The 72089-nt window shown below is 42.3% G+C and overlaps 1 protein-coding gene across 1 annotated transcript; it reads right to left on the reverse strand.

The window, feature by feature from the left end:
- Nucleotides 1–14017: 14017 nt before the first annotated feature.
- LOC307118779 (fucolectin-like) lies at nucleotides 14018–53944 on the reverse strand (the record flags this gene model as incomplete). Its single annotated transcript, XM_079804562.1, has 2 exons — nucleotides 14018–14280; nucleotides 53833–53944. The coding sequence occupies 2 exons, from the start codon at nucleotides 53942–53944 to the stop codon at nucleotides 14018–14020; spliced, it is 375 nt and encodes a 124-aa protein (XP_079660688.1).
- Nucleotides 53945–72089: the final 18145 nt, after the last annotated feature.

Consider the following 72089-nt stretch of genomic DNA (forward strand, 5'->3'; position numbering starts at 1 on the left):
GAAAAGGCAAAGGTTTTTAGGAGTGATGGAGGTTTTACTAACCAGGAAGTGTATCGGCTAAAGAAAATTCTGGCCAAACTAAATGCCCAACCAAGGCTTAATGCTAGCAATGAGAGCACATAAATATTTTCTCCTTTTTTGTTTTTTTTGGTTGTGCTCATTTTGTTTTTTTCTTTTCTTATTTATGGGGGACATTTTTGTGGCTTCTCTGAATGTGAATGGAGCTAGAGACATTGGGAAGAGATTTAAATTATATGAGATAATTAAACAAAAGAAAATTGATGTCTTATTATTTACTCATAGAAACACATAGTGATATTTTAAATAGTGCTGACTGGGCTAAAGAATTTGATGGGCTATCTGTTTTAAGCCATTTGACTTCAGCCAGTGGTGGGGTGGCCATTCTATTCTCTAAGAATTTTATTCCTCTTTCTTATCAGGTAGAGGAGGTTATAAAAGGCAGGCTTTTGAAGGTTGTTGCCCAGTTTGAAAATTCTTCTTTTATTTTTATTTGTGTGTATGTCCCAGTCAATGCTTTGGAAAGAATGATTTTTCTAGATACTCTGGGTAAAGTATTATGTAATTGTAATTCTGAGAATTTTTTAATTCTAGGGGGGGATTTCAATTGCACTGAGAGCATTCTTGATAGAAATCATGTTGAACCACACATGCCCTCACAAAAACGACTTATTCAATTATTAAAAACTCATGAGATTGTTGATGTTTGGAGAAATTTCCACGGTATTCAAAAGCAATATACTTGGGCTCATGCTTATGATAATTTGTTCTCACTGGCAAGGTTGGATAGATTTTACTGTTTTAAACACCAGCTTAATCTTTTTAGAAGCTCTTCAATTTGTCCAGTGGGTTTGTCTGACCATAGTTTGTTACAGTGTGTTGTATCTTGTAGTTCCATCAAGCCAAAAAGTGCTTATTGGCACTTTAATAGTAATTTGTTATGTGACAAACATTTTAAAGATATTTTTAAGGAGTTTTGGAATAATTTTAGAGCTACGAAGACTTCTTTTCAATGTTTGCAGCAGTGGTGGGATATTGCAAAAGTGCAAATCAAACAGTTATGTCAACAATATACTCTCAATGTTACGAGGGACATAATCCGTTCAATGAAAACAATTGAGAAAGAATTAGTAGAGTTTCAAGCGCTTGCTGAAAGTACAGGTAATTTGGCTCATTTGGATTCTGTTAATAAGAAGAAAAAGGTTTTAGCAAAATTATTAGACACAGTTACACAAGGAGCTCTGGTCAGATCACGCTTTCAGAGTATAGAATTGATGGATGCACCTTCCAAATTTTTCTTTAATTTGGAAAAAAAAAATGGGCAAAAAAGATTTATACATGCCTTAAGATCTGATGGTGGATCTTTGTTGTCAGACCCCTCTGACATTCGGAAAAGAGCAGTTAGTTTTTATGAGGAGTTGTACAAGAGTGAACTTTTGCATGAACAAACTGCTGGTAATGTCTTCCTTGAGAACTTGCCTCAGTTATCTGAGGAGGCTAATGCTGAGCTCAGCAAAGCTTTAACTCTGGAGGAGTTGGAAAATGCTCTTCAAGGCATGGAATGTGGAAAAGCACCTGGAGTTGACGGGTTGTCAGTTGACTTCTATAAGTCTTTCTGGCCAGAGGTGGGCCCGGATCTGTTAGAGGTGCTGAAGGAAAGCCTGGCCAATGGGCGGCTACCCACAAGTTGCCGTAGAGCGATTCTCACCTTGTTGCCAAAAAAGGGAGACCTGAACGACATTAAAAACTGGAGACCAGTCAGTTTGTTGTGCAATGACTATAAATTGCTTTCTAAAGCTCTGGCCAATAGATTAAGAGAAGTTTTGGAGCAGGTGATCCATCCTGACCAGACCTATTGTGTACCTGGTAGACAAATATTTGATAATATAGCTTTTATTAGGGATGGTTTGGATCTTGGTAAAACCCTTAATTTGGATATTGGTTTTTTGTCACTTGACTTAGAAAAAGCTTTCGATCGTGTTGAGCATAATTATTTATGGGATGTTTTAGGGGCGTTTGGCTTTAGTTCTACTTTTATTTCAATGATTAGGGTTCTGTACAGTAACGTTGAGAGTATTTTGAAAGTTAATGGTGACTTATGTGCTCCTTTTAAGGTTTTTAGAGGTGTAAGGCAAGGGTGTGCTCTTTCAGGCATGCTTTATGCTTTAGCAATTGAGCCTCTTTTAAATAAGTTAAGAATGGATTTGTGTGGATTACAGATTCCAAATTGTCCAAATGTTTTTAAATTATCAGCATATGCTGACGATGTTGTTATTTTAATTAGTTGTCAGAATGATGTTGACTTGTTGTTAAAATTGTTAAAAGATTTCAGAGTGTTCTCTTCTACTAAAGTAAATTGGTCTAAAAGTGAAGCTTTTTTGGTGGGGAGATGGTTAAATGGAGATGTGGCAAGGCGGGTTAGATTCCGCCCTGTGATTTGTGTTGAGTGACGGGGGTGACAGCCTATCGGCAGCCACCTCTGGCTTACTTAAGGCGGAGTTCAGGTTACCCGGTTATACGTCATCGTCAAAGACTTTGTTGTTGTGCGTGTGCAGTTCCGTGGGAGCCAGGTTACTGTCCGAATTAGTGCGGCGTTGCTTGTGGGTGCAGGCTGTCCTTATCCGAGGTATGTTTATTCTGACAGACTAACGTGTGTTTTGATGTGATCTCCGGTAAACCCATGTTTCTATCTTAGTGCGGCTAATGTGTTTGAACGGATGTAACATCTCTGTACGCTGGCGGGTTGCCTATTGTGAATGAGACTGCGTGTGAGTAACGTAATCCTCTGTGGGTCTAGCGATCTACTATGGGGTAGGTAAATCTAACCACTTGAATAACCGGAGGTGGGTGTTTTTTATATTCATTCATTAATCGTTTTCTCTTTTAGTGCAGTAAACCACTTGTGAGCGGTTCATCATTGTGGACTGGAGGCAAAATGCTCCATTGATAACGTCGCTAAGACGGCACTGTTGTTTTCTGCTGCCATTTAATGTCACTGTGATCATCGTGATTCATTCTTTGTTTTGTTAGCTTACTTTGCATCTGCATATGATTGTAAATGCTTGTTGTACTAGTGTGTGTGTGGCTAGCTTCCGAGCTGTCCGTCCATGCATGACGTAGCCGCATGTGATGGTATAATTCAGCCTCACTTAATGTATAACCACCAGTCGTTTGGTTACCCTTGAGCCCTTTTGCTCTGTGTGCTTCTCAAAGATTGCGAAGTGAGCCACATTTTTCTGTTTTGTAAGCCTGGTTTTGTTTTCTGTGATTTTAATGTTTACTTGTGTTTTTGTTTGGTTAATTTCATTTTTGCTCATAGCCGTTGGCTGTTGCAACGTGGCCACATTGTGAACTTTTTAGGTCACCACCAGCCAGGCTAACCACTGAGCTCAGTAAAACTCATAAGTTTGCAGCCAACTGTGAATGTGTATTATATTGTGTTTTTGTTTCTTTCAGGAGCTGAAGGCCCGCCCTGTGCAGAGGAGCTAGCTGTCTGTCCTCTTTTGGTGGTGGTTCCTTCACAGAGTGTTTTGCCGTGGGCACCTGTGTGTCTTTCACCCAGTGAGTGTGAGTGTTGCGTGGAGTGGAATTTGATGAGTGGTGTGACCTTAGGACACTCCCTGTCCAGCTAGCTCCCTGCTGGCAAGCCTCAGCCCCAAAAGTGTTTTTTATTTTTTGTTTTTCTTTATTTCTGGCCTGGTGCACACTTAACAGTGCAAAACTTGTCTACCTCAAAGTTTTTATATATTAAATTATTGTTGAGAAAATAAAAAAAGAGTATTTTTGTATTTTGATCCACGTCTCTTGTCGTCTGTGGTCACGAACCAGCGTGTCTTGTATAAATTTCTCTGTGTAGTGAAACGGGGTGGCGTAGTCTGCTTTTCATTTAATTATACTTTTCCTCTTAAGTGTAACTGTAATTTACCTGATCCATCACCTCGCCACATTTTGGCGTAGTCGGCAGGGTTTCCACTTTGAGACAGAGACGTGGGTTAATTGTACAATTGTTTGTTGTTTTTTTGTTTGTCTTTTCTTTTTTTTTCTTTTTGTATTTTAGGATTGACTTTTCCTTGGAGTGGCAGCAGAGCAACAGTGCACGTCTTGTGTATAAATTCTAGCCCTTATTGTGGGCTTATTCTTCTTTCATTGGTAAGTGACTTTGTAGTTAAAATATGGAAGAGGAGTTACAACAATTGAGGGAAATGATTAATCAGCTTAAAGCAGACAACGAGAGGTTGCGTCAGGAGCGTGTTCCTGTGCCTCCAGGTCCTGTTGATGCACCGCCTTTACCTGGGCCTTCTGTTCCTTTGCAACACAGTAATGTTGATGCCACCCGACCGGACCGATTTGTTTTTGTACCACGAGACAGAAAGTGTCCAAAATTTAATGGCAGGGTTGGCATTGGCATTGAAGAGTGGGTTGAGGAGGCCCAGGCTTGTATGCGCGTTCGTCACCTTTCTGAAACCGATAAGGCGTTTTATTTGTTTGACCACTTAGAAGGGGAGGCAAGGGAAGAGATCAAGTACCGCCCAGAAGTGGAGCGTAAGGACTCAGGGAGGATTATTTCAGCTTTGCGAGAATTGTATGGTTGCTCACAGTCATATGTTTCATTGCAGGAGGCTTTCTTTTCGAGAAAGCAACAGGAAGGGGAGAGCTTGTTGGAGTTCTCCCTTGTCCTGATGGGTCTCCTTGAGCAAGTGAAGCAACAGTCTCCTCACGGTATGCCAAATTCGCATGTTTTACTGCGAGATCAATTTGTCGAACATGTTTTTGATAGCGCCCTCCGTCGCGAATTAAAACAGTTGATTCGTCAGCAACCTGCATTAACTTTGTTGGAGATTCGTAGCGAAGCCCTTAGATGGGAGAGGGAGGGTATGCCAGGAAGCACAAGGGCCCGAAGTCACTCTGTTCCCTCTGCTCATGGGATCCAATATGGGGTGCAGGGGAATCCTTTTGTTGGCATCCGTAGTTCACCGGGGAGTTCGGAGATGGCTGAGTTGAGGGATATGCTTAAAAGCCAACAGGAGCAGTTAACTAAACTTACACAAAGTTTTGCCCGGTTGCAGAACCCCCAGTCACGGAGTCAACCTCCCCGGCAGGGACCTGTAATATGTAGAAGGTGTCAAAAACCTGGTCATTATGCTCGGGATTGCGACGGGGAACGTGCTCCTTCTCACGCTCAATTTCCCTCACGCTCAGTCGCGTCAGTAGCTGGAAGAGGACAGCCTGGCCCACCTGCAACGTCGGGAAACTAGTTCCCACCGTGATTCAGGGCCATAACACGGATGGGGAATTAACTGGCTCAAAACTTTCAAATATGTCGCATTTAATGTCATCTTGCCCGCACCTTGACGCATTGATTGGCGGAGTTCGAGTGTCCTGTCTGGTGGATACTGGCTCCATGGTAACCACGATCACTGAGAGCTGTTTTCAGAAACATTTTGAGCCATGGGGTCAGGATCGACTTAAATCGTGCCAGTGGTTGCAGCTTCGAGCTGCTAATGGTCTTTCAATTCCCTATATTGGTTATGTGGAATTGGACATAGAATTGTGCGGCCTGTTGATTTCGGGATGTGGCGTGCTTGTTGAACGGGACCCTCCTGGTGGCTTGTGCACTCGGGTCCCAGGTGTTCTGGGAATGAATGTGCTCAGTCGATGCTACCGTGAGTGTTTTGGACAACATGGCCCGGCCCTTTTCGAATTGCCTTTGACCATCGAGGTTCCAAATTCTGTTCTGCAGGCGCTGCAACATTGTCATCGAGTTGATAACCAGCCTCCTGAGGTAAGTTCAGGAAGGGTCAGAGTGCGAGGGAGGAGACCATGGCGCATCCCAGGCGGTATGATGAAGTTTGTGGCAGCTACCTGTTCCGAGCAATATGCCAACAACACTGTTCTTTTTGAGCCTCCAGAGTCTGGGTTACCAGCTGGTTTGTTGGCTTCTCCTGCATTAGTGCAAGTTACGCGAGGTACTGTTTATTTACCCGTGGTAAATGTGGGAACCACCGACGTGTTGCTCTATGCTAACACTGTCCTTGGTACATTAAATAATGTTTGTGTGGTTAGCTTGCCATCAGGAATTAGTGAGGTCAGGTCTGTAGCTGCAAGGGTGGGTTCTGTAGCCCCTGAAGCGAGCCCTCTTGTTCAGGAACAAATTGAAGCACTTGATTTGACTGTTTTATCGGAAGTAGAACAGTGTCAGGTAAGGGATCTGCTTTACAGATTCCAGTCTGTGTTTTCTATGCACGAGGGTGACTTGGGATGTACAGGTTTGATTTCTCACGACATTCCCCTGTTAGACACCGTTCCTGTCCGGCAACGTTACAGGCGTATACCTCCGTCAGAATATGAGGTGGTGAAGTCTCACATCAATCAGCTTTTGGAGGCGGGAGTTATAAGGGAGAGTTGTAGCCCGTACGCGTCACCAATTGTCCTTGTTAAAAAGAAAGACGGTAGTCTACGCATGTGCGTCGACTATCGTCAACTAAACTCAAAGACACGAAAGGACGCGTTCCCTCTGCCTCGCATTGAGGAATCGTTGGACTCCTTGACCGGGGCTTGCTGGTTTTCCACTATGGATTTGGCAAGTGGATACAACCAGGTCCCGGTCACTGAGGGAGACAGGCCTAAAACCGCATTCTGCACCCCTTTTGGGTTGTTTGAATGGACTCGCATGCCCTTTGGGCTTTGCAATGCCCCAAGCACCTTCCAGCGTTTAATGGAGCGGATGTTTGGGGACCAGCAGTGTAGGTCTTTACTTCTGTACCTTGATGACATCATAGTATTCTCTTCCTCGGTATCCCAGCAGTTAGAGCGGTTGGAGGTGGTTCTAAGTCGTTTAGAGCATGAGGGCTTGAAGGCTAAACTGAGTAAATGTGCATTTTTCCAACGGGAGGTAAAGTATCTGGGACACGTTATTTCAGCACAGGGAGTGTCAACCGATCCCGGCAAAATTGAGGCAGTGGCTAATTGGCCACGCCCCACTAATGCCTCAGAGCTGCGTTCATTTCTAGGCTTTGCAAGCTACTATCGCCGTTTTGTTGAGGGGTTTGCAAAACTGGCAGCCCCGCTTCATAAAGTGGTTGCCGCATGGGCTGATATTAACCCTAGGACTCGAGCAGGGCAGGGTTTTTCTAGTGCCTCGACTGAGCAGTGCCAGCAGAGTTTTGATGAGTTGAAGAATAGGTTTACCAGCGCCCCAGTACTCGCCTATGCCGACTTTTCCTTGCCTTTTATCCTGGAGGTAGATGCTAGCCATGGCGGTTTAGGGGCTGTCCTTTCCCAGGAACAAGGAGGTAAGGTACGGCCAATTTCATATGCGAGCCGCAGTCTTAGGCCCACTGAGCGCAATATGTCCAACTACAGCTCCATGAAGTTGGAGTTTTTGGCGCTCAAGTGGGCCTTGACTGAGAAATTTAGGGAGTACTTGTTAGGGCAGCAGTGTATTGTGTACACTGACAATAACCCTCTCAGCCATCTGGCCACTGCAAAGCTCGGGGCTACTGAGCAGCGCTGGGCTGCGCAGCTTGCAGCATTTAATTTTGAGATCCGGTATCGGTCAGGAAGGAGTAACCGGAATGCCGATGCACTTTCCAGACAGGACCCTGCTAGCCATGGGGCAGTGAGAGGGTTGTTATTGGGGACTGAGGTTCCATCGGAAGTGACGGAAGCATCAGGGGTAGATCTGGGGGTACAAGCTACCCAGGCTGTAGTTTCTGTTCTACCTAGTTTGGTGGGCGACATGAGGGAGTTACAGGAAGCTGATTCGGTGATTGAGGAGGTTTTGGTGTTCTGGAGACTGGGAACACGCCCTACTTTTGAGGAGCGTCGACAGTTGTCCAAACCTGCCCGGGTCCTGTTAGGTCAGTGGGACCGGCTACTAGAGAGAGAAGGGGTTTTGCATCGTCGGGTGTTCTGTTCCAATGGCGGCGAAGAGATTCTCCAGGTAGTTCTCCCTGCGGCCTTGCATAAGGAAGTGTTGACACAAATGCATCAGGGGCATGGGCATCAGGGGATCGAGCGGACTACCGAGCTTGTGCGGCAGCGTTTCTATTGGCCAGGCTTGACATCTGATGTAGCCCAGTGGTGTCGGGAGTGCGAAAGGTGTCAGGTCGCCAAGGATACACAGCCAGTTGCCCGCAGCTTTATGGGTCATTTGTTGGCCTCCCGGCCAAATGAGATCTTGGCCATTGATTTTACGCTGCTAGAACCCTCTCGCTCGGGGCTGGAAAGTGTCTTGGTGATGACTGATGTGTTTACCAAGTACACCCTTGCAGTCCCTACTCGAGACCAACGAGCTGAGACTGTGGCCCGCATGTTGGTGGTGGAGTGGTTCTATAAATTTGGTGTACCTGGTCGCATTCATTCTGACCAGGGCCGCAGCTTTGAGTCCTCCCTAATACAACAGCTCTGTCATCTGTATCAGGTTGAGAAGTCTCGCACTACACCGTATCACCCGGCAGGCAACGGGCAGTGCGAACGTTTCAACCGGACTCTGCATAATCTTCTGCGCACCTTACCCCTCTCCCGAAAGGCAGATTGGGTTTCTGCGCTCCCTCAGGTACTTTTCTGCTATAATACCACCCCGCATCAGGCGACTGGTGAGTCACCTTACTTCCTGATGTTTGGCCAAGAGCCCAGACTCCCTATTGATTTTCTTTTGGGTAAAAGCCAAGAGATGGCATCCGGAAAGGTGAATGAGTGGGTGATAGAGCACCAAACCAGGTTGTTGGTGGCCTTCAAAGGGGCCCGAGAACATTTAAAGGTAGCGGCAGATCGTCGTAAGAAGCAGCACGACCCACATGTTCGAGATGCACCATTGGGGGAGGGTCAATTGGTTTACCTTCGGGATTATGGCGTGAGAGGGCGCCATAAGATCCAGGACCTGTGGAGCCCAGTGGTGTATCAGGTGGTGAGAGCACCGCAGGCAGGTGGGTCTGTGTATACAATTGCGCCGGTGGATGACTTGAGTAGTGTAAAACGGGTCCACCGCTCCCTGTTGAAGACCCGTGTACGAAGGGACTCTCCTGTTGAAGTTTCTACAGGCGGCCCTTTGGTGATTGAGGCACCACCATCGGAGGGATCTCCATTGGAGGAGGTTGATCTGTGGGTTTTGGTACCTGAAACCCCACAGGCTGTTAGTGGGCCGGCTCCTCGATGTTTAACCGAGAGCGTTAGCCCTACGGCTTTACTGACCCCTGGACAGCTTGGTGCGGTCGCTCCAGAACCAGCATTGGTAATGGAACCCTTGCCTGTGGACCAACCTGGTAATGGTGAGGTTACCTTGCGAAGGACGGGGCGAGCTAATGCTGGTCATCATTCGAATCGACACCACCTCCCTCGGGCACCGGAAGTTGTGAGGGATGACTCCTCTAGGGTGGCCGCTGTGTCTAATACTGTCTCTGCCCTCTTTAGGCCCTGGCACTAGGAGTCGCTTAGTGGTAGTGTGACTAGGTCCATCGTCGGGGCGACGATGCAAAAAGTTGGGGGTAGATTGTGGCAAGGCGGGTTAGATTCCGCCCTGTGATTTGTGTTGAGTGACGGGGGTGACAGCCTATCGGCAGCCACCTCTGGCTTACTTAAGGCGGAGTTCAGGTTACCCGGTTATACGTCATCGTCAAAGACTTTGTTGTTGTGCGTGTGCAGTTCCGTGGGAGCCAGGTTACTGTCCGAATTAGTGCGGCGTTGCTTGTGGGTGCAGGCTGTCCTTATCCGAGGTATGTTTATTCTGACAGACTAACGTGTGTTTTGATGTGATCTCCGGTAAACCCATGTTTCTATCTTAGTGCGGCTAATGTGTTTGAACGGATGTAACATCTCTGTACGCTGGCGGGTTGCCTATTGTGAATGAGACTGCGTGTGAGTAACGTAATCCTCTGTGGGTCTAGCGATCTACTATGGGGTAGGTAAATCTAACCACTTGAATAACCGGAGGTGGGTGTTTTTTATATTCATTCATTAATCGTTTTCTCTTTTAGTGCAGTAAACCACTTGTGAGCGGTTCATCATTGTGGACTGGAGGCAAAATGCTCCATTGATAACGTCGCTAAGACGGCACTGTTGTTTTCTGCTGCCATTTAATGTCACTGTGATCATCGTGATTCATTCTTTGTTTTGTTAGCTTACTTTGCATCTGCATATGATTGTAAATGCTTGTTGTACTAGTGTGTGTGTGGCTAGCTTCCGAGCTGTCCGTCCATGCATGACGTAGCCGCATGTGATGGTATAATTCAGCCTCACTTAATGTATAACCACCAGTCGTTTGGTTACCCTTGAGCCCTTTTGCTCTGTGTGCTTCTCAAAGATTGCGAAGTGAGCCACATTTTTCTGTTTTGTAAGCCTGGTTTTGTTTTCTGTGATTTTAATGTTTACTTGTGTTTTTGTGTGGTTAATTTCATTTTTGCTCATAGCCGTTGGCTGTTGCAACGTGGCCACATTGTGAACTTTTTAGGTCACCACCAGCCAGGCTAACCACTGAGCTCAGTAAAACTCATAAGTTTGCAGCCAACTGTGAATGTGTATTATATTGTGTTTTTGTTTCTTTCAGGAGCTGAAGGCCCGCCCTGTGCAGAGGAGCTAGCTGTCTGTCCTCTTTTGGTGGTGGTTCCTTCACAGAGTGTTTTGCCGTGGGCACCTGTGTGTCTTTCACCCAGTGAGTGTGAGTGTTGCGTGGAGTGGAATTTGATGAGTGGTGTGACCTTAGGACACTCCCTGTCCAGCTAGCTCCCTGCTGGCAAGCCTCAGCCCCAAAAGTGTTTTTTATTTTTTGTTTTTCTTTATTTCTGGCCTGGTGCACACTTAACAGTGCAAAACTTGTCTACCTCAAAGTTTTTATATATTAAATTATTGTTGAGAAAATAAAAAAAGAGTATTTTTGTATTTTGATCCACGTCTCTTGTCGTCTGTGGTCACGAACCAGCGTGTCTTGTATAAATTTCTCCGTGTAGTGAAACGGGGTGGCGTAGTCTGCTTTTCATTTAATTATACTTTTCCTCTTAAGTGTAACTGTAATTTACCTGATCCATCACCTCGCCACAGAGAGGTAAACCTTCCAGATGGTTTATCTTGGACTAGGGAGGGGTTCAAGTATCTGGGAGTATTTTTAGGTAATGAAGGTGTTGTACAAAAAAACTTTGAAGGAGCTGTTGAAAAAATAAAGGGTCGTCTTGATAAATGGAAATTCTTGCTTCCAAAGATGTCTTATAGGGGGCGTATATTAATTATCAATAACTTGCTAGCATCTTCGCTCTGGCATCGGTTAATGTGTGTTGATCCTCCACCAAATTTCTTATTCAAAGTTCAGTCAAGTTTGATTGATTTTTTTTGGGACAAATTACATTGGGTCCCAAAAGCTGTTTTGTATTTGCCCAAGGAAGAGGGTGGTCATGGTCTTATGCATTTGCAGAGCAGAACAGCAGCTTTTCGGCTTCAATTTGTACAGAGACTTTTGACTGGGCCAGTGGACTCAAACTGGAGATCAATAGCTTTTATGGTTTTGCAGTCTTTTGGAGGCTTAGACATGGACAAATCTCTGTTTTGGTTGAATCCTAAAAAGATGGATTTATCCAAGCTTCCGATATTTTATTGTAATATTTTTAAGGTTTGGACTTTGTTCACTGTGCAAAGACCTTACGGCATAAGTTCCTTATACTGGTTGTTACAAGAACCTTTAGTCTGTGGTTCACGCTTGGACTTATCTCTTAAGGGCCCCTTCCATGCACTCAATGGGATTCTTCTCTCGTCTAAAGTAACAACTCTTGGGTGCCTATTACAATCAGCTGGAAAGGACTTCAAAAATGTTGATTCAGTTGCTGGACATTTGGGCCTTCACTCAAAACGTACAGTTGCTAAACTTCTTGAGCAATGGAGAGCTGCTCTTACAGCAGAAGAACTCAAGATGCTGGAGGACTATCATGAGGGGCTAACTGTTCCTAACTGTGATGATCATTTTCCTGTTTTGTCATTATCTCTAAATTTAGAAGATTGTAAAGGTGTTTTTTTGCATTGTAAAGATGTGACCCTAATCGGCCTAGATCCAGCTTCTGGAAAAGAAATGTATAAAATGTGTGTGAAATCTTTGAACAAAATGTTTTTAAATAATAGAGTGGATACTCCCTGGCGTAATGTTTTACAGCTGGGAGAGGGTGAGTTTCCTGAATGGAGTACGTTGTACAAGTCACCATTAGCTAAAAAACTTGGGGATCTTCAGTGGAGAATTTTGCATGGGGCAGTTGCAGTCAATGCTTTTATCTCAGTTTTAAATCCTGATGTTGGTCATGATTGCCCTTTCTGTCTGCAAAGAGAAACTGTTTTTCATACATTTATGCACTGTTCTAGACTTGAGACCCTGTTCACTGTTTTACAAAATTTATTTTTGTGTTTTGGTGAGACCTTTTCTATTAAGACTTTTATTTGTGGGTTTAAATATGCACAGAGAAAACGGTTTAAATGTCAACTTTTGAACTTTTTATTAGGTCAAGCTAAAATGGCTGTCTATGGTACTAGGAAAAACAAAATTGAACGGAACATGAGTTACAATTTATTGGCATTTTTTTTCAATTCGGTCAAATCCAGAATCTTTATTGATTTTCGTTATTTCAAAGCTATGGATGATCTTCTTTCTTTTGATTTGATTTGGTGTTACGGTGGGGCTTTGTGTGAGGTTATTGAAAATAACTTGGTCTTTGCGCCCATCTTGGAATAAGCGCCCATCTTATTTTTACTTTTTTAATTTTAACCGTTACTTTTTTTTTATTTTTTTTTATTTTTTATTTTATTAATTTTATTATTAATTAATTTTCATTTAATTTTTTTTTGTTAAGAAGTATGTTTTTGACTTGATTGTCTAAACAGTGTGTTAATATTTGTAATAAAGTTTTTTGAAAATCAAAAAAATCTCTCTCTCTCTCTCTCTCTCTCTCAGGTAACATTGTATTCATGCTGTGTACGATTAATGGTATAAGTTTATCATCTCATACATCCATTTTGAAACTATCTTAAGTGTAACCATAACCAGATTTTGTCATTAAATCCTTTCTATTACCAATACTGTGCTAACTAGTTTTGATTTAGTATTGACTTTGAAGTGCTCCCTATTGCAATACAATATAGTCACCTTATAGCAACGCTCTCCCACATATTTTGCTATTGTAACTGCGCTTATCTCCGTCGTTGGTATGAGTTGCAGTGGGTGGAAATAGACAAGAAATGTACAGTTTTCTTCCATCTTTCTGATAACGTTTCTTTAGTCTTCTGGCAACGCTGTAGATTGAACCATCTACAGGAGTCCACTCTTACAAAGGTTATGCTAAACATGTGACAGGCAGTGCAAGTGACAATAACATGAGAAGATGACATGACTCACCGTGTTTGTTGACGAACCCAAATCACCTGAGTTGTTTGAGGGACTTGTAAAAGGGCACGAGAGAGAAAAACAGGAGACCCAGATACACAGATGGCAGGCTAACAGGCTAGCGAAATACTAACATGTTGTGATAGTGATTTAGATTAAAAACTAGCAAAATGGTAAAAATGGTTACTTGTTTGTGGTATTCTTTGTTGAGGGTCTTATCACACCCATTAATTTGTTCAAAAATATGAGAGGCCAGTTTGAATCATTCTGACGGATCTTTAATCAAACTGAATCGACATCTGAAAACAGGTACTGAAAAGCAAGTTATTTTTATTTTTTAATTAGAATATTAGAATGGAAGGATCGTGTGACACTGAAGACTGGAGTAATGATGTTGAAAATTCTACTTTGATCACAGGAATAAATTACACTTTACTACATATTCACAGAGAAAAAAAGAGATAAAAAAAAAAACAGTTTGCTGAAGTCTCTGATTCATATCAACAGGATGTTTTGTATAACCGGTTAGAGTTTTCATCAGTGAACAGTGGAGGCAAACAGTTAACTGGTTCTAAAGATGCTTAATAAAAATGTAAAAAGTTACCGGCCAACTGGACAGAATCTCTGTAAATAAGAATATATCAGAGAGACTCACATGGGGTTGCTGAAAACATCTGAAGGAATGTTTCCGACCCGAATCTCTGCCCCGTTTATCCTGTTGCTGCAGCAGTCTAGTCTGTTAGTGATGACCACTCTGTTTATGCTGTACACATTCAGCAGATCCAGCTTCCACAACGGGTTGCTTTGTGTCTGTGTTTGCGTGCAGGTGGAGGTATTCCCATCCAGAGCATTTTGGGGATACCATCCCGCAATGTTCGTTGTCTGGCTGGATGTGCACCCTCTTTCTATGTTCACTGGAATATGTTCAAGGGAAGAAACAATGGAAATTGTGAAAAGTGTTATAAAAAAGAAACTGACTTGACTTAAAGGTTTAGAGGGTTTTACATTTACATGTAATCATTTACTATAGAAACACTATGACAACATTATCAAACAAACAGGAAAAATAGACCACAAATATACATTTCCTGCCACGTTGGATTAATGGAAGAAATGAAAAAGCAGGTTTGCAGCAGTAAAGACAAATTAAAATAACACTCAAGCTATTTCAGAAATCTTGAAAAAACACAAACATAATCTCACATTATAGATGAGAACAGACAACCAAGGATATTTGGGTATTTTCAAAATTGCGGGTATTTCTTTTTTTTTTTAAACCTACTTTTGCAAACTAGTCCTAGGTTTTTGGCCTAATCGGAACCAAACCAGTGCAAAAATATTCTCTGGAGAGTGAATATGTCATAAAACAGAGACGGATTCAATAGCAAGTGTAAAGGTAGAATGTTTATTACTCAGAACACAGTCAGTATCATATAAAGTTCAGATGCTTTGGCAGACAGGTGATCCAGGTGACGCAGGGACTCAATGGGTGACCAGATCCGTAAGAGCATCCACCACAGTGACGATCCACAGAACAGACAGGAACTCGAAACAGCGAACACCAGAAGACACGAAAGAACAACAGGACTGGAGCACAGGACACAACCAAACGATCTGACAAACACAAGGTGGTTAGCACGGCATAAAGTAGATCGGTAAATCAAGTGCAGCAGGTGGTATTGATGATCTGATGAGCCGGCAATCAGTGACCACGCCTCCCATTCACACATCACCCGCACACACAGAGACAGAATGAAACAGTGAATTCATGAACCGTGACAGAATATCAACAATTATCAACAAAATTCAAAATTCCGATTCATGGTTGCTAAGGGGAGCCAAAATGTTCAATGTGACCGGGGCCACTTTTACTAAAATAGCTATAACTCATGAACGAAACGAGATGTTCACTAAACTCGGGACACATGTGTATGAGCTTATTCTGATGTCACAAAAAAATTGTGATGATTGGCCACTTGGCGGTGCTATAACGGTGCTATAACAGGGCTATAATGACCCAACCATGAGTCTGACTGACTTGAAAATTGCCATGCAGTGTCTTTGTCCAGGGTGCCATGATTGTCTATGAGGACATTGGCGTATCTAAAAAAAACTCGGTGTGTGTCATCGGCACAATGCCCTGAAGGAACCTTAGAAGTTTCAAGCCAGCGCTTTTCATGGGAGTCACCTCCTTAGACTCCTGAATTCTTGCCGAGTCCAACGAGACCAAACACACCAGGTTCTGCCTTATGGTTTGTGCAAAAGTGAGATTTAGCACTTAAAAAAAACGTAGCAAATATCTTCGAAACCGTTTGTCCGATCGAGGCGAAACCACAGCAGAACATTTTTAAAACATAGGTCGATAGCTAAATAATAATGCCCAAATATCACAATTTTGATAGGAAATGGCAAAAAATGGGTCATTGTTATTCTCTATGTGTCTATAACTTAAAAAATAAAATAAGATATGTACAACAGATTTGACTACACATATGTATGGGCACACTCTGATGACATCTAAAAAAAAGTGGTGGCGAATGAGCAAGAGGTGGTGCTAACTGTCAAAAAAACTTTTTAAAAACATATGTTTCCTTACACTGTAAAAAATTGGGGGGAAAATTTTGAAAATTGATCATTACATATTGGCCCAATAAATTACTTCCAAATAATTATCCTCATGCAAAATGATGCCTTGTACTAATCATAGCTTTAGGTCTTCGCTCAAAATTAAAATTGTCTATTCACCGAACATATTTAAAGTACATAAATCAACAGTTTTTCAATAACGGAAGATTATGCAAAAGTATGGTATTTGGGGTAAATAAATAAATAATAATAAAGAGATAATAAATAGTTAGCTGACTTTAACATTTGTTGACATTACATGGTTAGAACCAGATAATAAATATCATATATTAAGTTGGATGGCCACCTTAGAGATGATCATCATATTTATAATTAAACCATCAGATTTAAAAAAATATGATAATACTCATAAAACTTATATTTATTTGTTAGGCTACTATACTGTAAAGTATTAAGGGATCACATTCAATGCTTTCAGAATCTTTACTTTGAAAAATATTGTTTCTATATTTTTTTAATATATTTTTATATTTATTGAACAATAATGTATTATATTATCTATCAAAATAAACAGAAAATAGTACAAACTTTGCTAAAGAGATTTTTTTTGAACAAGTATTAACTTGACATGATTAAAACATTTTTATTCAGGTCTGCCTTTAGCCCCATTGAACATTTAGTATATTACCTTTTTAATTGTGTATACTATTAATATGGTCTTAATAAAATATCATAAATATGATGTATGTTATTGATACTAGTATTAACTCAGACAATTGATTCAAATGGGAAATATACTTTACAGGAGTTAAAGTGTGACTGTTTGCTAAATATTCTATTCTTATAAATATCCTATATGATGATTTACCTGCTGGTTGGCTGGAGCTTTGAAACCATATTTGCAATGTTGAACGAGCATCAGCCTTCCTTTGCTCTTTCTCGCTCTGTCTTTTTTGTGGTCATTGTTTTTTTGTCTACTAAGTGTGCTGATAACAGCAAATTTGGTGTTATTTATATTAGATCAGATCAGGTACAATAATTTGATTAGACAATTCATTATTTTCCAATTGAGAACATGGATATTTTGCACAAGATGTTAGCACTATTAGAAGACCAGGAGCAAAACATTACCGGCCAAAATACAAAAACAAACTGCCAAATTACTAATTCTGCGGATAAACCCATTGTCTTTAATGTGGATTGTAGTTTGTAATCGACCTGTTAATGGGACGACATTCTGCGTCTCCAGTCTCCAGAGAGCGGGCACAACCCCAGCCACAGACTGTGAGCAATGCTGCGGAGCCAGCGGGAAAACATGGAGCGGATTTGCGGAATTTAGTGGATTTTTAGCGGAACGGAGCGTTTTTTATGGGAACCCTCCAATACTTTCGGCGTGAGAGAGGGAAGGGGGGCAAGAGGAGCACCTTAGCCGATTAGGGCATAGGGGCAGCGGCTCTAGCCACCGGGCCATCCCCCTGTGCACGGCCCTGCCGTTTCTTTTTCAACATGACCCGGTGTCGTGTGGATTACACTTGGTGCGACATTTCTGGCAAATAGGTCAATTATAAAATGTGCTGTATTATTACAAAATGCATAGGATAGGATATAGGCTATATATTGTGTTCATCACCCACATTAACTTTGGCCTTAATCACTGTTATAGCCTAATTATGTGGGGGTCATTGGACATTTATTTACTAAATATGGAATAAACTCAAAGTAATAACTACTGTGTATTTCCCGTATGTCTGCGCCTGACTCGTGCGTTTACCTGCAGTTTATTAAGTTTATTTAACCCATCGCAATTTATAAGAACTGTGTGAACTAGGGTAGCTACCAATGATGTTGTTATGCTTATTACCTTCTTTTTTCGGAGCACACACACACACGCACACACACACACACACACACACACACACAATGACACAAATGTCCTGCTCGCATTTGCCTTTTTTTTTTTTTTTTTTACCGGATGCAAATATGTCGTAACATAATCCACATATTCCAAGCGCTCTGAAGGTAGGCCTATACTGTAGGGTTTGGTGAGAAACAAACCAAAATGGCAAGTTATTACAGGCTTTAATGAAAATCTTGTGTTGCAGTCCTCTGTGCAATTGTGGAACAGCAATCGTGGAACACCTTGTGCTGTACACAAGCACCCTTTTGAGATATCAATTATAATCAATATTAATAAAACACAAGGCATAAATCATAAAATAAAAGAGTATGTATTTTAATATCTCTGTTTTTCTCTGGTTGTCTGGTTGCAACCCATTATTCTTTCCTTTTTTTTATTAGTGTTTAAAATATTTATATATTTTTTTTATTTATTTATCCAAGGTAGGCTATGATAGCGTCATATATCCTGCCAGCTGATGCAAAGTGGTGCATTTATATCTACACGAAAAAGCCCTGAGCCATTTGTTAGTCTGGTTGTTTGATGAGAAAAATATGAAATGTAGTTGCAATAAACGCGTTAAAGGTCCCATGGCATGAAATTTTCATTTTATGAGGTATTTCAACATTAATATGAGTTCCCCTAGCCTGAATATTGTCCCCAAGTGGATAGAAATGTTGATCGGTGTAAACCCGAGTTCTGGCTGTCTTTCTCTGCCTTTGAGAAAATGACAGGCCAGACGAGCCAATCCTGAAGGCTCCTGGTTTGACGTCCAAGCAGGAACGGTTTCCTCCCTTTCCTCCACCCAGAGAATCTGGCACGCCCATGCAAACGCTCAAGAGATCATTACTTGTGAACGAGTGAATGCTGGCAGTTTCTCAGTGTTTGGATGTACAAATGAAAACAGAAGTCTTTTTTCAGTTCCTTCTGATCTGTGATCAGTGATTTCTTATGTGTAGCTAATTATTTATTATTCGTGCACACAATGCGGCTTCTCTCTCTCCCGACAGAACGGTGTTTTTGTGTTTTCTATCTTGTGAGTCAGTGTTTTTGTACGTCCTCGTCGCGTCTATCTGTTCTTAAATGTGCATACAGTCGGGAGTTTCTGCTCAACATCGGCAGAGCCACATCTTTAGAGATAAACCTCACACACGCCGAGGCTCGGCCTTCAACATCCCCGACCCCCAGTACTGCATCTGGCCCACAGCGGAGGAGCCAAACGCGGCGTGAGATTAAGCAGACGGGGGGGGGGGGGGGGGGTAAGCGTGAGGGTATCCGGCTAGGCTAGCCAGCTTTCCCCACAATAAACTGGATTACATTCGATTACAGTTGTTGTGTCTCTGACGCTTTTCATATGATTGGAACATATCTAGAAATAATGCTTTAATCAAACTTACTAACTCGTTCATCTCGCTGTAATGGTACATTGCATGTGTTACAAAGTTGGTAGAATAATGATGAAGACGGACTCGGCGTGACTGGGACTCGTGTTTATTCAGAACTCTCAGATACAAACACAATAAACTCGCGCTGACAGACAGCGCTCTCACAACTCAGTAGTTACTATAATAACTTTGTTAGCAATCGCTCCGTCTCCGTGATGTTCGGTTCGCGAACGAATCAATCCTTTGAATCGGTTCTTTTTAGTGAACCGAACCAGTTCACCAAATCGGACTGAATCGTTCTAAATGGGATCGCGTCTCGAGTCAGCGCTGATCCATAATTTACTAAAGTTACTAACTTGCAGACATGAGTGACAGCCCCTCCGACTAGAAATAAACTAATAACCTGAAGTATATTCTAGTAACTACAACAGATCACCCAGAACTGAGACATGCTGAGAGAACTGATGAGAAGTGAACTCGGGTCCATCTGTCTCTCTGGCAGCAGCTCGTGCGTTGTAGACCTCGTTAAACCACGCCCCCTCCGCTCATTTCAAATGCAAAGATGTCAGCCAATCACAACAGTGGGCGTTTTTACTGAAGTCTCACAGTAGACACGCCTCTTGAAACAGGGCAGTCAGCCACAGGGCAAACAGCAGTATAGACAAAATGCCTTTTATTTCTAAATTATGACATTTTATGATGTAAAAATCATACTAACAATATAAGTACACCTCAGGAAACACTATAAAATAATAGAAAAATGCCATGCCATGGGACCTTTAAGAATCCGTACAGCTGTAGCAGCGCAGGGATAGACCATTCTGTGAAGACCAGCGGCTTTAGACCAGCAAAGTGTCAGGGGGTCCGCAAAATAATTTGCTAGGCTATCCTACCGTATTTTCCTGACTGTAAAGTTATGTTTTTTTATCACGAAACATGCTCTGATTTATTCCAAAGTGACTTATATAGCGACTTTTATACTGCTGTGCGGAATTGAGGAAGAACTGATGATGGAATAGTTTGATATTCGGCTGACCAATCAGTAGAAAGGGGCATATAATTCCCACCCACGTGTAGAAATCGAATATTCAAATTGTTTATTCATTTTTATACCTCTGAACGAAAACCGAAAAATCAAGCCGAGATCTTGTTTTTCGTTTTTCTGAAAAAATTAAAAACGATTAGTTTTTTTGTATTCTGTTTTTTAATTGAAAACGGATTTGGAATGGGTGGAAGATCCATTCCAAATCCGTTTTCAATTAAAAAACAGAAAACGAAAAAACAAATCAACTTTTTCAAATCAACAATTTTTTGTTTTTTCATTATTTTCAGACAAACGAAAAACGAGATTTCTGCTTGATTTTTCGTTTTTCATAGCCTGGATGCCAGCCGAACTTAGCCCCGCCCACACCATCTTTACTCGGGCAGTTTGGTCTGGAATCGATTGGTAGAGAAGTAATTATGCCCGAACAGAAACTGTTCGGACCAATGAAATTGTCAGGGCGGGCTTTAGACGATGATGGACAAATGATCAACATTAACGTAATCATCCACGTCATCAAAAGCCGCTTGGGTTGAATTTGTTCTAATCCTAAATGGAGAACTTGTTTACATGTTTTTCTTCTAACGTTAGGCCACTTATTCCAGCGTGTGTGCAGACAGGGTTGCCAAGTTTTTGCAACAAAACCCGCCCAATTGCTAACGTTCCTCAAAACTAGCCAAAAACAAGCCCAATAGCTTTCCAGGGGGGGTTCTCTGGGAAAAAAGGCATTTGGGGGGTAAAATATGTGTTATTTTGGCAGAGCTGGCAGCTAAAAATCGCATTCATGGGTCTGTATATCACATAATTGGGGTCGCTTCAACCCGCGGACATGGCAACACAGTGCAGTTGAGCTGTTGACATTTGACAACTAACGTTATGCGTCGCTCCGTTGCTCTGATTGGTTGTAGGTCTATCCAATTGAGATCTTTCCTGGTTCGGTTGAAACACGCCGCATAATCACAGCCCAACGGAGCAGTATCAGACTCATATTCTGACTAGAATTGAGTATGACGACGTCAGGCTACGTTTTTCATTCAGAGGTAGAAAAATTTATAAACAGTTTGAATATTCGATTTCTACATGTGGGCGGGAATTATACGCCCCTTTCTGCTGATAGGTCAGCCGAAGATCAAACTATTCCGTCATCGGTTCTTCCTCAGTTCCGCACAGCAGAATAAAAGTCCTGCGCTGTCACAGCTGTGTGGATTCTTAATGCTTTTATTGCAACTACATTTAATATATTTTTCTCATCAAACAACCAGACTAACGAATGGCTCGACACAACCCGTACCGGGGCAGAGGCTAGGCAGGGTTTTTTCGTGTAGATATAAATTCACCTCTTTGCATCAGCTGGCAGGATAGGCCTATATGACGGCTGTCATAGCCTACCTTTGTTAAATAAATAATTAAAAAAATATATTTTAAACACTAATACAAAAAGGAAAGAATAATGCGTTGCAACCAGACAACCGGAGAAAAACAAATATTAAAAGACATAGGCCTACTCTTTTATTTTATGATTTATGCCTGTTTTATTCAAATGGATTATAATTGATACCTCGAAAGGGTGCTTGTGTAGGCTACTGCTGCACACAAGATTTTCATTAAAGCCTGTAATATCTTGCCATTTCATTTTGTTTCTCAAACCCACTATACCTTCAGAGCGCTTGGAATATACAGGGAGTGCAGAATTATTAGGCACGTTGATTTTCTGATCATATTTTTTTTCCAGGCACATTTGACCAATTCCAAACCACAGTAATCCTAATAACTACTATTGATTTAGTATTTAATAATGTATAAGTGATATTTAATTGTTCATGAAGGCTGGAAATGAAAATCACCTTATATTCAGGTGTGCAGAATTATTAGGCATGTTTTCTTTTACAGATAAATTGAGCCAAAAAAGAGATTTAACTGAGACTGAAAAGTCAAAAATTATTAAATGCTCATGAGAAGGATGCAATACTAATGCAATACTAGACATTGCAGTTAAGGCATGACCATTGGACAGTGAAATGCTCGTTGGGTCTGCAGGATCTGACAAAAACAGGTGGTGAAGAAAAGACACCTGTTAACTGCAAAAGAATTAAGAATTAAGGTGAAGAATTAAGGGTGAAACCATCAGGAACCCTTTAGTCTCCAGCGCCACCATTTTCCAGAGCTGCAACCTACCTGGAGTCTCCAGAAGTGCAAGGTGTCAGGATCTCAGAGACTTCAGTTAGGTAAAGAATCCTAAAAAATGACCCCCACTAAATAAGAATCATAAGCTGAAGTGTTGTAAAATACATGAAGCCTGCTTTTTTATAGGCTTTATAGGTTTTATAGGTTGAGAATGACTCTTGAAGAACCAGCAGCACATCCTCTAGTACCACTGTTTGAAGAATTCATCTTCCAGAATCTGGCAGTGCGTTTTGGGAGTTCATTTTAGTCCATCCTGAAGTCCGTTTTGCAGAGATGGACTAAAAATGAACTCCCAAAACGTACTGCCAGATTCTGGAAGATGAATTCTTCAAACAGTGGTACTAGAGGATGTGGTGCTGGTCCTTCAAGAGTCACTCTCAACCTATCTGTCCATAAAGCCTATAAAAAAACCTTCTTCATGTATTTTACAGCACTTAGGCTTGTGATTCTTATCTAGTGGGGCTCATTTTTTAGGATTCTTTACCTAACTGAAGTCTCTGAGATCCTGACACCTTGCACTTCTGGAGACTCCAGGTAGGTTGCAGCTTTGGAAAATGGTGGCGCTGGAGACTAAAGGGTTCCTGATGGTTTCACCCTTAATTCTTAATTCTTTTGCAGTTAACAGGTGTCTTTTCTTCACCACCTGTTTTTGTCAGATCCTGCTGACCCAACGAGCATTTCACTGTCCAATGGTCACGCCTTAACTGCAATGTCTAGTATTGCATTAGTATTGCATCCTTCTCATGGGCATTTAATACTTTTTGACTTTTCAGTCTGAGTTAAATCTCTTTTTTGGCTCAATTTATCTGTAAAAGAAAACATGCCTAATAATTCTGCACACCTGAATATAAGGTGATTTTCATTTCCAGCCTTCATGAACAATTATATATCACTTATACATTATTAAATACTAAATTAATAGTAGTTATTAGGATTACTGTGGTTTGGAATTGGTCAAATGTGCCTGGAAAAAAAATATGATCAGAAAATCAACGTGCCTAATAATTCTGCACTCCCTGTATAGCCTATGGCACGAGTTGCATTTATGGATTATGTTACGAGATATTTGCATCCGCTTTTAAAAAAAAGGGGCAAATGCGAGCAGGAATTTTTTTTGTGTCTGTGTGTGTGTGTTCCGAAAAAAAGAAAGTAATAAGCATAACATCATTTTTTAGGTACCCTATTTCACACAGTTCCAATAAATTGCGATGGGTTAAATAAACGTAATAAACTGCAGATAAACGCACCAGTCAGGCGGGAACATGTTCAGGAAATACGCAGCAGTTATTACTTTGAGTTTATTTCATATTGAGTAAATAAATGTCCAATTACCCCCATATAAATAGGCAGTGACAAAGTTAATGTGGGTGAGGATAATTAACACAATGTATAGACTATAATGCATCCTATGCATTTTGTAATAATACAGCATATTTTATAATTGACCATAGCCTATTTGCCAGAAAAGTCACACCAAGTGTAGCCTAATTCACACGCCGGGTCATGTTGAGAATGAAACACGCGAACGTTGCATTGTAGTAAAATCTGCATTTTATTATTAGCCTACATTCAGAAGTAGCCTAGTTTAAAATACCGGTAAATAAAATACAACATTAACATAGGCCTAATAAACACTATTAACACGGCTATGTGTATTTTACTTCCCCTCGCTGAATGACAAATCCTTAAATTAATGTTATTAAGAAAACAACAAGAATGAAAAATATAAGTAGCCATATAATAAAAAAATATACATAGAAGCCTATATAAAAATAGTCTAGCCTATATATTGTACAATTTATTACAAACAACATTTAGTTTAAATACCAAGCCTAAATGAAATTATTTGAATAGAAACTGTATCGACGTTGGACTGTATCGGACATCTTTCATTCGGTCCAAAGTTTCCATATTTGCAATGTAACATTTGTTTATTATACTAGGCCTATTTATGTAAAGAAGGCTTCGTCCAGTCTCATACGCGCATAGGCTAAATTGGTATCTTTACATGCAGAGATAGGTGTGAGTTTGGAATGAAATCAAGTACTGACTGGCACAATTTAATTTGTCTTTTGTACAATATTAAGGCTAAGCAGAATAACTTTTTATATGTTTGGTTTTATTTTGATAATGAACAGGCTGCGATGTCAAGTCAGCAATGCCAGAACTGTTATGTGAGTGTGTGAGTCTCCGACGCCATCACTTAATTTTTTCCTCATTGGAAGCAGTAAAATATTTATTTTATTTGTGTACATTTAAAATTACTACAAAAGGTCATGCCTTTGTAAAATAAACAAAACAGGATGCGCTGCTTTAGCGCGTCTCGGTCTCATATGAACATCTCTCTGACGCACACCAGAAACATGAACTAAAATTCAGCGAATAGACGCGCCTACTTTAAAAAAAGTCAACATTTCGATTATTTGACGTTCAATACATTATATAAGTCACTTTGGAATAAATCAGAGCATATTTCGTAATAAAAAAACGTAACTTTACAGTCAGGAAAATACGGTAGGATAGCCTAGCAAATTATTTCGCGGACCCCCTGACACTTTGCTGGTCTAAAGCCGGAAGATACCAATCAGGGTATCTTGCGTCCATTCCAAATCCGTTTCAATTAAAAAACAGAAAACGAAAAAACTAATTTTTTTTTGTTTTTTCATTATTTTCAGACAAACGAAAAACGAGATTTCTGCTTGATTTTTCGTTTTTCATTCAGAGGTAGAAAAATGTATAAACAGTTTGAATATCAGATTTCTACATGTGGGCGGGAATTATACGCCCCTTTCTGCTGATAGGTCAGCCGAAGATCAAACTATTCCGTCATCGGTTCTTCCTCAGTTCTGCACAGCAGAATAAAAGTCCTGCGCTGTCACAGCTGTGTGGATTCTTAATGCTTTTATTGCAACTACATTTAATATATTTTTCTCATCAAACAATCAGACTAACGAATGGCTCGACACAACCCGTACCGGGGCAGAGGCTAGGCAGGGTTTTCTTCTGTGTAGACCAGCGGCTTTAGACCAGCAAAGTGTCAGGGGGTCCGCAAAATAATTTGCTAGGCTATCCTACCGTATTTTCCTGACTGTAAAGTTACGTTTTTTTATCACGAAACATGCTCTGATTTATTCCAAAGTGACTTATATAATGTATTGAACGTCAAATAATCGAAATGTTGACTTTTTTTAAAGTAGGCGCGTCTATTCGCTGTATTTTAGTTCATGTTTCTGGTGTGCGTCAGAGAGATGTTCATATGAGACCGAGACGCGCTAAAGCAGCGCATCCTGCTTTGTTTATTTTACAAAGGCATGACCTTTTGAAGTAATTTTAAATGTACACAAATAAAATAAATATTTTACTGCTTCCAATGAGGAAAAAATTAAGTGATGGCGTCGGAGACTCGCGCGCTCACATAACAGTTCTGGCATTGCTGACTTGACATCGCAGCCTGTTCATTATCAAAATAAAACCAAACATATAAAAAGTTATTCTGCTTAGCCTTAATATTGTACAACAGACAAATTAAATTGTGCCAGTCAGTACTTGCTTTCATTCCAAACTCACACCTATCTCTGCATGTAAAGATACCAATTTAGCCTATGCGCGTATGAGACTGGACAAAGCCTTCTTTACATAAATAGGCCTAGTATAATAAACAAATGTTACATTGCAAATATGGAAACTTTGGACCTAATGAAAGATGTCCGATACAGTCCAATGTCGATACAGTTTCTATTAAAATAATTTCATTTAGGCTTGGTTTTAAACTAAATGTTGTTTGTAATAAATGGCACAATATATAAGCTAGACTATTTTTATATAGGCTTCTATGTATATTTTTTTATTATATGGCTACTTATATTTTTCATTCTTGTTGTTTTCTTAATAACATTAATTTAAGGATTTGTCATACAGCGAGGGGAAGTAAAATACGCATAGCCGTGTTAATAGTGTTTATTAGGCCTATGTTAATGTTGTATTTTATTTACCGGTATTTTAAACTAGGCTACTTCTGAATGTACTGAATGATTTTACTACAATGCAACGTTCGCGTGTTTCTCTCTCAACATGACCCGGCGTGTGAATTAGGCTACACTTGGTGCGACTTTTCTGGCAAATAGGCTACGGTCAATTATAAAATATGCTGTATTATTACAAAATGCATAGGATGCATTATAGTCTATACATTGTGTTAATTATCCTCACCCACATTAACTTTGTCACTGCCTAATTATATGGGGGTCATTGGACATTTATTTACTCAATATGAAATAAACTCAAAGTAATAACTGCTGCGTATTTCCTGAACATGTTCCCGCCTGACTGGTGCGTTTATCTGCAGTTTATTATGTTTAATTAAAACCCATCGCAATTTTTTGGAACTGTACCTACAAAATGATGTTATGCTTATTACTTTCTTTTTTTCGGAACACAAGCACACAGACACAAAAAAAATTCCTGCTCGCATTTGCCCCTTTTTTTTAAAAGCGGATGAAAATATCTCGTAACATAATCCATATATGCAACTCGTGCCATAGGCTATATATTCCAAGCGCTCTGAAGGTATACTGGGTTTGAGAAACAAACTGAAATGGCAAGATATTACAGGCTTTAATGAAAATCTTGTGTGCAGCAGTAGCCTACACAAGCACCCTTTCGAGGTATCAATTATAATCCATTTTAATAAAACAGGCATAAATCATAAAATAAAAGAGTAGGCCTATGTCTTTTAATATCCGTGAAACTTCAGGTTTACGACTGTGCACTGTGTAAATTGTCGTAAAATGACGTGGGCCTTGCTTGGCAGTTGTCCCCCCATGACCCCCCCTCCCCTTAATTCTAGGGGAGGCTTTATCATGTAAATGAACATGCTGTGAGCTACACAAATGCAAATCAGAGTAGCAGCAGGGGGAGTTTTATCTAGGTTCTGAATTTATTAAACTAAAACATTTTAAGTTAAATGTACTCGTTTTAGTTCACATTACTAAATATTTAGGGCAACCAGTTTGCTCCAATTTTTTAAGTAGATTCAACTTGTCCGGGCTAACAGAGTAGATTAATTACTCTGTATGTAATGGGGACACTGTATGTAATGGGGACACTAAATTTTTCAACTAAACATCGAAATAAATCAAATTAATAAACTAAATTAACCATTTAAACTAAATTACTGATCGAATTATTGATCTAAAGCCCACACTGTCACTATATGATAATTGAAATGAACTGATGACATCAGCGTGGCTATACAGCTGAATAAAATTATGCTGCATTATTTTCCTGTTTTACACTGTAAAGCTGCTTTGAAACAATCTACATTGTTAAAAGCGCTATATAAATAAAGTTGACTTGACTTGACTTGACTATGTCATTAGCAATAACCAATGTTATGTAAAAAAAAATACACACAAAATAAAAAGTTACGGTGTTATGCCTATATGTAATTGAAGCACTTTTGCCACACCCATTAACTTAAATAAAGTGAAAATAAATATAATAGGTTTTTCTGGAGCTGGTGGTCTGAAACCTCAATGAGGTTGAAGAATATAGGGATAAATTAAGCCCCTCTGTGGACTGATTTCCGGACTCTTGTGATTCTCTCTCTCTCTCTCTCTCACACACACACACACACAATCACACGCACTCACACACACACACACACACACACAGCCAAAATACATCAACATTTTTTTATTTTATTCACCTCTTAACATTCTTTTGTTTCATTTTCTTGTTAATTTAATACATTTCTTAAAATCAGTTTGTTGTTAGACTCCCTTCTTTGTAAACTGTCATAAACGGACTATATCAAGACAATCAATCCTAATCCCATCAAATTTGTGAGCGAGAACTGTAGTCTGTACATGCATGTGGTACTAAATACATTTTCCAATCTGTCCAGGAAAATGTATTAATACAGAGTTTTTTCATTAATTCTGGAAAACATCCTTATAACAATGACCTCGCATGTGATTGGAGGAGCCCGACGAGCTTCTCACCCTCGTCCAATCACGTGCGAGGTCATGGCCATGACGCGTACAAAACTTGAAGACGAGCTTTAAACAGACGTGTTTTGGACTCTTTTTTTTAAATACATTTCCTGTGTTTTTGCTGCTTTGCTTTTTCGTGATCAACAATGACAGGACGCCGTCTCGCCTTCAGCTCCCCTTCAACTCCTCTGCATGGACGCGACCAACTTTTTCGACTAATTTTCAGCTGTCTTGCGTCTTCACAACTCTGAGGCAAACTGCAGGCGCTATGAACCAGAGCATGGGTAATGTAACGTTACGATTTAAAGAATATGCTTTTATTCAGCTGTATAAGGAAATGGATGCGTTAATAGATCCGAGCTTAAAACTGCACATTTTGTTTACACAGACTATCCTCGCCTCATAACGAAGCCGTGAGCTCTTATCTGCTTAGAGCGATTTCTGCGAGTCCAGATTTAAACGCTGATCACGACGACATTGTGTGTAAGTATAACTTCTAATGTTTTTCTCATTCCTTGTTTAATTTTACCGTGACTGTTTTTATACCAGTCTCATGTAATTGTTTTCCAGCTGCCTGTAAGACGTATTATGAATCGACACGCCGGAGCTTCAGATACAAACAACCTGAACTTACATCGCAGGCGGAAACTGCGAAGTTTAGCTCGGAGTCGATCAAGAAGAAAAAGGGTAAGATTTATTATATTAGATCCGTTTTTTGTCAATGTGAGTATTTTTCAGGTTGCTTATTGTCTTTATGTATTGTATTATAGTTGCTGGAAGCGAGAGTGTGCTGGATGAGGATGAGGTGGATATTTGGAAGTGCGCGACCATTGAACTCATGTCTGATGAGGAAGACGGCATTGTTGACGGGGTGTCTGGATGGATTGTGCGGCCACCGCCCTCTCGCAGTCTGGAGCTCGCCGAACTCTGTGCCACTTTGCAATCCAGATTAGAGGCGATACCGAAATACAGGGCAACTCACCATATACGCCTGTGTTCCCCGAATGTGTTGGGCGCTTCTTTTTGACGTTTTTGGAGGACAACATAAGAGACATTACTGCTGCACTGTACATAGTTGTGTGTTTAACAATAAAGCTCTTTCTTTGAATAAACAGCTGTGTGTTTATAAATGAAGCTCTTTCTTTGAATAAACAGCTGTGTGTTTATAAATGAAGCTCTTTCTTTGAATAAACGGCACGGTCCGGGCAAATTTTCCCATATATTCCTTGATGGTATGAATAGTGTAGTTCATAGCACAATAACATTAATATAAAACATAAATTATTACAACATAAATTATATATTTATTATTGTTATTGGGGTTTACATTTATAATGAGCCAGGGTGACCAATAATGATTGGTTTGCAGTGATCTGCCAACCAATCACGAGGGATTTTTCTTTTTTAAATGTAGTGGCTTCAGCCATTAGTGAGTGAGTAAATTCAAGTCTGGCCGTTGACTCTCTGGTTTCGCTGCTATTCATATGCAAATTATAGGCGTCGCACCTCCGCGCAGTCTCTCAGCCGGGGGCTCTCCACCTACGTCATGGTTCGTTTACGACAATTTGTGGCACAGACGAACGCGACGTTCGCTGCCTCTAAATTGTCGAAAACTGCCGAAAATTAGGGAGATTTCCGGGAGTATACAGGCGTTTACGGGGTCGAAAATCCCACTTTTCATGCAGTGACTTTTTATACATTTTTCTATCTCTGAATGAAAAACGAAAAATCAAGCAGAATTCTCATTTTTCGTTTGTCTGAAAATAATGAAAAAAAGAAAAACGATTAGTTTTTTCATTTTCTGTGTTTTAATTGAAAACAGATTTGGAATGGACGCAAGATACCCTGATTGATACCCTGATTCAGCTCATAATGCCGTTCTTTGTCTTCTTAGGTGTGAATCACAGCATTATTCATGATCGTTCATGGATCTTCGCATATGGGCTTTGTAAACAAAAAGTGTCTGATAAAATTTAAAGCAATATATTGTGTTATGTGAATGAGTAGTCACAATGATTTTTACATCATTTTGAAGCAAAAACTCCAGGCAACAACACCCGTTAGTCAAAAGTCTTGTGGACACATATTTACTATGTGTTTTGTGGCCTTATTTCTGTTACTTTTTTTTTTCAATAACCACGCTAAAAAAACATGTTCTCTCAAAAATACAAACATGTACATACATGTTGCTCTCATATTATGGTAGCCCAGTTTGTGCTGAATACAGTGTAATTACACTTTTTCCATTAATGTGTTTATAAGCAACTGAAAAAAACACAAATGTAAGAGCATGTCAAAACTTCTAAAGGGCCCTAAAACTGGCTTAGACCCATAGGGGTTATTATCTGTTTCCAGACCATAGTTCCTCTCCCTCTCCTGAAACCACTCTGATAAGGTGAAATAATTCCTCTTGTTTCCAAATAAAATACTATTCTCTCCATAATCATTATTTCCATCATCTTTCCTGTATGTGAGGTCAATGCTATTGGTCTGTAATTCTCTGGATTTAACGGGTCATTTCCTGGTTTACTAATAGGAATAATCACTGACTCTTTCCATCCAGTTAGTAACTTTCCTTTACCCCAAACTTTATTATAAAATATTCTTAGAGCTTTATTTCTTTTTTATTAGCTACTCTACTGTATTCATCTGTCACCACCAAGGACCACCTTTTTCTTAATTTGTCCATTACTTTTAAGAACTGACTCATAAGCAGCTTCAAGCAATACTGTTTTAATTTTTTTTATCACTCCTTAATATCTTCCTTTAAATCTATTTTGTCCATTTCTCTCTCACAAATAAAACTAAACAATTCCCATTGTGCACTGTCAAATATCCACTTCCCCCATTGTTTTCCCTTGTCGTTTATTTCCCTGTAGTAATATTCTACAAAATACTGGATAACAATCACTCCGTATTGATGTTTCAAATGATACATCCCACTCACATTTCCCTGCTAGATTATTCTATATCAAACTGTCCCTCTCCCAACATGTAAACAAACCATGTAATTTTCCTCTATCAGTTCTTCAATCACCTCTCCTCTCTGTTTTTGTTCCTCCCCATTATATCCTCTCTAACGAGAGGGTCCATCGAGAAGGGATCAGTCTACTTCTAGTAGCTCCCTATTGGCCGGCCCGAGTATGGTTCTCAAACATCATGGCACTGCTAGCAGGCCTTCCATAGCAGATCCCTCTGAGGGATCAGGCAGGGGACACAATATTTCACCCCCGGCCAGAGTTGTGGGTCTGGCCCCTGGGAGGCCTGCTACCTAGCGGCTCGGCAGGTGTAGTCAAAGCCATACTTAGCTCCAGGGCTCCTTCCACAAGGAGGTTGTACTGCCTAAAGTGGAATGTTTTCCACTTGGTGTAGAGAGCGTGAGTTGGAACCAGTTAACTGCCTAGTGGCTTCAGTGCTGGAGTTCCTCCAAGATGGCTTTTCTGCTGGTCTTACCCCATCCACACTTAAGGTGTACATGGCTGCCATTATGGCTGATGGCGTATGTCATGGATGATTTCATGTTAAAGCGATAGTTCACCCAAAAATGAAAATTAGCCCATAATTTACTCACCCCCAAGTCATCCTAGGTGTATATGACATTCTTCTTTCAGACGAATAAAATCGGAGTTATATTACAAAAGTCCAGGCTAATCCAAGCATTAGAACAATGATTCATAGTAGGGATGCACCGAATATTCGGCCACCGAAAATTTTCGGCCGAAAATGCCCCAAAAGTGCATTTTCGGTTTTCGGCCGAAAGACTTTTATCACCGAAACAACATGGCCGAAATGTTGTGATGACGCAAACAGAAACCGCGACCTGCACGTGCTTGTCTGAAGCAACATGTCTGCGGTGTGGACGTGTTTCAGTATATCTGAGAAACACCCGCGTCTGCTTCATGCACAAGCACTGACAGCGAGAGCTCAGAGCTGTTCATGTTCTCGATGAGAAGAGGACCAGACTTCACTGTGAAACCGAACGCAATCTTTAACAGTGGGCATGTTTTAAGCGCGGAACACACTTCAATCTGGCGGCAGCGCGCGCGCGTGAACGCGATCATCTGTGAGCGTGATCGATCATCTCTTCCTAAAGAATAAACATGAATGAACATCTAAGGTGTGTTGAGGATACATTACAACTGACTGTCATGTGTATATATGTGGTGTAATCGCTCAATCAGTGTTTCAACGGCGGAAAGACCTCAATATAACTGCTGTAAACTAAACAGTGTAGCATCACATTTACCTCAGGTAACTTACCTCAGTGTCCACAGCTGTTAGTTCACTAGAGAAATCAACTCTTTCACTAAATATATGACCTATATTAGCCGTTATATTCATTATATTCTACTTAACCTGTTAATGAAATCTTGATTATTTCATGTATGTTTAAATAAAATGACAGACACTGTGTATAAATGATTATATTTCAACAACGAATTGGATAAAAAACTATTTTATAATTAGATTTAGAAGTTATTGCAAAAACTGCCTTATGTGAAGTGTACATGTTTGTGTACTATGTTATTTGAGTGTTGATTATTAGACCTAAAAATACATAGCAACTGAATTTAGGCTAATAGTTTGGGCTCTGTTTTTAACCTTTAATATTAATGTGCAAGTAAGGGCTCCCTATATAGTTTAGAGCAATATATTTAATAAACTTTTAGTTATAATTTAATTCATTTAAGGACAGACTTTTTTTTTCAGTTAACCAATAAAAATAAATAAAAAGCCATTTTGTAAAACTGCTGTACCGAACCGTCAGTTTTGTGTACCGTTACACCCCTATTCTACAGTTAATATGGGCTATGGCAGTCTTTGCTTTGATACACTATTATGTTAAAGGCCTACAGAGAAAATAGTTGTATCTTTAAGCAGTTGCACTTGTTCTGAATGCACTTTCTTGTAGTAGTCCTACAGAGAACAATTTTAAATGCACTAGACCTAAATGCACTTTGTTTTTATGAGAGAACATTTAATTTAAAAACCTTTCTGTAGGCCTGTACATTATTATTTAATGTACAAATGAGTGGGGTCAAGTTAAACATTTTAGTTTGAATTGTATTTTATACTGTGCATTGTTGCAATGTGCTAAATAAATATTGGCATAACTTGTAATTGATTTATTCTTTGAAACTTTAATATTAATGTATGCAATTGCAATGCCTTGATTTTAGTAAAGTTAGTACACAGTCATAGCCATAAATGCAATGGTACTAATATTTGGCATAATTTCTTTCGGTGTTTCGGTATTCGGCTTTCGGCCTTGGTTTCCTCTTTTTCGGTTTTCGGTTTCGGCCAAGAATTTTCATTTCGGTGCATCCCTAATTCATAGTTGCTCTGTTTATAGTCCATAAAACGTGCATCTGTCCGTCAAATAACATGCTCCACGCGGCTCCGGGGTTTTAATTAGGCCTTCTGAAGCAAATCGACGCGTTTGTGTACGAAAAATATTCATATTTTTAACTTTATCAAGTAAACTTTCGACCGACCGCATTCCATGGAAAAGTGTTGAATGTTGAAAGTGAAACTCAAGATGTGTACGTGACGTCATGACAAGCGGACCTGGTTGCGTTAGAAGGGAAGGCAGTCGGTCGAAAGTTTACTTGATAAAGTTTTAAATATGGATATTTTTCGAACACAAATGCATCGATTTGCTTCAGAAGGCCTTTATTAACACCCCGGAGGCGCGTGGAGCAGTTATATGACGGACAGATGCACTTTTTTTGCACCGTACTTCTAACTGGAATATGCAACCACTTTCCACTGCACTTTTACACTTTCTTTCGGATAGCGCGGTCCATAATTGATTGTACTAACTTAATCCACTGCTATATTCCTCATATTAGCCTAACATATTATTGTATACCTCTAACTGTAAAATTCTGTTCAAGTAATAACCGTCTGTATATTTATTCATAGTACATAGTCACCTGTAAATTCTGTTTATAGTAATAGCCATCTGTATATTTATTCATAGTACATATTCACCTGTAAATTCTGTTTATAGTAATAGCCATCTGTATATTTATTCACTGTATATATTCATCTGTAAATTCAGTTCTACTTATAGTAATAACCATCTCTCTACTTATACATATTTATATATATTCAGAACATTTTTATGTCCTGCACTTACGCAACCATTGTATATATCCTGCACTTGCTGCTATTGCACTTCTGGTTAGACCTAAACTGCATTTCGTTGCCTTGTACTTGTACTTGTGTAATGACAATAAAGTTGAATCTAATCTAATCTAATCTAATCTTTTTATGGACTTCAAAAATAGAGCAACTATGAATCCAATTCAAATGCTTGGATTAGCCAGGACTTTTGTAATATAACTCCGATTTTATTCATCTGAAAGAAGAATGTCACACACCTAGGATGACTTGAGGGTGAATAAATTATGGGATAATTCTCATTTTTGGGTGAACTATCCCTTTAATTGAGGAGAAGGGAGTACCAATGTGCAATTTTACCAATCAATTAAAATAAGCCTGTTGAAAGGATGACGTGAAAGTGTGTACTGTCAAAAATAAAATTAAATAAACATCAAACACAGGGTTTACATCTTTTTTTCATCACTTACCCTGTGCACTTGAATTAATTATCTCATGCTAGGCTTTCATTTTGTGCACAAGAGTCACTGATTATAGGGGCAGGCTTGGATGTTTTCCCAAAAAACCTGTTTTTGACATTGGTCCAGTGTGGTTTAGATTTCTTGTTTCCATTGCTGTAAAGCTGGTTAGCACACAGGAAGCATCGAGCTGCGTCACGTCTAGGACACCGAACGTGTCATTCAGTGAATAATCACCAAACATGCAAAGTGCCGTTAATGTGTGAGTACAATACAATAACAACAAGTTGGACATATATAATGTTATTTAATAGAAAACTATGTGAGTGGCGTGGCAGGATTTTTAACATCTTCTGGTGTCGTAGCTGGACTCATAAAAAGCATATGCTAGATTTTTAGGACGCTCTGTGCTGTCTGTCAGACCGCCTTTAATATTCTCCATAATAACTGTATGGTAAAAGTTCAACTTGTTTAAAAGTCAGTGTCCATTATGTACTGTTTATTGCGTGCAATTTCGTAACTTTAACAACCACTTTGGGCAGTCGTGGCCTAATGGTTAGAGAGTCGGATTGTCGGTGGGGGGAGTGAATTACTAGCACCCTCCTCCACCCTCAATACCACAACTGAGGTGAGACCCTTGAGCAAGGCACCGAACCCCCCAACTGCTCCCCGGGCGCCGCAGCAATATGGCTGCCCACTGCTCTGTGTGTGTGTTCACTACTGTGTGTGTGTACTTGGATGGGTTAAATGCAGAGCACAAATGTGGCCACACGTCACTTCACTTCACTTCTCTATTGGTGTGTTGTTATAATCTATCGCGAAATGCTTAGTATCAACACTTAGGTAAGGGTGACAGTTTAGATGTTTGTTGCAATGCTCTTAAATAAATAATTTGCCTCAGGGATACAACCACTTAAGAGGTTTAATGGTGATGGTGGTCCAGTGTGTTAAACCATGGAACTGATATGCAGAAGGTTGCTGGTTCGATCCCAGCGGTCACCACCAGTGTGTCCTTGAGCAAGGCACTTTACTCCATGTTGCTCCAGGGGGATTGTCCCTTTAATAAGGGTACTGTAAGTCGCTTTGGATAAAAGCATCTGCCAAATGCATAAATATAAATATAATGCAACTAGGCCCATAGGTTTAGATGTTGATGTTTTATTGAAAATAATAGTTCAATATTCACCATTATGGTGATCAGTGTTTGCTTTAGTTGGGCAGTTTGACTCTTGATCTTTTAATGCTAGTTTTTTCTCTGTACTGTGTTTGTTATGGCAAGCATAGCCAAAGAATATTTTGGTGGGGAACATTATTGTAGACATTTAAAATTTTTACTATTTGCAGATTAATTGACTGTTGCTTATTGCTGCTCTTTCACCTGTCGGGAACAACGCCACAGATTTCAAACAGCTTGAAATAAGTTCACAGCCGAATGATCGTGAGTCGTCGAGGTGTTGTTACAGTAGGTGGGTGGATCTTCAATATTTCATAAACACTCCCACAGACAAGCAACATCTGCAGGACTAAATCACAAACTCTTTTCAAACACATCTTGCTGCCCAGTTGTAAATCTTTTTGTGATTTTTTTATGTTGACTTGGATGGAAGGAATTGAACAGCAGCCAATTTTAAATGAAAAAAAACAACAACATTTCAGTAATGCTTATTTAAATTTTTCAAACTGACATCAATCATACTTTGTAAGGCAAGGCAAGGCAAGTTTATTTGTATAGCACATTTCATACACAGTGGCAATTCAAAGTGCTTTACACAGAAATTAAATAAAAATATTCGTAAGATAATTCAAACAGTTATAATAGGAATGAAAAGAAATAAAAAATAAAGAAAATATTGAAAGATAAAAATAAAGAGTATAATTAAAAATAAAAATAAAAACAGGGTTAAATTTAAGCATATAAATTAAAATGCAAGCAGTTCGGACAAAGCACGTACAGTGGCACAGTGCTCATTCAGTAAATGCACAGCTGAACAGATGTGTTTTGAGTCTGGATTTGAAAGTGGCTACTGTTGTAGCACATCTGATCTGTTCAGGAAGCTGGTTCCAGCTACGGCTGGCATAATAGCTAAAAGCAGACTCTCCTTGCTTTGAGTGAGCCCTTGGTATTTCTAACTGACTTGATCCTGATGATCTGAGTGATCTGTTGGGTTTGTATTTAATCAGCATATCTGCAATGTATTGAGGTCCTAGGTCATTGAGTGATTTATATACAAGTAATAGCACTTTAAAATCGATCCTAAATGTAATTGGAAGCCAGTGTAAAGACCTGAGGACTGGTGTGATATGGTCATATTTTCTGGTTCTGCTCAGAATCCTGGCAGCAGCGTTCTGTATGAGCTGCAGCTGTCTAATGGTCTTTTTGGGAAGGCCGGTGAGGAGACCATTACAATAGTCCACCCTACTGGTAATAAAAGCATGAACGAGTTTCTCTAAGTCTTGCCTGGAAACAAAGCATCTAATTCTTGATATATTTTTGAGATGATAGTAAGCTGATTTAGTTATTGCTTTGACATGACTATATTATTTATTTGTAACATAAATAATACATCCTAAATAGTCTATATAGTAAAAACAAAAAAAACAAAAAAAAACCTGCTGCTTTGTTTCTAATGTTTGAAATATTCTTTACCTACTTTATTTTCATCTTTAAATCTGTTGGTATTTAAATTTCCTTTGCATGGGCTTTTTAAGTTCATGAGTTTCCATTATGTGTCTGAAATTGTAGAGCCCTAAAAATGTTTCCCAGCAGCACAAACTAACTCACAAAAGATGTAATAGTGTTTAATTCATGAAATCTCACCTTCTTTTTCATCTGCCTTGATTTGAACCGAGAAAAACCCTTGAAATGAGAAACACAGAATGATGGGCAGTATTAGTAGACTTAAATTTAAGTAAAATCAAGTCACCTTCATTTATATAGCACTTTATATACAATAATGATTGTTTCAAAGCAACTTCACAGTAATAAACAGGAAAATAACAGAATCAATGATGCAAATGTCACCAAATATGAGACAAATTCAAATTCTGCCATAAATTTGAACTTGTCTCATATTTGGATTAATTTTTTATGGAGCCGCTAAAGGAACATTGTAATGGAAAAAATATATTTCAATGCTTTTTCATTCTCTCGCAAAAGTTTTATGCTTGCTCGTTCACAGGGGAATGCAAAACTTTTGTATGAGAACCCGAAAACATTGATTTACAATTTTTCCTCCCATCTCATATTTTTTGTCATTCAGATCTGTGTTCCCTTTCAAAAGCTACACTCAATGCTGCATAAGCTTATGCAAATGAGAAATGTCTTCGACATAACCAGCTGTGAAAATAGTGTGAAAACACATCAATGAAATTGACCCGGAGGTATTTATAGCCTCAGCCGGTGGCGGCATAGGTGCACCTGCTACACAAGGCTATACATAGATGAGCTTCAGCTGGAGCAAACCAGGTCTTTTAGTTTTCAGACCAACTCTGTGTTATGGTGTGTTACTCTCTTTCAAGACTCAACTTGGGATCTTTGTTAGGAGTTTTCAACTGGCAGTGTGCAGATTTCTCTCTCTTTCTCATCTCTGTTACAAAGAAACATTAGTGGAAAGAGTTCTAGTTAAAAGAAATCTAACCAGTTGGAAACGAGTCAGGGCTCTCAAGTTTTGAATTGAGTTCAGAGTGAGATTTTGGCGACCGCAACAGTGGTTTGGGTGGGGACAAGGTTCTGATCTGAAAAATGACACTAATTACACTAATTTGTATAAATAAATAATATATATATTTTTTTTAATTCAACATTTCTGTGTGTGTGTGTGTGTGTGTGTGTGTGTGTGTGTGCATAGTAATAATTCTTGCATTTCTCTATTTCAAAAATGTCAGGGAAGAGGCAAATTAATGATCCATAATAATTTGGAATATTTTTTTCTTCTTCAGAATTTACTGTTGTAAATATAATTTATTCTGAAGCAATAGTCTCACCAGTGTTCAATCAGCTTTGAGATATTTAAATCTGCATATCTTTGATATTTTTACCTTTTATGAGGGGCATTTTCCCATAATCTTATTAAATATAGGCTATGCTTCAGATTTCATTTTATATTCTTAAATTTGATCTATAAATTAAATTAGAATAAGACACTGTAGGGCTGTTGCCAATCAAATTAAATCATTTACACTGAAACATTTTATGAGATGGTTTTAAATATTTTTGAATATACAATTAAGAAATGTTGGAAAGAAAACATTAAACTAAACAAACAGTAGGTGGCAGAATGTAAACGTTGTTGTTGCTGGAATATCTAAATCTTACCCGGATACAGCAATGCTATTTTCTGATTGGCTGTTTGGTAGCTGTATTTTTTATTTGATTGGCTGGTGCGTGGCAGGGCCGTCTGAACTCTTATGTGGAACTCACTTGATTCCAACTTGGTGGGCATTATCATGGAAATTTCTCTGCGTGAGAAATACAAGGTGTGGCGTGTGAGCGTGTGAACGAGTTGAAATGCATGTGTCTCACGCCCAATGCGTGAGACTTGAGAGCCCTGTTGTGTATCCATGTTCTCTTTCAAATAACAGAACTGGATGCGCACGTTTATAGCTGTGTGTGTTTGGGGAAGAGCATGCGGTTCGCTGCATTGAGTCAGATGAGTGCGAGCATTGTGAGCCTTTACAGTTAGAATGCTTTATGCTCGTCTTGGCTACTTTCAGTCCGCACCCATGTTCGGAGCTCTCAAATGGGTTTGTTGAGAAGCAAGAGACGGGTCCGTCCCTTTCGCTTGCTCGCTCACCAAATACATGTTTCCCCAAGTGATCCCGAAGTGCGCTTCGGGGTTTCTTCTGCTCATGCTGGGAATGATGATGAATCTCTGGGTCCACGGACCTCAAGCAGCCGGCCTGCGATCATTCCTCACATGATAGTAAATCCATACAAGGAATTTATCAAGGTGGTTGTTCGCACGGTGGCCAGGGCAGTTTGTCTGGCACCGTGAGTGAGATATCCCCGAACGCAGTGAGCTTGAGGTTTCTGTCTGGTGGCATGGATAAAACAATTTACTTCACGTGTTTTTGTGCCCTTGATGTCGACATTTTCGACTATCAAGGGTGTGAAATCATCTGGATATGTGAGAATACCCCAGGTACCCCATCTCTCGCCTGGGTCTGCACTTTCATTAAAGAGTCATATCCTCCCCACGAAGCCATGTAGAAAATAAACTTCGGATTTCTTGGGCAAAGCTTATATATATGAATTATATATTGTATATTATTTTACATTGAATATATATATTGTATATGATTTATATAAGAATACTAAATATAAGGAGACAGGCTGGTGCTGCACTGCATGCTATGGCTATCTTGCAGGCATATCAGGCTGACCTTCTGAAGGATTTGAGGTGTTCATTTGGTGACTCAGTTAACTCTGTAGTGGCCAGATTTAAAGGAGTGGAAGAAACACAAGGAAGTGTTCACTCAGTTTCTTCCTCAATGCACTCAAGCGGAGGGGCTGTCAGCCACACAACCTCTCTTCGGTCCTTCAAGATTTAGGGGGGTAATAAGCAGAGTGTGGCGAGTCGCGCTCTCCCTCGTAAAGACTGGAGACCGGCTCGTCATCCTCAACATCCTCCCAGGGCAGACCTCGTGACTATCATCAATATAAGAAGTCCGATGGTCTGGTGCCCAGTCTGCCCCCACGGGACAGGGCGTGTTGAACATTTGCTCACCCCATTCAGTTATCCTCAAAACCACTCCATCCCCGTCGCCTCTGGTGATTCGGGGGGCAGCAGTTTCCAGTGAAAAGTTAGACTTTCAGTTTAAATCCTGCTATCATCCAGGACATAGAACATCTAACATCCCCTCAACAGGAAGTGTTAAAATTGTCACTCTCAAAGTCTGGCAGCGTGGAACTTCTGCCAGGCGTTTCTGCATGGGAGTTAAGCACAGTAAAATTAGTTAACTAATTTATTTGTCGTCCTCCATGTTTGAACGGCGTGGTCTCCACAAGTGACAGCAGTTATTTCCTGGTCCCCAGTAGGGTGGGGGGGGGGGGGTGTCCAATCTTAGATCTTCGGGCCTTAAACCATGAAGCAGTTAAAGTACTCAAGGTCAAGATGTTACAGTGAAGGCGGTCGTGTCGCATATTCAACATTGTGATTGGATTCGGCACGACTGATCCGAAGGACGCATGTATTCACATATAAAGACTGCCACAACACAGGAATTCCTCAGGTTCGCTCTTGGGGGCAAAAGCTTACCAATTTCGGGTCTTCCATTCGGCTAGCCTTCTAACCGCACGTATACGAAATGCATGGATGTATTACTGGCTCCATTGGGATTCCGGGGCATTCACATTTTGAATTGCATAGGCGATTGCTAATATTAGCACAATTGCATGAGATGGTGCTTCAACACAGAGACAGTGTGTTAGCTCATCTAGTTTCTCTAGGGTTGAGACTCAACATCAAGAAAAGTGTTCTTTCTCCTGCCCAGAAAACGACTTATCTAGGGTTTGTTTGGTTTTTGGTCACGAGGTGGGCACAACGGTTTCCCGCTCGAATTAAGACCATTCAGTATACCCTGAGCAAAGTCAGGCTAGACCAAGATCTTACTGATCATCAGCACCAGAGTGCTAGGTCTCATGGCATCAGCATCCACGGGTTTCCCTTTTGGGTTGTTGCACATAAGACTGTTTCAGTTGTGGCTCAAAGCCAGAGGACTTGGGGCCAATCCTCAGACATATAAAGTGGCTTCGTACACTAACTATGTGGTTCAGACCCCGGTTCTTGCCTTGGGTCCCATTCTAGGCGTACCTTGTCGTCACAAGTTGCCAATGACGGATGCTTCCCTGACGGGCTGGGGTGTGGCCTTAAGTGGTCGTCCAGCCCAACGGGAATGGGAGGGTCATCAACTCAGTTGGCACATCAACTGCCTCGAGTTGATGGCTGTATTTCTGGCCCTGAAATACTTTCTCCCCCAATTGAGGGGCTGTCATGTCCTAGTGCGGGTGGACAGTACAGCTAAAGTCTCATATATAATCACAAGGGAGGTCTGTGCTCACGCTATCAGAATAGCGAGACAGATTTTTCTCTGGGCTCAGAACAAGTTCCTGTCACTCGAGCAGTGTACATTCAAGGGTGGTTGAATGTGGGAGCAGATTTACTGTCCAGACAGAATTACAGATGGGGGGTGGAAACTCCACCCAGAAGTAGTCAAGCAGATCTGGACCAGATTTTACAGAGTGGAAGTGGACCTCTTCGCCTCTTCTCAGACAATGCAATGTCCCCTATGCTTCTCTCTCAGTCACCCAGCCCTGCTGGATCTGGATGTGATGGTTCATACATGGTCCAAAATGCGTCTGTATGCCCTCCTTCCAGTCGCTCTGCTCCCAGGAGTTCTAACCAGGGTTCGCCAACGCGGGTCTTGCTTCTTATCGATAGCGATGCATTGGTCGAACAGGGTTTGGTTCTCGGTGATAGTGTCTCTCCTCAACGGCTCGCCGTGGCGATTCCGGCGAGGAGGGACCTTCTGTCTCAGGCAGAGGGCATGATATCTCACCCCAGGCCCGACCTGTGGAACCTTCATGTTTGGCCCCTGATGGGCACCATGGGACACTGGGCTTTTGTCTGCAGTTATTGAGACCATCCTAAGTGCTAGGGTGTCCTCCACTCTGAGAGTTTATGCTAATAAATGGGGTGTCTTTGAAAGATGGATGTATGACACATGATGCAGACTCAGTCAACTGCCAGGTTGCTTCAGTTCTGGATTTTCTGCAAGAGAAATTGTCATCAGGCACTTGCCCCTCCACTCTCAGGGTTTATGTGGTCGCTCTATTGGCTTGCCACACTCACACTGGTGGATGGGGTGCCGCCCGGGATGCATCCTCTGCTCGTTCGCTTCGTTGTGCCAGGCAGTTGAGGCCTCCAGTAAGAACCAAGATCCCTTCATGGGACTTAGTTTTAGCCCTCGAGGGGTCTGGTTGAGACCCCCTTTGAACCATTAGAGTCAGCGTCTGACAGACTTCTGACCCTTAGAATTGTTTTTTCTTTTGGCTACAACTTTCTGCAAGGAGTTGTCAACAGGCACTTGCCCCTCCACTCTCAGGGTTTATGTGGCCGCTCTATCGGCTTGCCACGCCCTGGTGGATGGGGTGCCGCTTGGGAGGCATCCTCTGCTCACTCACTTCGTTGTGCCAGGCAGTTGTGGCCTCCAGTAAGAACCAAGATCCCTTCATGGGACTTAGTTTTAGCCCTCAAGGGTCTGGTTGAGACCCCCTTTGAACCTCTAGAATCAGCGTCTGACAAACTTCTGACTCTAAAGATGTTTTTTCTTATGGCTATAACTTATCTGAAAAGAAATGGGGACATGCAGTCTCTGTCAATATCATCATCCTGCTTAGACTTTGCCCCAAGCTTTGTGAAAGTGATTTTGCATCCTCATCCTGACTACCTGCCTAAGGTTCCTTCTTCGACTGTACATCCTGTCACTCTTGAAACCTTCTGCCCTCCACCGTTGACAATGCCAGATCAGGAGAAACTTCATAGACTGTGTCCAGTCCATGGTCTTCAGGCCTACGTCCACCGCACTAGCCAGTGGCGTAAGTCAGAGCGTGGGTATTCTCATTCCCATTTGCATAAGCTTATGCAGCGTTGAGTTTAGCATTTGAAAGGGAACACTTGGGGTTACTTGACTGTAACCCTGTTCCCTGATAAAGCAGAACGAGATGCTGCATTGCTAGGCCGTGCTGATGATGCTTCAGGATGGGTCTTCAAACAAAAAGATCTTTTGGCTCCAGCTGAAGCTCATCTATTTATAGCCTTGTGTAGCAAGTGTGCCTATGACATCACCGGCCGAGGCTATAAATACCTCTGGGTCAATTTCATTAACGTGTTTTCACACTATTTTCATAGCTGGTTATGTCAAAGACATTCCCATTTGCCTAAGCTTATGCAGCATATGCAGCTTATGCACAAAGTGTTTCCAACCTCACAGTCTCACTAATTATTTTACAAATATTAAAGTGATCACAGAAGAACTGAGATGAAAGTTTATATTTTGGATATAAACACTGATCGATATGGTTGCGATCAAAAAAGAGCAAATCACCATTTGAAAGTAACTTGTAGCTTCAAACAATGCTTGTATCGATTACACCGTTACATTAGTTGGTGGCGACAAGTGAGTGTTAAAAATGTATTTGTCATTGAATCATTCAGTCAAGAGATTCGTTCAATAACACTTATTCATCTGATATAATGAAACAAGTAAAGTCTTTATGAGTGAAGGAGTCATTGAATAATTAATTTGATTAAATAATTCAAAATTTATTAAATAGACTGCAGCAATTAACATTTTGTCAGAACCCCTAGTAAATTACATGTTATGTTGTTTAGTTTTTTTTTTTCCAGAATCGTGAGAGAATCGTGATATCTATTTGAACCAGTCAAGTATAGTATTTTGTTAGATTTACACTTAAGAAAAGAAAAGGCCAATTGGGTAATATTCAGTGTTTTCTTAAATTAGTTATTTCTGTTAGTGATCTACATTCTGTTTCCAGCCTCATCTTTCAGAAACACCCAAGATATTAGAAAAGATGTTTCACTTACCCAGTAAAAGTGACAGACTCCTGAAGAAAACCCTCATGTTCACTTCTCGATTCTTTCTGCTTTTATCTGAGCACTGAATGAAAGTTGTTCCTGTGAGAGGAGAGAGAGATGAGAGATGATAGAATGATGCAAAAGTTCAGCTTTACATACCAGTGTGACTTCTGTCAGTCGTGTCACATGATCACATTTCTCCTCCTCCATTCCCATATTTCTCTCTCTTTCTTGTTGACTGGAGCTGGAACATTTCTCAGACAAAAACGGTATTATTTTTCAAATAAATCATCTTTCAAATCTGTGTACAAACAAACAAGCTATGAGATGAATGTATTTAGTAATAAATTATATCAAAATAATCTGTACCAATGCAGTACCAATAATCTCTTTTATCCAAACCAAGTCAGGTTAAAAAATGGTACATTGACTTGTCATAAGAGATACCTACTAGTACCAGGTATAGATAGCAATGACCCTAACCCTTTGACTATAAGCAGGGCCGTTTGAAGGAATTTGGGGGCCCCAAGCAAAATGGACATGGAGGCCCCCCCAATACCAACCACTAGAACCCCCCTTTTTTACAAACATCTATAAACATTACATAGATAGACGGACCAGATATTCCTAACACTTAGTTAAGGGTTACTAGTTGGTTTGTAAACTGTCTATAAACATTATCTGGATGGTTATTATAAAGTTGCAACAGATGACTATAATACCTTGTTAAATATTTAATAAACAGTACCAGTAAAACATGTGGGTTGTCCTGATACTGTACTTCAAAATGTAACAGTGTAAAAATTGCCACACAGAATAAAGTAACTGTTCAAGATCCATTGGTAACTTATAAAAATAATGTCATATTTGCATAAACTGTCACTACCGTATATCCCGACACTAGCACATTAAGATAAGCTATGAAAAAATCATGTTCCTCTGCCTCTTTCTGGTTAAATAATGTTTATAATAATAGTTAATATAGAATGCTATATTAACTATTCCAGGTTATTTATGCATAGCATAAATAATAGTTAGTATAACATGCTATGCAACTTTCATCAAAACCTATTACAAAGTCAATTCAAGTCAACTTTATTTATATAGCGCTTTTAACAATGCAGATTGTTTCAAAGCAGATTCACAGTGTTAAAGAGCAAAATTATGCAACTGAATTTTATTCAGCCGCATAGCCCTTCCGGAGAAAATGGTGATGTCATCAGTTCATACAAAGCTATAGCAATGTCATTAAATACGATAAACAGTGATTCTGGAACAGATCTGCGTCTTCCTTATCCCGTTAAAAAACATATTACAGTATGTAACCATATTCCGTCCGTTCGAAAAAAAAGTTGCACTAACTGTTCGTTACAAGCAGCATTTGCCGTCAGGCAGGTAAGTTAGCTAACATAAACATATTTTTGCTAGCCTACTTGTTGCAAAATTACACCATTTTTGTACAAGACAAGTAAAGCTATTTTATCCTGTGTAATTTATCACTTACCACTATCTTGTTTTTTCTTATCCTCCTCTTCCTTTCTCTTTTTTCTTTTCTGGCTTCCTGAAGCAAAATTCCGCTTCATGATGACTGCCGAGGAGGTTTTGTATTTTGCCGGCAGCAGAGATCGCGTGGTTGCTGGCTGCTGTCAGCGACTACTGAGAGGGGCCCCCTTAAGGGGGATCCCGATAACAGTGTCATTGCACTTTACTGCATTGACTATCAAAGGGTCTGTTAACCTGTCGTTGTCTTGGGGCCTCAGGCCAGCTCGGGGCCCCAAACAATTGCTTGGTTTGCCTGCCTTGTCGCGACGGGCCTGACTATAAGTCAAGTCTCTTTTATTTACATAGCGCTCTTTACAATGCAGATTGCTTCAAAGCAGCTTTACAGTGATAACAGGAAAACAATGCAACAAAGTTTGTTTAGGCTGTAGAGCCACTCTGGAGAAAAAAGTGATGTCATTGCCCAGCTAAGTTCAGTTCCCTTTCGAAAGGATACTCGCACTGACTATGTTTACATGCTTCCTCATAATGCGATTATAATAGGATTTTGACAATATTGCGATTAAACTTTAACTCAGGTAAACGTAGTCACTGTGTCCTGAGACACTATGGGGAAACGCCTCGGCGTGACTGGTATCTGAAGCAACTGTAAAATCACGGCAATCGTATTGGCCGGCGACAGCCTATGACATCATACTAGTGCCACCAGGAAGTATATAAGGGGCACCTAGAGAACATGTCATCCTCTCTTTATCGTATTCAGTGACTGTTTGTTTGAAGCGATTGTTCAAAATCAAGGTAAGAATGGCTTATGTGAGCAAACATTTCAAGTGGTGTGTGGATTTGTATTCAAAGCTTTATGACACACACACACAACTTGTATGTTGTTGTTTGGGCATCTACCTAAGGGAAGAGGGACCGGCATCTATTCCCAGTGGCTTGGTCCCTCTCACTGAGAGTAGACTGAGATTGCGGGGGTCTCAGATGAAGCTTGTTGAAGAGTTAGAGACAGGTGTTATCTCACTCTTCAACTGCTGTAAGTAAGAGACAGTGCTCTGCTCCTGTCAAGCCAGGAAGAGCAGGAGATGGCTATCGAGGGTGAAGAAGGTGAGGTGATGATGACTTTGTTCCATCATTGGAACCCTTCTGTGGGTCCAGCGCTGGGCTTGTTAGTGAGTGTATCCTTTCTGACGGTAAGAGTATGGCAGGCCTCATTTACAGGGAGCGGTTATTCACAATATTTTATTTTATATAGTATTATAGCTCCCATTATTAGGGAAGGTTATCGTCACACCGTTACTATGTATCTCCTCTCCTCTGAGAGTATTTTTTGCAAGGTTTTTTATATAGTGGGTTTATATAGTTTTATATAGCAATTCTCCTCTGGCCAACAAATGAAGTGTATAATTATGATTCAGGCAACATTACAGGTCAGAAGTAAGATTGGATCGGAACATTCAGAATAGTTGAATATTTGTCCAGTTCAATCTGGTTGAAGGTCGGAGTCATCATGCCGGAGACGGGTTTGTTGAGGATCAGTGCCACTGGCTGTCGTGTTGATGATGCCTTCTCAGGGGAGAGTCTAGTTAACAGGATCTCTGCAGACACTTCAGGGCTGCGTTCTGGTCATATCTAGGCGCAGGTTCACCATATATAACCCAGCTACAAATCAACCAAAATGGATCTCCAGAGAGAAAACTAAGTGAGATTCTTCTTAAACTATATTACGATTTGTACTCGTTTTTTTATTATTATTTTATTCAAATTTTAACATTCTTACTTTAATTCTTGCATTATTTACTCACTCATGTCATTCTTTCCTTTCAGTGAAACACCAAGAGTGAATATGTTTTTTTAAGTGAATGAAGACTGAAGCTGTCAAAAGCCAAAATGACCAAATAAAATGCATCACAGAATTGGTTCATATTCTCTACGCTATATCTATCATGTTGTTTCCATCTTGAGTGCTGCACCTGCCACTTTTTAAATATTTTTTCTTTCTCATTTCATAGACACTGCAAGATCACAAGATTTTTTTCACAAGGCATTTCTAATTCATGGTGAAAGCCGTCCAGTATCTCGCCCTTCATGAGGGAAAGCTCTGTTTCTAACAGAGATGACACAAGATAAAACTGTTGAAACACTTTAAAATGTACAGAGTAACATGTGTTCATATAGTGATGCATTGTGTGCTGCTTTGGCCACCTCATTAAACATTACTTTTTTTTACTTATTCTTCTTTCCTGTGGTTTTCTTTTATTTCTGTGAGTATGTTATGGATTCATGTTAATGTGTTTGGCCAACATTGACCATTGCCAAAGTAATTTTATTTAAACTTTAAATCATGCATATTTGAAATGTAATTTCATGTTGGTAAATTTGAGCTTCTGCTTAAAAATCTCTTATTTAAAACTGATTAGACTCAGATGGTCACTTAGCATGTTTGAAGCAAGTTTCGACAATATGCATGGCAAGTTTCCTTGAAGTCATTTGCTTATGTAAATCTACATGTAAATGTTCCCAAATTTCTCTCTGTGCCAGCATCTTTGGGTTTGGTGTGTAGTGACGCCAGCAATAAGGCCAATGTTATGAGTTTTAAGTGATTTTTCAAGATCCACCTACATTAACCTGGCAAGAATCGTATTTATTTCTAATAATGTCTGATTATAGTCTTCTTTTTTGGTGCCCCCGGTAGACTTCATTGTCATTTGAGTAGGCATACCACAAATCATTTGAATAGGCAGACAACTCTTATGCCTACATGTAAATACATTTTGTGTCATCTTTTCTTTGGAGAAAAGCTAAGAAAATGACTTTATGTAGATGAGATGTTGTGACTTGCCGGTGGAACAAAGATGGCCAGTGAAGTGGCTGTTTGCATTCAGACCACAAATTATCTTTAGTTGGTTAATTTTTGTCACTTGGCTTTTATCAAGCTCCATGTGTGATCCACAGATGTGTGTTTTAATAATTGAAGAGTCTTTTTCTTCCTGACCTTTTTTGTCTTTGAGATGTACAGTCAGTAATTGTACCATTAATTTGACCTCACTTTTGTTAATATTTTCTTATTTCTTGGGCTTCACTTTTTAACTTTCCTTGTATAACACTGACTTTTCTGCCATGGTACGTGTGCACAATTAGACAATACATTCAGTAGTCCTTGGACACATTCGCACACACCCAGACATCCAAGACAAAACATTAAGATACACATACACACATTTTGCGCACATAAATGTTTCACTTACACCTTTATATATGACCTTTATTCCTTAATAAATTTGAGAATGTTATAGTACTGCACTGTGTCTGTGGTTCCTTGAGCATTCTCCCAAGATCTTGCGCTGCAGCTGCTGCCACACATCACAGGGGTGGACATCGACTGATGATTGAGAATATTGATATACTGATAGTCTACCTAAAAGTTAGATTCTAACAGTCATTCAATATTAGTATATTTAGTGTGCCTTCTCAAGATTAATTGAATACATTCAACTTAGGTTGAATACTTTTTCACATGCCATCTGATTTTGCTATTCTGAACACATTCAATTTCTTTATTTTGATATAATTTTAGTGTCTTCTGGAAAATGTTAAGCAAAATAAAATTCTACATTTAAAGGACTAACCACATATTACAAACTCAGATGTTAGATATCAGTACCAACAAGTAAATCTTGTAAACCAGGGTTCCTCAAATCCAGTCCTGGAGGGCCACTGCCCTGCAGAGTTTACTTCCATCCCCAATCAAACACACCTGAACAAGCCAGTCAAGGGCTGCGTCCGGAAACTGGAAAATGCTGCCTTGAGGACACATTTCAAGGTAGGAAGGCATCAAGGCAAGTTCGAATCCAGTGTTAGCTTCACTTCCTGCCTCTGATCGATTTTTGAAGGCAGCATAGATGTATCCTATGCTGCCTCTGATATCCCACAATCCTATGCATTCCATTCAGTGACAGTTCAAAAGAAAGATGGCATCTGAAAGTTGCGGTTACTGGTCAGTTTGTGTATAAATTTATGTTTTTGAACAACCTTTTCCACGTCTGATATCATTTCTAGCGAGAAATTATAAAATAAATATTTGTTTAGTTCTCACCAAAGCTTGCTTTATTTTGCTATATATCATTAAACTGTTGTGCTGCCTCAGAAGTCTGTTTGAAATCAGTTTTGTGAGGTACCTTTGTGTGCTTTCGCTGCCTTACAAGTCATTGCCTGAGAAGGCAGCAAGGTAATAAATCAGCTGCCTAGGTTTTCGGATGCAGCCAAGGTCTTCAGAGTTAATAGAAAATTGCAGGCAGGTGAGTTTGATCATGGTTTGAGCTACACTGCAGGACAGTGGCCCTCCAGGGCTGGATTTGAGGAATCCTGCTGTAAATCATATAGATCATCTGACATATGTTTCATCTAAAATCTCTATAGGTTTTTACAGTTTATAAAACCCTCCTTGTGAAAACATTAGGGAGTTGGCAAGAAGTCACAGACTGTGGTTTCAGCATAATTTCCCTTGTGGAAAGACAAAGAACAGTTTTGAAATTATGTTATTCTATTGCAGGGGTGGCCCAATGTCGAGAGCCCTGGAGAGCCACAGTCCTGCAGAGTTTTGCTCTAACCCTGATAAAAACTCTCCTGCCTGAAGCTTTCTGGTAAATCTTAACACCTTGATTAGCAAGGTTGATCAGGGTTGGAGCAAAACTCTGCAGGACTGTGGCTCTCCAGGACAGACATTGGCCACCTCTGATCTAATGCCTCATCATCTTTAAAGTGATTGGAATATTCCTGTAAAGTAAAAATTAGTTTTAGGGCACAACTTGGTGACACAATAGCCTAGAAATCTAGACGCGTAATTTTCAGCCAGGGTCGTCTAGCAACTCTTCGTAGACTTGCAAACTCTGGTCAGGCCAATCACAGCATGTATAGAGTCGGTGGGCAGGCTTAACTTAATGATGGCAGAGTTGTGATGGTTCCGCATGAAATCCCTGCTAACAAAGAATGTTACGGCACTGAAGTCAATCTTAAAAAAGGAAGATGTGTTCTGAGTTTTGCCGACCGGATACGGCAAAAGTTTAATCTATCAACTAGCTCCACTGGTGGGAAAACGCATTGGACTCAGCCACAATCCACTTGTTGTTACCACTGATAGCGCTCTGGTTGGTTGTAGCGCTATCCTATTGTGTGCAGAGGGAATTTGAAAGACAACCGTTTATCCCGCCTCTCGGATTGAGCCCTGCCAACGGTGTGTTCCCAGAGCCAACATCTTGATGTGGGTCTGGCTTGTCAGGCTAGTGACACAACACCATACACTCTAAGAAGAAAAGGTTCAAAGATGAACCATTTGAGGTTCCTGGCGATTGCAACTGTAGGGGAATCTTAAAGGTAAATTTTTTTTTTTATTTTTTTTAAAGTCTCTGTTAGATGTTGTCTCCCTCCTTTGGCCGGAGCCATCCCAGGAACATCCCATATGTGATTTAACCCCTTGGCCAGACCATATGTGTTTTCACCACATATACCTCCCTACGGGCAGGATGTGGTCTCCGCAGTGTCAACCCAGGGCACGCTTTCCCAGTGTTATCCAAGTCTGACTGTTTTTGGTCATGTAGAACAGCAGTCGGCTTTCCTGACGTAAGTTCCGCATAAGATGTGAAGGTCGTGAAGCTTACGCCAGACACTGGAAGAGGTCAGAAACTGTGGTGTTTTATTAGGGATCCCAATTCGTCGGTTCACATTCTGACGTACGTCGAACGTGACCGACTGAAAGGGAATGTCTCGGTTACCTATGTAACCGTCGTTCCCTGAAGGAGGGAATGAAGACGTACGTCCCGTCGCCACAGTTTCTGTGCCGCTGCTGTGTGTAACAGAACATACCATAGCATGCTGTCAGGCTGGAGAATCCTTTATTTGAGGTGTTATTGGTTCATTCGTGATCAGACTCTGACTTGTAACATTATGGGCCAGGGCTCGCAAAGCCCAACGTCCCGGGTTATGTGTTTTTCAGGCGGGCTACCTAAATCTTAAATAGTGAAATAAAATTCTGTGTGTGCGTGCGTGTGTGCGTGCATGTGCGTGTGTGTGTGCGTGTGTACGGTTCGCGGTTGTATTCACTGATCGGGCCGGCCAAGTAATAAAATCATAACATTCCAATCATTCGCGGGTGGATGAGAGATGGATGAGAGAATCTTTGTGTTTGTTTGATAAAGACATTTTGCCAGTCCTCTGAGCATTTCCCCACATGCTTTCAAAACAATTCCTATATGTACTGAGGGGAGCTGAAGCTCATTAAATATGCAAATCTTATTCAATCCTAGCCATGGACGTTTACTTCCAAATCTTCAGTGCGGCACGCCCATTGAGCGTTTCTTCAGAGAGCCTCAAAACCAGGGTAGAAAATAACCTATACTTATTCATTATGATGTTTTTAAATGTAAAAAACCACGCAAACGTCATAAATTGACCTCAGACAACAGTATAAAAAAATGTAAAAAGCCAGTTCATGACCCCTTTAAAGTTATGATCACTAATTATGAGCACAGTAGCAAAATCAACAGTCGTTATTATAAATGACGTTATTGAACTTTAATACACATTAACTAATCTAATGAAAACAGACACACACACTCTAATTTGTACAGTAGCAGGGAAATGGTGATATTAACGGAGGATGGAGTCCCAAATGTCTCAACCGAACTTGCTTGACGTGCGAGAACAAAACTCTCACTGTAACACACAAGAATGAACCTTATTGGTTCTTGAGAATTAAACTCATTGGCTCTTGAGGAAGCTCAAACGTGCTGCGTAACATGAGAATGAACCTCATTGGTTCTTTGTGGAAGCTTTATAAAACAGTACAGCACTGTTTTTACTAAGGGATTCAAATCGGGGTCTCCGGCGTAGGAGGCGGATGCACTAACAAGGTCACTAAAGACCACAGCCACTAGTGCTCCTCTTGAGGCCAGGGGAGTGAGGTTTACACACACAGCTCTTACTGGCCTGCCTCCATTACATTAGGTATATGAGGATTTCGGGCCTTGGTACTGTCTTCATGAGTCTCTGTTTCCTGATATGGCCACGGATTTATGCATTAAGGTGTTACTTGGGTTTAAGTTTGTAGAACAAAGGAGGGTCTTCTTTATTGGTCAGCTCTGTCATTACAAACCCTAGTTTTGAGATTAAGCAGGGATGAGAGAGACATGAGAGGTCTCCTTCCGCATTTAGGAACCAGGGATTCATTTTATGAATAAAACAGCACTGCTTTAAATGGTCAAATTAAGTTTAAGTTCAATAATAGCACTTTATGTGATACAAATTTATTTAAAGCAACTTCAGAGTTTAAGCATTTTCAGGAATCCGTAATCTCAAGTTTCACATACAACTTTATGATGATCAACATTGAGGAACAGAGAATATACAAGTAATGTAATGTTTCTCTTTATTTTATTTTATTTTTATTGATTTATTGTATTGTATTGTAAAGCACTTTGGATCAACTATGGTTGTTTATATGCTCTATAAATAAACCTTGATGGCATGAAGAACTGATCCAAAAGTTTTCCCGTCATCACTTCTTTCTTTGAGCACATTGAGCTGTAAATGAAAAGTTCATTACATTATAAAGACGTTGTTTCCTATTTAATTTGTAGTGTATTTTTACAATTTTTTTCATTCTTGTTCAGTTTTCCAGTGTTTCTTGTATGAACACACTCACCGGCTGCAGCTTTCTTCCGCATCACTTCCTGTTCGGGCAGTTGAGACCAGCGCAGCTTCACGCCAGAAATCCCTCTTCCCGCCAGAACAGATTCCAGCTGAAACACGAACATCTCTTAAAACCTCTATGAATGCGCTCAGATTTCTGTTTTCTCTCTCTCTCTCTCTCTCTCTCTCTCTCTCTCTCTCTCTCTCTCTCTCTCTCTCTCTCTCTCTCTCTCTCTCTCTCTCTCTGTGCGCATGTGCGGAGTGAGTGTGGAAGGAGCCGTTTGTTTGGGAGTGAAAGTGTCTCTTTGTTTGACTGCGATTTCTTTACTTTTTTTTTTTTTCTCTCTTTATTTATTTTTTTTTCTTCCACTTTTTTATAGTTAATAGGGGGAGTTTAGAGTGGAAATGGCGGACCTCTCAGGGTTAACAATCAAGCATGTTTGTAAGTGTATGCCTGAGGCCGCGGTGTCAGTGGAGGATTGTCTGATAGCTGTGAGTGCGGCGATCGGGGGTGCAAATATCAAATCTGCCTCCCGTATGAACAAAGCAATTGTGTTCTTTCTCAGTGAAAGCCACATGGTGGACGATTTAATTGAAACAGGGTTGATAATCAAAGACGTTTTTGTACCTGTTTTACCTTTGTCAAGCCCAGCTAAGAAAGTCATTTTATCAAACATACCGCCGTTTGTTAAAAATGAGAAACTAGAGCATATACTCCAGGGGTATGGTAAAATAGTAAGTCCTATTAAAATGATTCCTCTCGGTTGTAAAAGTCCAGAGATTCGACATGTGATGTCTTTTCGGCGTCAGGCTTTAATGATTCTGAATTCTCAGAGTGATCCATTGAACCTGTCAGTGAAGTTGAGTATTGAGGGAAAGGATTACACTGTTTTCATAAGTTCAGAGTCAATGAGGTGCTTTGTGTGCGGTGAGTTTGGACATATAAGGCAAACTTGCCCGAGGCGAGATAAAACCAGCTCCGGCTCCAGGTGCGGAGGTCAGTGAGAGGGCGGCCGGCGCAGATGATGCTGCGACCGCTGTGGCGTCAGAACCGCAGCCGGACGGAGCGATATCTGCGCCCGGTGATCTGCCCGAGGAGAGACCGGTGCTGGGGGCCTCCGGAGACGGCCTGGTGGAGGCGGTGGAGGAGGAAGCCGGGCCGAGTCATGCTCCCGCTGATGCGCAGCTGGAGACGAGCTCGGGACAGGTGGGTTTGCAGCCCATGCCTGAAACTGTTTTGATGTGCGATGGAGGACAGGCGCAGCCTGATCTAATGGAGAGTGATATTACTCCTGAGGAATCGTTTAAACAGAGTAATGACATTTCATCTCAAGCCTCGGTGGATTTAATGGATGACTCTGAGAATGAGCATGACGATGCGGAGTTAATGAGAAACTACGCAGAGGATTCGGAACGTATCGCTGGAGGTAAGATTAAATTCTACTCGATTCAGCAGATTAATAATTTTTTAGATACCACTAAAGGACTTCGTAAACCGAGAATCGATTCATATTTTCCTGATGTAAATTTGTTTTTATTGTCCGGCACCATGGCTATGAGAAAGGCTTCCTTTGAAGAGCTTGATAAACCAAAACGGTACCGTCTCAAGAAACTTCTTAGTAACGTTAGAAGTTCTTTGAAATTACAAAGTAAAAAATGAAAATGTTTTGGTTGTCAAATAACCCTTGTGGAGTATTTTTATTGTGTGGTTATCTTTTATTCTTTTTCATGGCACCTTTGAGATTTAGTTCATTGAATATAAATGGGTGTCGTGAGGCTTTGAAAAGGACTAGTCTTTTTGATTATATTTTTATGAAAAAAAGTAGTGTGGTTTTTTTACAAGAAACTCATACGGATGCTGATAATCAAATCCAGTGGCAGAGTGAATGGAAGGGACAGGTTGTTTTGAGCCATGGCTCAAGTAACAGTGCAGGAGTAGCTATTCTTCTTGGAGTTGAGTTTAAAGAGCAGAATGTGAGCGTGTTTGATGTTCTACCAGGTAGAATACAGAGAGTTGATGTTACTTTACATGGGCTCGTTTTTTCACTCTTTAATGTATATGCCCCTAATATTGGGACTGAACGCAATCTTTTCTTTGGGAAACTTCATACAGCATTAAGCAGTGTCCCACAGGGTAGAATGATCGTTCTGGCTGGAGATTTTAACTGCACTTTAGATCACACAGTGGACAGGAATCATGAAGAACCTCATAGGCCGTCAGCAGATGTTTTTAGAAAATTGGTAGTTCCCATTCAGTCGGTCACGTTCGACGTACGTCGGACGTACCGACGAATTGGGATCACTTCTGGGAGCCCCTATCAGCTTCGAGCTATCTAGAACCGGCCATTGAACAATTGGCGTGCGAGATTTGCATCTCGCGCCCCGCCCCGCACCGCGGGTATAAACAGGAAGCGAGAGCGAATGCACGCTGTCATTCACTTAGGAGCCACACAGGCGCATGAAGGACTCACTCTCTTCAACAAGACGAGTATTTTTCGCTGCTATCAGCAAGACTGTCTACAGACACCGTAACCAGAGGAGGACGCGTGTTGGAGAAACGGCACCTTTCAGTGGGATCGCGCTGAACTCATCGAGCTGCCTCTGAGTGCAGAAAAACTGCTGTTATCACAGCAACCTGTTGGTCTGGGTAGAGCGTTTTCCTGCTGAGTACAGGCACGGGCTGCACTAACAATCCCGTGCGCTGTCGCGTTTCCCCCTGAGTGCTTCAGCACAGAGCGTTTTCCTCACAAAAGAGCTTCACGGGTGACGTGCCGTCTTTTTCAAGATGTCTTACCACTCGTGCGTTTCTGGATGCGGTTGTTTCCTGTCCTGACGGCCACGATCCCTCTCGCATAAACATGTTGAGACTGTGTCGTGGGTGATCCATGTTCTCCCAGGGGAACGGGGTCATGTCGACGCGCTGGTCATCTCACCTTCCGCGTGAGGGTTTGAGTGTTCAGCGCGCCGTGTGCCGGGTGACAGCGCGGGTTGCCACGGCAACTCTGCGCGCGTCACTCGGCGCCTCCGATGCGCGGTCGAGACTATGATGCCTCAAACGGGGTTGAGTCCCTTCGCTTATACCCCGATCTAGTCGCTTTTCTGGTGCACCAGAGGGGGGACTATTTTGGCTGATAAGCCTGGGTGGCCTGAGGATTACAGTGAGGCTTCCCCGCCGCGTACATCTCTGTGGGCCCCTCACTCCTCTATCGCATCGCAAGCATGTTGAGACTGTGTTCGTGGGTGGTCTATGCCCTCTCACGAGAGCATGGCCACGTCGGCGCGCTGTTCGTCTTGCCTTTTTCATAAGGGCTTGAGTGTTCAGCGCGCCGTGTGCCGTCTCACGGCCACGCCCACTGTCTCATGTGTCTGCTGGTAGCTTACAGATGGGATTGCTGGTCCTTGAAAGGGGACCTAGCATTTCATTTGGGGCTCTAGCAGAGGACAGATGTCAATCGCTGCATCAGAGAGAGGGCTGTTATGTGTTGAAAATGAAGATGATGCTGAGATTCCCACCGTAATAGTGGGCGCTCGTGCTGAATCAGATTCATACTTGACAGCCATGCTTTCCCGGATGGCTGAGGCATAGTGCAACGCGTAAATCGCCTTGCCTGCCCCTTGCCTTTTTTCGGATGTGCATTGGAAGGCTTTGGCATTGTGGAACTATTGTATATAATGGAACACCAATAGGGCCATAATCTGTATAAAGTTTTCCTCTCTCTCACTACCCTCATCGGTGGGGTGGCAGTGCCACTGGCAGGCCACCTCCGCCCTGCAGTGCCACTGGCAGGCCACCTCCGCCCTGCTTAGTGCACGAGGGTAGTTCTGAGCTGAGGTTGAGCTGCGCACAGCGCTGGCCCTTGGCTAGACGATGTCCATCCTGGTCCAGAAACACAATTGACCCGGATTTGGTCTGGAACTGTTCTTCCCCGGAGGAGGGCCGGGTGGAAAACCATTAGTAATTCTGTTCCGCCACTGATGTTAAAAACAGCCAGTGGTACCCAAAAAAAAGAAAAAAAAAAGAAAAAAGAGCAGTTCCAATACCTCTGGGTCTCGGGAGTTCAGGAATGGCAGCGTGTGACGCTACAGAGCCTCGCCGCTTTCATTCCCCTCCCCACAAGAGGGCGAGAATGGCAGTGTGTGACGCTACAAAGCCTCGCCACTCTCATTCCCCTCTTCTCAGCGGTGCGTGGACAACAGTGCGCGACGCTATGCCTCGCCACTCTTGTTCCCCGCTGAGGAAGGAGGTGAGGCAGACCGTGCGCAACGCCACAAAGCCTTGCCACGCTCAGCCCCTCCTTCATTTGGGAGCGCGCTTGGCGGTGGTCGACGCTCCCATGCCTCGCCACCCTCAGACGCCTTTCCCTTCGCCAGCAGGGGGCGCCGGCTGTGGGAACGCACTCAAGCGGCCTCCCCACATTCGCACGCCCCCTCCGCGGACGCAGGTAAGTGTTGCACAGCACACTCAGATCCCACTTCGGGCCGCTCCATGCAGTCCGAGTCGGATCCCTGCATTCCGCGTCGCTGCCCCGCTGCGGGTACGTCTGTGGTTAATCCCCTTGCTCGGTGTCTGGAAGCCTGGCTAGAGCTTCCCAGCCCGTCTCGGGGCCGTACCATCAGACTCGGCTATGCGATTCAGTTCGCCAGGCGTCCCCCTAAGTTTGGGGGCGTTCACTTCCCAGTAGCGAAGGAGAACGCCCCCGTGCTCCGGGCGGAGATCGCAGTCCTACTGGCGAAGGACGCGATGGAGCCGGTCCCTCCAGCCGATATGAGGTCCGGGTTCTACAGCCTGTACTTCATTGTACCCAAGAAAGGCGGCGGGTTATGGCCGGTCTTGGACCTGCGATTCTTGAACTGGTCCCTTCACAGGCTGCCGTTCAGAATGCTAACGCAGAAGCACATCTTCAGGTGCGTCCTTCCCCAAGATTGGTTTGCAGCGATCGACCTGAAGGACGCGTACTTTCATTCTCGTTTCCCCTCGACCGGCCCTTTCTGCGCTTCGTGTTCGAGGGACGGGCATGTCAGTACCGCGTCTTGCCCTTCGGCCTGTCCCTGTCGCCCGCGTCTTTACGAAGGTTGCGGAGGTGGCCATTGCCCCCATGAGAGAGCATGGTGTTCGCATTCTCAACTACCTCGACGACTGGCTGATCCTTGCCCAGTCGTGAGAGCAGTTGTGCGAACACAGGGACAAGGTGCTCAGTCACCTCAGCCAGTTGGGACTTGGGGTCAACTGGGAGAAGAGCAAACTCTGTCCCACACAGAGGATCTCTTTTCTCGGTATGGAGAGACTCGGTCGCCATGACAGCGCGCCTCACCGAGGAGCGCGTCCAGTCAGTGTTGAACTGCTTGAATTCGTTCAAAGGCAGGACAGCGGTACCACTGAAACATTTTCAGAGGCTCCTGGGGCATATGGCATCCGCAGCCGCAGTAACGCCGCTCGGATTGCTTCATATGAGACCGCTTCAACGCTGGCTACACGATTAAGTCCCGAGATGGGCGTGGCACAGCGGTTCCCTCCGTGTCCAAGTGACTCCGAGGTGCCGCCAAACCTTCGGCCCATGGTCGGACCCTTTGTTTCTACGGGCGGCAGTTCCCCTAGAACAAGTGTCCAGGCACTCCGTTGTCTCCACGGATGCCTCATCCACGGGTTGGGGTGCCACGTACAACGGGCTTGCAGTTTCGGGTCTGTGGACGGGGCCTCAACTGCAATGGCATATCAATTGCCTCGAGTTGTTAGCAGTTCGTCTTGCACTCAGCCGCTTCAAAGTTCCGCTCAGAGGCAAGCACGTTCTGGTCCGTACGGACAACACTGCGACCGTTGCGTACGTCAAAAAACAGGGTGGTCTACGCTCTTGTCGCATATCACAACTCGCCCGCCATCTCCCCTTATGGAGTCAGAAGCATCTGAGGTCGCTTCGTGCCATTCACATTCCGGGCCTGCTCAATCGTGCAGCCGACGAGCTGTCACGTCAGCCGGTGCTTCCGGGAGAATGGCGACTCCATCCCCAGGCGGTCCAGCTAATCTGGAGTCGTTTCGGGGCCGCACAGGTAGACCTGTTTGCCTCCCCAGAGACGACCCACTGTCAGTGGTTTTATTCCTTGACCGATGGAACCCTCGGGTCGGATGCCCTGGCCCACAGCTGGCCCCGGGAAGAACGCAAGTATGCGTTTCCCTCCGGGAGCCTTCTTGCGCAGACACTGTGCAAAGTCAGGGAGGACGAGGAGCAAGTCCTGTTGGTCGCTCTATATTGGCCCAACCGGACTTGGTTCCCGGAACTAGTGCTCCTTGCGACAGCACCTCCCTGGCCCATTCCTCTGAGGAAGGACCTCCTGACTCAGAGACGGGGCACCCTATGGCACCTGCGTCCAGACCTCTGGAAATTCCATGTCTGGTCCCTGGACGGGACGCAGAGGTTCTAGGTGACCTACCGCAAGCGGTAGTTGACACCATCACTTCCGCTAGAGCCCCCTCTACGAGGCGCCTCTATGCGTTGAAGTGGAACCTGTTCGTCGATTGGTGCTCTTCTCGCCGAAAAGACCCCCGAAGATGTTCGGTCGCATCTGTGCTTACCTTTCTACAGGATGGGTTGGAGCGAAGGCTGTCTCCCTCCACCCTCAAAGTCTATGTTGCCGCTATTGCCACTAATCATGAGCTAGTAGATGGAAAATCTCTAGGTAAGCACGATCTGGTCGACAGGTTCCTTAGGGGGGCGAGGAGGTTAAATCCGCCTCGTCCTCCCTCCATACCCTCTTGGGACTTAACTCTGGTGCTAACTGCACTACAGAGAGAACCCTTTGAGCCTCTGCAGTCAGCTGAGTTGAAAATTCTGTCGTTAAAGACAATACTCCTGACTGCGTTGGCCTCCATCAAGAGGGTAGGGGACCTGCAGGCATTTTCGGTCGACGAATCGTGCCTGGAATTCGGGCCCGGTAACTCTCATGTGATCACCAAGGTTCCCACTACTCCCTTCCGGGACCAAGTGGTGAGCCTGCAAGCGCTGCCTTCGGAGGAGGCAGACCCAGCCCTAGCTTTTCTCTGTCCCGTCCGTGCTCTCCGGACTTACGTGGACAGAACGCAAGCTTCAGGACCTCAGAGCAGCTCTTCGTCTGTTACGGAGGACAGCAGAAGGGAAAGGCTGTCTCCAAGCAGAGGATGGCCCACTGGATAGTGGATGCCATCGTCTTGGCTTATCAGTCCCAAGACGTGCCCTGCCCGCTCGGGTTAAGAGCCCACTCCACTAGGGGTGTTGCCTCTTCCTGGGCGCTGGCTCGTGGCGCCTCGCTGACAGATATTTGTAGAGCTGCGGGCTGGGCGACACCTAACACGTTCGCTAGATTCTATAGCCTCCGTGTAGAGCCGGTTTCTTCCTGTGTGCTCACTTCCCATAGTCAGTAACACCGAAGTGCCCGTTCTAGTGTCGGCTTGCTGCGCCATTCCCTCCCCTATGGTAGACGAATGCGTGCGCTTATTCTGCTCCAGTCGAGTTCCCCGGATCGGCGAACCCTGTTGAGCCCTCCGCAACCCGCGGCAGTCGGACGTGGCGGAGCGTTCGACGCCAGGTCTAACACTCGTATGCATTGGTGGAACTTGTGTTAGGCTGGGTTCCGTATGTAGTGACCCCCACGGCGGTCCCATATGTGTATTCTTCCACGGTACGGCTCCCTACGGCGAGCCCGTGTCTTTCCCTCGGCAGAGTTCCCTCTGCCGTCCCAGGTACGTGTTGTCTCCCTCCTAATTGGCCGGGGCCACCCCTGGGACTTCCGTATGTTGTGCTGCCCACGGCCAGCCCAAACGTGTATTCTCCACATGTTAACTCCCTCTGGGCATGATGTGGCTTCCGCAGCTGCCTTCACAGGCACGCTTTCCCAGCGTTATCCAATACAGTCAGCTGAATGGGTCTTGCGGAACAGCAGCTTTGACTCTCCCTGCGTGAACTTTCCCGCCCGCTTCAGATCGGGGTCTGAGGGGCTCATCGCTGGGCGCTGGAAGTGGTAGTAACTATGGCGTTTTCCATAGGGGATCCCAATTCGTCGGTACGTCCGACGTACGTCGAACGTGACCGACTGAATGGGAACGTCTCGGTTACGTATGGTAACCCTCGTTCCCTGAAGGAGGGAACGGAGACGTACGTCCCGTCGCCACAGTTGCTGTACCATCACTGCAGGTTGAGCCATTACGTGTGGCTCCTCAGTGAAAAACAGCGTGCATTCGCTCTCGCTTCCTGTTTATACCCGCGGTGCGGGGCGCGAGATGCAAATCTCGCACGCCAATTGTTCATTGGCCGGTTCTAGATAGCTCGAAGCTGATAGGGGCTCCCAGAAGTGATCCCAATTCGTCGGTACGTCCGACGTATGTCTCCGTTCCCTCCTTCAGGGAACGAGGGTTACCATACGTAACAGAGACGTTTTTCATGATCTTGTGGATGTTTGGAGAGAAGCTTTTCCTGATGTTAAACAATATACGTGGACAAAAGTAAGTTCGAATAGGGTTTCTGCTGCAAGACTTGATAGAATTTATGTACAAAGAAATGTTTGTGAAAAGTTTTTTGATAGTTCTATTATTCCTACCCCTTTCTCAGACCACCATTATGTGTCTGTCAATGTCACTTCTGCACAGAGCACATTTAAATGTCCCTACTGGCGCTTTAGCAATAAGCTGTTGCAGGATCACAACTTTGTGCACTCTTTTACACTTTTCTGGGAGATGTGGAGAGAGAATAAATCTCAGTACAAATCCCTGAGTCAGTGGTGGGACATTGGTAAAGTTCAAGTCAAGATGTTTTGTCAGAAGTTTACTACATATAACAAGAATAACTTTGAAAACAAAATGAGACAACTTGAACAAGATATTTTGCAGCTGAACATTGAACAATATGATGGAAGTACTGTTGAAGGGTTGGAAACAAAGAAAATTCTTCTGCACAATCTTCTAGAAGAGAAAGCCAAAGAGACTCTGATTCGTGCACGGTTTACTTCTTTTAATTGCATGGATGCACCAACATCTTTTTTCTTCAATTTGGAGAGGAAAGTGGTTGAAAAAAAAACTTTAAGTCGTCTGAAACTTCCCGGAGGAGGTGAAACGACTGATGAACATGAAATAATTGCTCAAGCACTGCTTTTTTATGAAGATCTTTATAGAGCAGAACCGTGTGATGGAGAAATAGCAGAAACACTTCTCCAGGATCTACCTCATCTGATGGAGAGTGATAAGACCAAGCTTGATCAGCCTTTGCGCTTGAGTGAACTGACTGCTGCTGTTACAGACATGTCTTCAGGAAAGGCTCCGGGTTTGGATGGCTTAACGGCAGAATTCTATAAACAGTTTTGGCCAGTGTTTGGTGAAGACTTGTTCTCAGTTTTCATGGAGTGCTTTGAAAGAGGCACTTTACCGCTGAGTCTACGAAGAGCACTTATCACCTTGATACCTAAGAAGGGTGATCTCGCAGATATAAGAAACTGGCGTCCAGTGTCTTTGCTTGGGGTGGATTATTAGATACTGTCCAAAGCATTAACAAATAGATTAAAACTCCATATATCAGCAATAATTCATGCAGACCAGTCATATTGTGTTCCAAAACGTACAATATTTGATAATTTGTTTTTGCTTCGTGATTTGATCTCATTTGCCAGAGACAACAATGTTGATATAGGTTTTTTATCATTGGATCAGGAAAAAGCTTTTGATCGTGTGGATCATGAGTTTCTTTTTAAATGTTTTGAAGCTTTCGGTTTTGGTTCTTCTTTTATTTCCTATGTTAAGTTACTGTATACGGATATTTATAGTTTCTTAAAAATAAGTGGCTCACTCACAAGACCCTTTTCAGTTGGTAGAGGCATACGGCAAGGATGCAGTATGTCAGGATTTTTATATTCCATGGCCATTGAACCGTTGCTAACAGCTCTGAGGCGTCAATTGTGTGGGTTTTCAACGGAGGGCCATATTACTTCAGAGATGGTATCAGTTAAACTCAGTGCCTATGCTGACGATATCACTGTAATAATAAGGTCAAATGAAGATGTGTGCGAGCTGGAAGCGGCTCTTGAGATGTATCAAAAAGCCTCCTCAGCCCGAGTCAACTGGGGAAAAAGTGCATCTTTGTTATTAGGCCAATGGGAGGAAGAAGATAGGCCGGTTCCCAAACTTCCTCAGCACTGCCCCTGGAGTTCAGAGGGGTTTAAAGTGCTGGGGGTTTTTCTTGGAACAGAGCATTACATGCAGAAAAACTGAGAAGGCTTTAATGAAAAGGTGGCTGGTCGCTTACAGAAATGGAGATGGATTCTCCCCCAATTGTCGTACAGAGGGAGGGTTCTTGTTGTTAACAATCTAGCAACATCTATGTTGTGGCATCGCTTGACTGTTATTTACCCCCCGAAAGAACTACTACAAAAACTACAGAAGGACTTTGTTGATTTTTTTTGGGATGGGTTCCACTGGCTTCCTTCTGGGATCTTATATTTGCCAGTAATTGAAGGAGGTCAAGGACTGATTGAACTGTCAGCTAAAGTCAGAGCTATGAGACTAAAATCTGCCCAGAGACTGCTTTTTTCTACAGAATTTATCCCTTGGGTGTCACTTGGACTAACTTTACTAAGATCCCTTTGTGGTAGTGATCTTCATAAGCAACTGTTTTTGATGTCACCATTTATTGAAAATGTCACATTTGGTGCTAATTTTTATGCATCGGTTTTGAAATATTGGCAAGTGTTTAGGTTGAATAGGTCTGAAAATGATCATTATGGGTTGAATGAACCACTGTTTTTAATCCTTTTTTAGGAAATGTTTGCATCTCTAATAGCTTATTTAAGTCATGCATGAAGAAAGGTTTTACTAAAGTGGGACACTTGATTGATTTAGACTCAAAAGAGTGGAGATCTGCAGAAGATATTGCCAGTCAGGTTGATTTGAGGTCTGTGAGGGTGGTGGAGCGGCTGATTTCAGGCTTGAAAGCTGCTCTTCCTCCTCCTCTTCTTCAGTTTGTAGAGCGTTCTCTAGAGGGTGGGCCTACACATCTCGCTTTTCCTATTTTAGGGGTGTGCCTTGGCGTTTGTCCTGGAACTAGACAGGTTGGAAAGGGCTTTTTTTTAATGCAATTGGGAAAAAAGATATGTACCAGGTCTGTGTTAAAACTGCTTATTTTAATGATCTTCGTGAAAGATATGACACAAAATGGAGAGAAAAACTTGCAGTTGCAGATGATATTTCTCCTTCTTGGAGGCTTTTTTATAAAAGTCCTCTTCCAAAACGTCCGGGCGATCTACAGTGGAGAATATTACATTGTGTGCTAGCCACTAATGTCTTTGTGTCCAAATTCAATTTGAATGTTTTGCCTCTATGTCACGCCTGTAATAGTAAGGAAACGGTCTTTCATGTGTTCATTGAATGTCCAAGGTTGGTGCCACTTTTTGCATTGTTGGGAAGAATTATTGATGGGTTGGGTTTTGATTTTAACGAAGTTCTTTTTATTTATGGCTGTAGGTATTCTAAAGTGAACGAGGATCGCTGTACTGTTGCTAATTTCATACTTGGGCAAGCAAAGTTAGCTATGTGGAAGACTTGCAGACTTGCTCTTGATGGTAGAATTGTTAAAGTTCTAAGTCTGTTTACAGCTCTTGTTGAATCAAGAATCAGGGCAGAATATATATTCTTTAAAACTACAGGAAATATGGTTGAATTTATGCACAAATGGTGTGTAAATAGGGGTTTGTTTGTGTTTTGTGAAGATGAATTGTTAACATTTGCTTGGTGAATACCTTTTGAATATTTATTGTATTACGTTTTGAGTGTGTAATGTAATTGTTGATTGAGTAAAGAATTTTAAACGTCTCTCTCTCTCTCTCTGCGCATGCGTGGGCGTTTGTGGAGCGTGTGTGAGAGCTTAGCGAGTGTGAGCGCGTGTACTTGTTTTTTTGTGTGTTTCTTTCTTTCTTTCTTTTTTTCTTTTTCTAAGTTTGTTTATCTGCTTTAGTACTTATCTTGTGTGTTGTTTGTTTGCGCTGCCTGCTTTCTTAAAAAGCATGGCAGCTCAGGGTGAGACTGGGATTGACTTCCTCACACGGCGTCATGGAGTTAAGATAGTATCCGTGGCGAGCATGGAGTTAAGATAGTATCCGTGGCGAGTGTGGAGGTTTGCTGTCTGGGTGTAGGAGTGGTTGGCCATCAAAATACTCTCTCTGCATCCAAAATGAATGGCGCGACCGTGTTTTTTTTTAATTCGGTGGAAAGAGCAAACGAGGTGGTTGCGCGTGGTATAATCATTGATGAAACACTTACACCTGTTTTGCCTCTGTTGTTACCGTCAAAAAAAGTCACAATATCAAATATCCCTCCGTTCCTCAGTGATGATATTTTGACACAAGCGCTTTCACGTTATGGAAAGTTGGTTTCGCCGATCAAAAAAATTACAATTGGGTGCGAGTCTCCTTTATTGAAGCACATTGTTTCATTTAGGAGATTCGCTTTCATGATTATGAAAGATGATGCTGAATTGGACTTGGCACTAAATTTCCGTGTGGACGATTTTGAATATGTGGTGTTTGTGACTACTGACAAAATGAAATGTTTTGGATGTGGTAAATCGGGCCACTTAATCCGTTCATGTCCTGATAAGCCTAAAATTAACACAAATGCAGGTAGTAAGGATGCTGTAAATGAGGAGCGTACTGTAAAGCCGTGTGAGGTCGGTTCGGCCGAAGCAGTGTCGACCGCGGATAAACCTGCTGGTGAATGAACATCTGTTGTGGGGCCTGTGGAGGCTGGATCGACCTCAACGGAGTCAATGAATGAAGGTAGGGATACTTCAGAAAACCCTTTATTTGCAGAACTATTGTTGAACAGTGATGTAGAAGAGGATGTGCTGTCTGTTTGCTGTAGTTGGCTGTTTGTTGTAGTCTGGTTTGTTATTGTTTGACCTCGTGCGAACTAACGCGTTTCACTGGGCGTGGCCATAAGCCAGCGTGGTATATAGAGCGTTCATTGTTTACTTTGAGTTAGAGAGAAGCATCGAACATCAGGGAAAACAGCTAGTGTGTAAGTACTGTTTACATTTTCCTCATTTGATCTGTAGTGCAGCTGTTCTTTAGAACGCTGTCTGTTTGCTGTAGTTGGCTGTTTGTTGTAGTCATGGTTTGTTATTGTTTGACCTTGTGCGAACTAACGCGTTTCACTGGGCGTGGCCATAAGCCAGCGTGGTATATAGAGCGTTCATTGTTTACTTTGAGTTAGAGAGAAGCATCGAACATCAGGGAAAACAGCTAGTGTGTAAGTACTGTTTACATTTTCCTCATTTGATCTGTAGTTCAGCTGTTCTTTAGAACGCTGTCTGTTTGCTGTAGTTGGCTGTTTGTTGTAGTCATGGTTTGTTATTGTTTGACCTCGTGCGAACTAACGCGTTTCACTGGGAGTAGCCAGCTGTATTCAATAACGACATTTAATGTGAGTATAAATTGAGTAGTATTCCGTGGCAGCCCTCGTGTGAAGCCCTCCTCGTGTGAAGACCGAAGAGTGTAAAGACCATTCGACTCTACTCTGCGCGACTCCACTCGAGCAAGGACACGACAAGGCACTTGAGTATAGCTATATACATATATATATACTTTGTCCACTTTTTTGTTTTTGCTTGTTTTCATCTGTTAATTTCTCTGACCCGTATTCACAATGTGCTTCCAAATCTCTACTATTATCACACACACCCGTAAATCACGCTCTGTACATTCTAGACGCCGTAATCCTACTAATCTGCGTAGTGTACCTATTTCCTCTGCTACATTAATGTCCATTCCAATTGGTCTCTGGAATTGCCAGTCTGCTGTAAACAAAGCAGACTTTATTGCATCGATCTCCACTCATTCACATCTCAGTCTCATGGCTCTAACTGAAACCTGGATCAAACCAGAAGACACTGCCACTCCTGCGGCCCTCTCAAATAATTTCTCTTTTTCACACACCTCTCGCCCGATTGGGAGGGGCGGAGGTACTGGTCTGCTCATCTCAAAGGATTGGAAATTTGAGCCCATCCCTTCTCTATCTGGCAATGGCTCATTTGAATCGCACTCAATCACTGTCACTCACCCTGCTAAAATCCATGTTGTAGTTATTTATCGTCCTCCAGGTCAACTGGGTAACTTCCTGGAGGAATTGGATATGTTACTCTCTCACTTCCCTGAGGATGGCACTCCTCTGGTACTGCTCGGTGACTTCAACATTCACCTTGATAAACCCCAGGCTGCAGACTTCACCACTCTTCTGACCTCATTTGATCTTAAGCGAGTATCTACTACAGCTACTCATAAATCAGGTAACCATCTTGATCTTGTCTACACACGCTACTGCTCCACAGACGTCACTTTAGTTACTCCTTTGCACACCTCAGATCACTTTCTCATCACTCTTAACCTCCTACTAACTCCTAACACAACACACACTCATCCGCTGATTACCTTTCGGCGTAATCTACACTCACTCTCTCCCTCCCGTCTATCCACTATGGTTTCCTCCTCACTCCCTCCACCTGCTCAGTTCTCAGTACTGGACACTAACAGTGCTACTGACACTCTTTGCTCCACTCTAACATCTTGCTTAGACAACTTCTGTCCCGTTTCATCCAGGCCAGCCCGCACCACTCCCTCTGCCCCCTGGCTGTCTGATGTTCTCCGCGAACATCGCTCTGGGCTCCGGGCGGCAGAGAGGAAGTGGCGCAAAACTAAAAACGCTACTGACCTGACCCTGTATCAGTCTCTCCTCGCTTCCTTCTCTACTAACGTCTCCACTGCTAAAACTACATACTACCACAACAAAATCCACAACTGCTCTGACTCTCGTGCACTCTTCAGAACGTTCTCTTTGCTCCTCTGTCCTCCTCCCCCCCCTCCTTCATCAACTCTTACAGCTGACGACTTTGCATCATTTTTCACACAAAAAACCTCCTCCATCAGCACCCAATTCTCCGCACCACAAACCGACACGCACATCTCAACAACCATAACACATACGCTCCCCTCTTTTTCTCTGCTCTCTGAAGCTGAAGTCTCCAAACTCATCCTTTCCAACCACCCCACTACCTGTCCGCTTGACCCTATCCCCACTCACCTCCTTCAGGCCATTTCTTCTTCTGTTACTCCTGCACTCACTCACATTGTCAACACCTCTCTTCACACCGGGACCTTCCCCACAGCATTTAAGCAGGCTCGGGTAACCCCACTGCTTAAGAAACCCTCTCTTAAACCAGCACTTTTAGAAAACTACAGACCGGTATCCCTTCTGCCTTTCATTGCAAAGACACTCGAGCGAGTTGTTTTTAACCAGCTCTCTACGTTTCTTGAACAGAACAACCTCCTGGACATCAACCAATCAGGCTTCAAAAGCGGTCACTCAACTGAGACTGCCCTGCTCTCGGTTACGGAGGCACTGAGACAGGCAAGAGCGGCTTCCAGATCCACAGTACTTATCTTAATGGATTTGTCTGCTGCTTTTGACACAGTTAACCACCAGATCCTCCTGTCAACTCTCATGAAGATGGGCATCTCGGGAACTGCTCTCCAGTGGCTCAAGTCTTACCTCTCAGGTAGGTCCTTCAGGGTGTCATGGAGAGGTGAAGTGTCTAAGTCACATCATCTAGCCCAGGGCTGTCCAAACTCGGTCCTGGAGGGCCACTGTCCTGCAGATTTTATCTCCAACTTGCCTCAACACACCTGCCTGAAAGTTTCTAGTATGCCTAGTAAGACTTTGATTAGCTGGTTTAAGTGTGTTTAATTGTGGTTGGAGCTAAACTCTGCAGGACAGTGGCCCTCCAGGAGCAGGATTGGACACCCCTGATCTAGCCACTGGAGTTCCACAGGGCTCAGTGCTTGGACCACTTCTCTTCTCCATCTACATGTCATCACTGGGATCGGTCATTCAGAAACATGGCTTTTCCTATCACTGCTATGCAGACGACACTCAACTCTTCTTCTCATTTCAACCAGATGATCCCACGGTTGGTGTTCGTATTGCTGCCTGCCTAACAGACATTTCTGCCTGGATGAAGGAGCATCACCTGCAACTCAACCTTGCAAAGACTGAACTGCTTGTGGTCTCAGCCAACCCAGCACTTCATCACAATCTCTCCATTCAGCTAGGATCATCAACCATAACTCCGTCCAGGACAGCCAGGAATCTTGGAGTTGTGATCGATGATCAGCTAAAATTCACTGACCACATTACTGCAACAACCCGGTTCTGCAGATTTGCATTATACAACATTAGGAAGATTAGACCCTTCCTATCTGAGCTGACCACACAACTCTTGGTCCAAACTCTTGTTCTCTCCAGACTGGACTACTGTAATGCTCTTCTAGCGGGCCTTCCAGCATGCACTATCAAACCCTTGCAACTGATCCAGAATGCAGCGGCGAGGGTAATCTTTAACGAGCCGAAGAGAGCGCACGTCACGCCTTTCTTCATCAGACTCCACTGGCTACCAATAGCCACTCGCATCATATTCAAGGCACTGGTGCTCGCCTTCAAAGCAACCACTGGCTCTGCACCAATATACCTTAACTCGCTTGTTCAGACATACACACCCTCCAGGAGCTTGCGTTCTGCCAGTGAACGACGCCTTGTGGTGCCATACCAGAGAGGCATGAAATCACTGTCACGGACCTTTTCCTGGACTGCCCCCACCTGGTGGAATGACCTGCCTATCTCAATTCGAGCAGCCGAGTCTGTAGCCATTTTCAAAAAACGGCTAAAGACATGTCTCTTCCAGCAGCACCTGACCAATCAAGAATAGCACTTAACATTCTATTCATTTTTCTGTCTGTCTAATTTATTAAAAAAAAAAAAAAAAAAAAAAATTCCTGTGTGTTCTGTGTTAGATTAACTGAGACTTGTTACAGCACTTGCATACTGTAGCCTCTGACTGTTCTAGTTGCTTCTATTGCTCTCATTTGTAAGTCGCTTTGGATAAAAGCGTCTGCTAAATGACTAAATGTAAAAATGTAAATGTTCTCTCTCCTCTCCTCGGGCCCTGCACACGCACACACAATTTCCTCTGACACAAGCACGTGTCAATGGCTTTTCAAGAGAGTACTTACTTGGCTCCGGTTGTGCTACCCCCGTAGAGACAGAGAGTAGGGTGAGGTTCACAGCGTGAATGGTTAGGGCTAGTTACTCCGCCAGCTTCGGGATCGTACCTTCCCCAGAGAGTGGGTCAGCCTGGATAATGGTCTCTGGGACGACACGCACACACACAGCACAACACAGCAGATTCCAAGTGTACACTCTCAAAGTCAAGATGCTGACTCACCCACGGCACTCTACACACTAACCAGGTGTACTTAAGGTCCAGAGACCACTTTTCCCGCGTCGTTTATCTCGGGGGGGGGGAGATCGCTGAAGCGCTGGTATAGCGAAGAACCAACAAAAGGACGTTGCTGCTACACCACCCCGGCGGCTTTCACTGTCCGCCGTCTCTGGCTCTCCCACGCTCACTCTCCGCGGTGGGGCCACTCGTTTTCCTAGTTTCAACGTCACAAGGCTCACAGATGATAAACTTCCGATGAAGTTGTTACTGTATACGTTTCTCAGGGTACTCACACAGTGATCAACCCGTGTGCTCGTCTTGTTCTCTCTTCCAGTGTCTGGCTCGCGTCCTGACCGCTGTGCTCTCTCTCCCGAAGGGATTTGCTCATTAGCACTTCCGGCAACTGTCCTGCATGTAACTTCTCAGAATCGGACACACACTTGACACTTGAATCACAATGCAAAACTCGGTCTGTATTATACTCAGCCTCGTCTCTTTTCTTCTCTTTATAGCTCTCCGGATCTTTGTTCGCTCAGTCCACAATATCCACCTCGTGTTATCCTTTGTTTGCCCAGATGCCCAGATCCTCTCGCCGCAACGGCTGGAAGCGGTTACCACCACGCTCAGCTTGAGCCCGACCCGGAACTAACAGCTGCGGCTGTGTGTGACCGCTGCAACGACTGACCCCGACTGACTTCTGGAGGCCCTCTTTGTACTCCTCCTACCTCCCCTTCACCCAATCCGGAGATCGCGCTGTTTATTGGAGCACCTGCCGCCGATTCTCTATGATTTTTGGCGCGGGGACGGGAACCCGGAAGTAGTGGTGTTTGATCCGGGCGGAACAAATCTCTGCCACTATGGTTCCGCCCCAGGAAAAGTCACACCGTGACAGATGCCTTTCAAACAAGGAAGTTTATCGTTTGAAGAAAATTGGGAGGAAGGTTGGCATAGATTTAAATGAAAATGAAGACTAAGGGCCCTATTTTAACGATCT

The sequence above is a fragment of the Gobio gobio genome, assembly GCF_949357685.1.
Source record: "Gobio gobio genome assembly, chromosome: 2".
Taxonomy (NCBI): Eukaryota; Metazoa; Chordata; class Actinopteri; order Cypriniformes; family Gobionidae; genus Gobio; species Gobio gobio.